Source organism: Schistocerca gregaria, chromosome 2 (assembly GCF_023897955.1).
Source record: "Schistocerca gregaria isolate iqSchGreg1 chromosome 2, iqSchGreg1.2, whole genome shotgun sequence".
NCBI lineage: Eukaryota > Metazoa > Arthropoda > Insecta > Orthoptera > Acrididae > Schistocerca > Schistocerca gregaria.
Window position 1 is genome coordinate 891,017,437 of NC_064921.1, and position 72,089 is coordinate 891,089,525.

The 72,089-nt window shown below is 40.1% G+C and overlaps 1 long non-coding RNA gene across 1 annotated transcript; it reads left to right on the forward strand.

Moving 5' to 3' along the window:
* Positions 1–10,635: 10,635 nt before the first annotated feature.
* Positions 10,636–47,636, forward strand: LOC126335332 (uncharacterized). The gene is made up of 2 exons (XR_007564860.1): positions 10,636–10,702; positions 47,103–47,636. It is a non-coding gene; the product is annotated as an uncharacterized LOC126335332 (long non-coding RNA).
* The last annotated feature ends 24,453 nt before the right edge of the window (positions 47,637–72,089 follow it).

Consider the following 72,089-nt stretch of genomic DNA (forward strand, 5'->3'; position numbering starts at 1 on the left):
TAGCTGAGTGGTCAGCATGACAGAATGCCAATCCTACGGGCCCAGGTTCGATTCCCAGCTGGGTTTGAGATTTTCTCCCCTCAGTGACTGAGTGTTGTGTTGTCCTAATCATCATCATTTCAACCGCATCGATGAGCAGGTCGCCGAAGTGGTGTCAACTCGAAAGACCTGCACCTCGATGGCGAAAAAAAAATCTGTCTTTCGAGAAAGGGACAGTGGCAAACAAAGGGTTAAGGTCTTGGCCGTTGCCAAGGTTTTTACCTGTATTATTTGTTAAGAGACAGGTGTCCCATCTTCTTTTATCTTGTATGAAGAAAGAAATGTAGCTTTACGTTTTTGGTTGTCTGTGGGATCTTTCTGATAAAATTGCAGTTTGTCACTTGTTATCCATTGCCATCCAACACTGCACACTAGACTCATCCAAACAATACTTTTTACCACCATATTTATTAAATGCAATCTTCCTGCATGGTATAACTGTGAGTTTGAAATTAGCATCATAGCCGCGCCAGATTCCAATGTTTATTGATGATTTTCTTTCGACAATCCGAGTAACTGGTGAAGGCTTAATTTTACTCTTTAAATAGAGGAAAACTGTGCCTGTCCTCTCAAGCAAAATAACGGAATTGTGAGCACGATAATATTCACTTGCTAATAAAGACTTTGGTAAATCCGCATACATGTCGCCCTCTGCACTTGTGTTGTATACTCGTAATAAGAGGAAAGTGTCTGTAAATGAATCTGTATTTATTTGGATTAAGGGTAAAGGTGTATGTGAGTATGTTAAGTTTGTTGGTGACTGTACTTTGTATTTTCATAAATAAATTGATTTACACGACAAATTGATCTGTAGCGTAGCCCACTTGAGGTTAGGTTGGGAGTTTTTTTTTTTTTTGGAATCAATCATTGAAAGCATTTACATTATTAGGTCATATACACATTAATTTCTGGACGCTAGTGAAACCATTAATCTGTATCAAACTTGGGAAATAACACTATAGTTGAAGTTCCTATGATGCGAAAATATGCCCTTTTTGTAGGGTCCCATAAATAAGCCACACCCTAATCTTCATGGTCGATTTTTCGGGAAAAAGTGTAACATGTATTTGGGACAATTAAGTATGTTGTAGATAATGTCATGTACGTCTTTTAGATATTACAATAATCTACCGTCCAGAAATATTTATTCCATAAATACTAATCCTTTGTGAGATTAAACATTTTGAATACGAGGTGTGATAAGAAATACAGTGAATAATTTTATTAGAAACAAAGTAATAAGCATACATAGAATTTGATTTAATCTGCTTCAAAGTACTACCAACAAAAAATCCGTGAGTGGAAGCATTTCTGGAAGGCTTTGTTTGGAAGTACGTTCTGCTGCTCTCTTGTGGCATTCTCAGTGTCAGGAGTTGTGTCAAAACCTTTTCCTTTCAGCACAGTTTTTATTTTTGGAAAGAGGCAGAAGTCGCATGGTGCTAAATATGGTGAGTAAGGTGGATGTCGACAGACAGGAATACTTTTCTCGGCCAAAAACTCTGGAATCAATAGCGAGATATGGCTTGCCACATTACGTCCTTGCAAAATTTGACATTTAAAGTTGTTCCTCTGATGGCACTATGCACTCAGCCTCGAAAAAGACTCTGATTTACGATTTTGACTGAAGTAGCATTTTTGTGCTACGACATTCACTGATTTTCCATTGGGAACTATGAATTTTCGCCTCAGGTACATATCCATAGACCCAAGTTTCATCGCCAGTAACAGTTTTGGCCATGAAGCCCAGATCTGGTTGAAGATGACCCTTCAACGATGTGCAAAGTGACACACGCTTTTCCTTCTGTCCATCACTCAAAAGTTTGGGAACAAATTTTGCACCCACTCGTCTCATTTGCAAAAATTGGTTAAAATACATTTCACAGGCCATATGAGATACTAAGTTGTTCGGTAAGCCCTCAAATTGTTATTCGTCTTACTGCACGAACAATTTTTGCCACTTTTTGCTGGTTTTCTTCTGTTTTTGAGGTTAATGGAAGTCCCGAACGTTGCTCGTCTACTACCGACAAAATTACGCTTTTAAATTGATCACACCACTTGTAAATACTGTTGACAGTTACAGCATTATTGCCATACACCGATTTCAACATTTCACGAGTGTCTTTGGCGCTGTTTTGCAACTCTGAACTCAAAGGAATGTCCACTCATAGTTCGAACTCCATGATGCGTGACAGACACGCTACCACAACCTCTCTCTATCATCTCTGAACTCTGACTGACAAGTCAGAACATGTTTCCCCTGGCGCTGTCTGTCTCAATGGATCAGGCTATCGAAAAAATTAGTCGCCATTAAAAAATTAATTTATTTTTATTATTATTATTTATTATTTTGTTATTCTTATTTATGTTTGTTAATTATTGTTTTTGATCAAACCTCACATCACAGTCTAACATAACAGTCGTGACACTCACTGCTGCAAAAGTTGTTACCGTTCTACAGGTGGAACGACACTAGCGCCCCAAGTGTCGAGTAAGGTGAACGTCGGACGCATCGTAAGCATAATGTTTGATATGAATCCATTTCCTACGTAATTTACGAAATATTTGAGTTATTTTCTACATCTACCTACATCTACATTCATACTCCGCAAGCCACCCAACGGTGTGTGGCGGAGGGCACTTTACGTGCCACTGTCATTACCTCCCTTTTCTGTTCCAGTCGCGTATGGTTCGCGGGAAGAACGACTGTATGAAAGCCTCCATGCACGCTCGAATAACTCTAATTTTACATTCGTGATCTCCACGGGAGGTATAAGTAGGGGGAAGCAGTATATTCGATACCTCATACAGAAACGCACCCTCTCTAAACCTAGCGAGCAAGCTACACCGCGATGCAGAGCGCCTCTCTTGCAGAGTCTGCCATTTGAGTTTGCTAAACATCTCCGTAACGCTATCACGCTTACCAAATAACCCTGTGACGAAACGCGCCGCTCTTCTTTGGATCTTCTCTATCTCCTCCGTCAACCCGATCTGGTATGGATCCCACACTGATGAGCAATACTCAAGTATAGGTCGAACGAGTGTTTTGTAAGCCACCTCCTTTGTTGATGGACTACATTTTCTAAGGACTCTCCCAATGAATCTCAACCTGGTACCCGCATTACCAACAATTAATTTTATATTCCATTTCAAATCTTTCCGCACGCATACTCCCAGATATTTTACAGAAGTAACTGCTACCAGTGTTTGTTCCGCTATCATATAATCATACAATAAAGGATCCTTCTTTCTATGTATTCGCAATACATTACATTTGTCTATGTTGAGGGTCAGTTGCCACTCCCTACACCAAGTGCCTATCTGCTGCAGATCTTCCTGCATTTCGCTACAATTTTCTAATGCTGCAACTTCTCTGTATACTACAGCATCATCCGTGAAAAGCCGCATGGAACTTCCGACACTATCTACTAGGTCATTTATATATATTGTGAAAAGCAATGGTCCCATAACACTCCCCTGTGGCACGCTAGAGGTTACTTTAACGTCTGTAGACGTCTCTCCATTGATAACAACATGCTGTGTTCTGTTTGCTAAAAACTCTTCAATCCAGCCACACAGCTGGTCTGATATTCCGTAGGCTCTTACTTTGTTTATCAGGCGGCAGTGCGGAACTGTATCGAACGCCTTCCGGAAGTCAAAGAAAATAGCATCTACCTGGGAGCCTGTATCTAATAATTTCTGGGTCTCATGAACAAATAAAGCGAGTTGGGTCTCACACGATCGCTGTTTCCGGAATCCATGTTGATTGCTACAGAGTAGATTCTGGGTTTCCAAAAACGGCATGATACCAGAGCGAAAAACATGTTCTAAAATTCTACAACAGATCGACGTCAGAGATATAGGTCTATAGTTTTGCGCATCTGCTCGACGACCCTTTTTGAAGACTGCGACTAAATGTGCTCTTTTCCAATCATTTGGAACCTTCCGTTCCTCTAGAGACTTGCGGTACATGGCTGCTAGAAGGGGGGCAAGTTCTTTCGCGTACTCTGTGTAGAATCGAATTGGTATTCCGTCAGGTCCAGTGGACTTTCCTCTGTTGAGCGATTTTAGTTACTTTTCTATTCCTTGGACACTTATTTCGATGTCAGCCATTTTTTCGTCGAGGATTTAGAGAAGGAACTGCAGTGCGGTCTTCCTCTGTGAAACAGCTTTACGCGTGTCATCCTCTGTTTCAATGCCATCATCGTCCTATAGTGTCTGGATATGCTCTTTCGAGCCACTTACTGATTTAACGTAAGACAAGAACTTCCTAGGATTTTCTGTCAAGTCGGTACATAGAATTTTACTTTCGAATTCACTGAACGCTTCACGCATAGCCCTCCTTACGCTAACTTTGACATCGTTTAGGTTCTGTTTGTCTGAGAGGTTTTGGCTGCGTTTAAACTTGGAATGAAGCTCTCTTTGCTTCCGCAGTAGTTTCCTAACTTTGTTGTTGAACCACGGTGGGTTTTTCCCGTCCCTCACAGTTTTACTGGGCACGTACCTGTCTAAAACGCATTTTACAATTGCCTTAAACTTTTTCCATAAACACTCAACATTGTCAGTGTCGGAACAGAAATTTTCGTTTTGCTCTGTTAGGTAGTCTGAAATCTGCCTTCTATTACTTTTGCTAAACAGATAAACCTTCCTCCCTTTTTTTATATTCCTGTTAGCTTCCATATTCAGGGATGCTGCAACGGCCTTATGATCGCTGATTCCCTGTTCTGCACTTACAGAGTCGAAAAGTTCGGGACTGTTTGTTATCCTCCAAGGACTTGTGTAGTATCAGAAAGCATATATGTTTCTAAAAATGATTATAAAATAAGCGCAAGTATGGACAAAATCCATGAAAGCTACCACACATTCGTGAAGAAACATTTGTGGCATTGAATAGAATGCAGCTTATCACGTTGATGTTGTTGTTGTCTTCAGTCCTGAGACTGGTTTAATGCAGCTCTCCATGCTACTCTATCCTGTGCAAGCTGCTTCATCTCCCAGTACCTACTGCAACCTACATCCTTCTGAATCTGCTTAGTGTACTCATCTCTCGGTCTCCCTCTACGATTTTTACCCTCCACGCTGCCCTCCAATGCTAAATTTGTGATCCCTTGTTGCCTCAAAACATGTCCTACCAAACGATCCCTTCTTCTAGTCAAGTTGTGCCACAAACTTCTCTTCTCCCCAATCCTATTCAATACCTCCTCATTAGTTACGTGATCTATCCACCTTATCTTCAGTAATCTTCTGTAGCACCACATTTCGAAAGCTTCTATTCTCTTCTTGTCCAAACTAGTTATCGTCCATGTTTCACTTCCATACATGTCTACACTCCAAACAAATACTTTCAGAAACGACTTCCTGATACATAAATCTGCATTCGATGTTAACAAATTTCTCTTCTTCAGAAACGCTTTCCTTGCCATTGCCAGTCTACATTTTATATCCTCTCTACTTCGACCATCATCAGTTATTTTACTTCCTAAATAGCAAAACTCCTTTACTACTTTAAGTGTCTCATTTCCTAATCTAATTCCCTCAGCATCACCCGATTTAATTTGACTACATTCCATTATCCTCGTTTTGCTTTTGTTAACGTTCATCTTATATCCTCCTTTCAAGACACTGTCCATTCCGTTCAACTGCTCTTCCAAGTCCTTTGCCGTCTCTGACAGAATTACAATGTCATCGGCGAACCTCAAAGTTTTTACTTCTTCTCCATGAATTTTAATACCTACTCCAAATTTTTCTTTTTTTCCTTTACTACTTGCTCAATATACAGATTGAATAACATCGGGGAGAGGCTACAACCCTGTCTCACTCCTTTCCCAACCACTGCTTCCCTTTCATGCCCGTCGACTCTAATAACTGCCATCTGGTTTCTGTACAAATTGAAAATAGCCTTTCGCTCCCTGTATTTTACCCCTGCCAGCTTCAGAATTTGAAAGAGAGTATTCCAGTCAACATTGTCAAAAGCTTTCTCTAAGTCTACAAATGCTAGAAACGTAGGTTTGCCTTTTCTTAATCTTTCTTCTAAGGTAAGTTGTTAGGTCAGTATTGCCTCACGTGTTCCAACATATCTACGGAATCCAAACTGATCCTCCCCGAGGTCCGCATCTACCAGTTTTTCCATTCGTCTGTAAAGAATTTGCGTTAGTATTTGGCAGCTGTGACTTATTAAACTGACAGTTCGGTAATTTTCACATCTGTCAGCACCTGCTTTCTTTGGGATTGGAATTATTATATTCTTCTTGAAGTCTGAGGGTATTTCACCTGTCTCATACATCTTGCTCATCAGCTGATAGAGTTTTGTCAGGACTGGCTCTCCCAAGGCCATCAGTAGTTCTAATGGAATGTTGTCTACTCCGGGGGCCTTGTTTCGACTCAGGTCTTTCAATGCTCTATCAAACTCTTCACGCAGTATCTTACCTTCCATTTCGTCTTCATCTACATCTTCTTCCATTTCCATAATGTTGTCCTCAAGTACATCGCCCTTGCATAAACCTTCTATATACTCCTTCCACCTTTCTGCCTTCCCTTCTTTGCTTAGAACTGGGTTGCCATCTGAGCTCTTGATATTCATACACATGGTTCTCTTCTCTTCAAAGGTCTCTTTAATTTTCCTGTAGGCAGTATCTATCTTACCCCTAGTGAGATAAGCTCCTACTTCCTTACATCTGTCCTCTAGCCATCCCTGCTTAGCCATTTTGCATTTCCTGTTGATCTCATTTTTGAGACATTTGTATTCCTTTTTGCCTGTTTCATCTACTGCATTTTTATATTTTCTCCTTTCATCAATTAAATTCAATATTTCTTCTGTTACCCAAGGATTTCTAGCAGCCCTCATCTTTGTACCTACTTTATCCTCTGCTGCCTTCACTACTTCATCCCTCAGAGCTACCCATTCTTCTTCTACTGTATTTCTTTCCCGTATTCCTGTCAATTGTTCCCTTATGCTCTCCCTGAAACTCTGTACAACCTCTGGTTCTTTCAGTTTATCCAGGTCCCATTTCCTTAATTTCCCACATTTTTGCAGTTTCTTCAGTTTTAATCTACAGGTCATAACCAATGGATTGTGGTCAGAGTCCACATCTGCCCCTGGAAAAGTCATACAATTTAAAACCTGACTCCTAAATCTCTGTCTTACCATTATATAATCTATCTGATATCTTTTAGTATCTCCAGGATTCTTCCATGTATACAACCTTCTTTTATGATTCTTGAACCAAGTGTTAGCTATGATTAAGTTATGCTCTGTGCAAAATTCTACCAGGCGGCTTCCTCTTTCATTTCTTAGCCCCAATCCATAATCACCTACTATGTTTCCTTCTCTCCCTTTACCTACTGACGAATTCCAGTCACCCATGACTATTAAATTTTCGTCTCCCTTCACTACCTGAATAATTTCTTTTATCTCATCATACATTTCATCAATTTCTTCATCATCTGCAGAGCTAGTTGGCTTATAAACTTGTACTACTGTAGTAGGCATGGGCTTTGTGTTTATCTTGGCCACAATAATGCGTTCACTATGCTGTTTGTAGTAGCTTACCCGCACTCCTATTTTTTTTATTCATTATTAAGCCTACTCCTGCATTACCCCTATTTGATTTTGTATTTGTTAACCCTGTATTCACCTGACCAAAAGTCTTGTTCCTCCTGCCACCAAACTTCACTAATTCCCACTATATCTAACTTTAACTTATCCATTTCCCTTTTTAAATTTTCTAACCTACCTGCCCGATTAAGGGATCTGACATTCCACGCTCCGATCCGTAGAATGCCAGTTTTCTTTCTCCTGATAACGACGTCCTCCCACGTTGATATCAAAAGAATATAAACACACAGGTTCACATATAAGAAGCATAGGCATGTACCTCTACATGCAAAAGCGATTGACAGCTCATTTATCGCTCTGTAGGGCTACTGTCTTTGTCATTGTCGACTGTTGCCACAAGTATGACCTTCATCTTTATATTATTTTAAGTGGGACAAGCAACTGCTAAATAGTGGGAGAAATATGTTGAAAACATTATAATGAGCTGATTACATGACATTTCACGCAAAACCAAATAATTGAATAATTTTCAAACAATGTCAGTGAACAAGCTGTAAACAAAATAATGTCATCACACGAAGGAAGCAAGGAAAATTAAGTGACTAACAACAGAAGTGAATGAAATACATACCAAACATTATGTTTTTGTAATACACGAATAACAGCACTTAATCTAGTCACGTCATCGTCAAAGCCGGTCTGTGTTGACGATTCACACGAATCTAGCACTGTTACATGGAGAGTTGAACTGGCTGCTTCTGTGTCATAGGACTGTTTTACAGTTTTAGATGGATTGTCGAATCTTTGTGGCAGTTTCCTCTTCGTCAGTTGAGGTGGCTTATTTGGGATGTAAAACACTGTGGGTACTGTATTCCACAAGAGTTTATTATTGTCTGTGTTCATGATCTGGTTTTGTTCGAAATCTAGTGAACAAAACCTAATATTATTATACAGGTAAATTGGGTCTTTTTTTCATAAGGTCTTCTCGTCTGCTATTAACTAGTCATTTTCTGCTTCTAAAGCAAAACATTAATCATTAATATACATGTAGTTTGCAAGTGAATCCTGGCGATACGGTTTAGTAACATGTTATATACCTCTTAGGATCCTTAGGAAACGTAAAAAAGACAACTGCAGTGTCTTATTCCTGTTGTTGCTGCAATTTATTGCGCTACAAACGCTTCCGCTTATAAAAACCTTTGCAGAAATCAAAATAAACAACCACTATTCGCTTTCACGATCACGCCGAACTCACAGTTTAAGTTAATGGCCGCTTGGGGCGCTGCTGCCACGTTAAGCAACAAAAACGAGGCAAGTGGCACGACTGTTATGTTAGACTGTGCCTCGTATCTTCCACTATTGGCCATTAAAATTGCTACACCACGAAGATGGCGTGCTACAGACGCGAACTTTAACCGACAGGAAGAAGATGCTGTGATATGTAAATGATTAGCTTTTCAGAGCATTCACGTAAGGTTGGCGCCGGTGGCGACATCTACAACGTGCTGACATGAGGAAAGTTTCCAACCGATTTCTCATACACAAACAGCAGTTGACCTGCGTTGCCTGGTGAAACGTTATTGTGATGCGGCGTGTAAGGAGGAGAAATGCGTACCATCAAGTTACCGACTTGGATAAAGGCCAGATTGTAGCCTATAGAGATTGCGGTTTATCGTATCGCGACATTGCTGTTCGTGTTGGTCGAAATCCAATGACTTTTAGCAGAATATGGAATCGTTGGGTTCAGGAGGGTAATACGGAACGCCGTGCTGGATCACTAGTAATCGAGATGACATGCATCTTACCTGCATGGTTGTAACGGATCGTGCAGCCACGTCTCGATCCCTGAGACAACAGATGGAGACGTTTGCAAGACAACATCATCTGCACGAACAGTTCGACGACATTTGCAGCACCATGGACTATCAGCTCGGATATCATGGCCGCGGCTACCCTTGACAGTGCATCACAGACAGGAGCCCCTGCGATGGTGTACTCAACGACGAACCTGGGTGCACAAATGCAAAAACGTCATTTTTTTCGGATGAATTCAGGTTTCGTTCACAGCATCATGATGGTAGCATCCGTGTTTGGCGTATCACCCGGTGTGATGGTAAGGGGTGCCACTGGTTACATGTCTCAGTCACCTCTTGTTCGCATTGACGGGATATAGAACAGTGGACGTTACATTTCAGACGTGTTACGACGTGTGGCTCTACCCTTCATTCAATCTGTGTGAAACCATACATTTCAGCAGGATAATGCATGATCACATGTCGCAGGTCCTGTACGGGCCTTTCTGGATACAGAAAATGTTCGACTGCTGTCCTGGACAGCACATTCTCCAGATCTCTTACCAACTGAAAACGTCTGGTCAATGATGGCCGAGCAACTGGCTCGTCACTATTCGTCAGTCACTACTCTTGACGAACTGTGGTATCTTGTTGAAACTGCATGGATATCTGTACCTATACACACCCTCCAAGCTCTGTTTGACTCAATGCCCAGGTGTATCAAGGCCGTTATTATGGCCAGAGGTGGTTGTTCTGAATACTGATTTCTCAGGATCTATGGACCCAAATGGTGTGAAAGTATAATCACAAGTCAGTTCTAGTATAATATATTTGTCCAATGAATACCTGTTTATCATCTGCATTTCTTCTTGGTGTAGCAATTTTAATGGCCAGTAGTGTATGTCAAATTGTGATCAAAGGATGATGCATCTTCAGTCTTGCAATCCCAGTTGCATGAAGAAATGATTATCTTTAGATTCTCCCCTCTTATTTCCTCTCAAATAAATTCTATGGGCTCCCATGCTGAGTCATTTTGCTGTTATAATCTCTGCAAGTTAGTAAGCATGGTAACACAATATCTGTTTGCACAGTGATCCCAACACCGAAAACTTCACGCAGATGATTTGGAGCCGCACTTACTTGGTCGGCTGTGGCCGTGTGACGTTCAGAGAGGGCGACATGAAGGGCGACATGATGGCTTGCAACTACGGACCGACTGGGAATATGCTGGGTGGACCTGTCTATGAAATGGGTCCGCCCTGTACTGCTTGCCCTCCGGGTACTTATTGCAGTTTGGAGTACATGGGACTCTGTTCCTGTGAGTATACTCGTTTCTTCATCACTTTCTACCACCCAATCTCGTTTAAGTTTCACCAGAAGCATGAGAAGAAATTCACATCAAATCTGTGAAAACTATTACAGTATTTGGTTATCTATCAATTGCTGAACTCTCCAAACATTAGGCGCTGTGTGTTAGCAGTGCACTGAACCTAAGAAAGAGAATCGAACTATTGCAATTCACAATTTTTATGTCACTTTATAGTAACATGTACCACTTCACAAACTATATCACTCTGAACTTTCATGGATCTCTTCTAAGTGTAAGTACCCATTTATCAAAAATAAATAACTCATCATGTGTGCAGGGTCAGTTTAAGGCCCAACTGACACAAATGGCAACTCAGGGAACAAGAGCAAAAATTGTGTACAGGATGTATCATAATTAAAACCGGTACAAATGAAAGCATATGACAATGAAAACAATGACATTCAAGTAAACTTAGATCTGCAAACGAGTTGTATGCAAGGAAATTGTGAATGTGTGGTTACGAGTTGATGCTCACTTCTGTACAAAATATTATCCTAGTCAATATAAATGTATTGTAAATGACAACTTTTCGATTAAGTTCTCATCTAATTAGGCTTAAATTTCACCCTGGTCTACATTGACAAGAAATGCAATACTACTTCAGCACATTAAATATTGTATCTTTTCCAAACCAAATTTCATGAAGACATACCTTAAGTCAACATTTTCTTAAATCAATTGTATGGTCTATCAACTTGAGCCACTGAGAACGATTACCTTGAAATAACGGATTTAATCTTAGTTTGACCGAGTATCTTAATTTAAAGACCTGAAGAATTTCAATAAAATGTTTTTCTCAAAGGGAAACATTGTCAGTACATATACTAAGCAATCTTAGGAATTATACATGAATTTATTAGTAGAATATTTTGGTTTATTTCCCTTTCGTATCACACACCAATTTCTGTCTTCAGTTGCAGTTACACACGTAAGAGGTTTGGTCGTGTTTATGAATTTTCAGCTATTTCCATGGCAAACTTTCTAAAACATAACTATAAACTGGTGAGTTTTAATCACATGTAACATAATAACTGATGCATTTTAACAGTGTATAATGTTTAACATATCAATATTAAATTGTATGACACTTTTTTGTATGTCTGTCCCCATTTTTCCGATGGAAAGTGAAATAATTTGTAAATCGTACAAGTAAAAAGTACCGTTATGAAATTAAAAAATGACAAAACGTATACTTTATCTTTTCTGCTCAATTTGATAGATGGTATATCTACGTCAGTATTTCGTAAATCATCTGACTGTGTGTGGCGGAGCATACTTATGTTGCCATTGATTCCCCCTCCGCTATTCCATTTGCAAATAGCGCATGGGAAGTGCAATTGTCGGTAAGCATCTGTCCTATCAATAATTTCTCTAATTTTCTCGTTGTGGTCGTTTCGTGAAATTTATGTGGTGGGAAGTAATATGTTTTCCTAGTCTTCCCGGTGAGTATTCTCTCGAAATTTCAGTAGTAAACTTCTCAGTGATGCCCAACGCCTCTTTTGTAGCGTCTGCTACAGGAGTTTCTTGGGCGCCTCTCTAGGGCTCTCACGCTGACTAAATGATCCCGTGACGAATCACGATGATCTTTGTTGGATCTTCTCTCTATTTCTTCTATCAGTCCTACTTGGTAAAGATCGCAGATTGATGAACAGTATCCAAAAATCAGTTGAACAAGCGTCTTGTAAGCCTCTTCTTTGGTGGATGCATTACATTTCCTTAAGATTCTTCCTATGAATCTTAGTCTGGCATCTGGTTTTCCTACTTTTCGTTTTGTGTAGTTATTACACTTACAGCGGCTACAGATAGGTACTTCTAGATATTTCCAGTGTTACTGTTTCCAGTAGTTGGTCATCTATAGTGTGTTTGTACAGTAGAGCATTACTTCCAATACATGCGCAATATGTGACGTTTATTTAAGTCCAGGGTCCACTGCCGGAGTGTGCACCACCCATCAATTATGTGGATGTCATTCTGCAAATCGTTACTATGTTCTGGCGTTGCTACTTCGTTATAGCTAACAAGATCATCTGCGAACACCCTTAAAGAGCTTCCGACGCGTTTTAGTAGCTGATCGCCGTTGTCTCCAGCGCCGTGGGTCTCATGGAGGAACAGAGCGAGCTGTTTCACAAGACCTCTGTCTGCAGCATCCATGTTGATTTTCATAGAGGAGATTTTCATTCTCCAAAAATGTCATAAAACATGTTCCATAATTCTACAACAGATTGACGTCAACGAGATAGGTCTATAACTGTGTGCAACTGCCCTATGACCTTCATTGGAAACAGGAATGACGTGTGCTTTTTTTTTCAGTCACTAGGTATCCTTGTTGTTCCAGCGAACAACGATGAACAGCTGTTAGAAAGAGAGCAAGTTTTTTCTGCAGAATCGTTGTACAATCTTACACGTATCCCATCTGGTTCTGATGTCTTTCCAGTACTAAGCTATTGCATATGCTTTTCTATTCTACGATTCGTTACCTCAATATCTGTCATTTTGACATTTGTACCATGACTTAAAGGAGGGATGATATTACTGTCTCTCATGGTGAAACAATCTCGGAAGACGGAATTCAGTATTTCGAACTTTCTCTGTTATCTTCCGTTTTGGTACCTGTAAGGTCACTAAGTGCCTGAATAGATGATTTCGTACCGCTTATTGATTTTACTAAAGACCGAAATCTTACTGTCAAATTCATTAACATTTCCCTCATTGTTCTTCTTAGGCTCATTCTCGCTTCGTTCATCTTTTATTTGTATTAGGTTTTGAATTCTCTTGGATCTGTGACGAAGCTCTCTTTGTTCACGTAGCTGTTTTCGAACATGACTATTAAACCACAGTGAGTCTTTCACATCCTTCAAGACTTCTTCGGAACATACTTGTCTAAAGCATATTGAACGATGCTTTTAAATTATTTCCATTTGTGCCACACATCTTCTTCCCCAGCACCGAGTATTTGTTGCTGACTGTTCTGCAGTTGTATCCTGTCACTCTTGCTAAGAATAAATTTTCCTATCTTTCTTAACATCCCATGTAATACCCATAGTCATAGATGCTACCATGCCAATATGACCACTGATTCTCTCCTCTATGTTAACTGATTCGAAAAGTTCAGGTCCATTTGTTGTCAGGAAGTGAAAGCTGACATGTCCTTTTGATCTGCCTTTCTTCCACTTCATTTATTCATTGTGAACTGAACTTGAAAACAAGCTGCTACAATGCACTTGAATCAGACAGCAATTGCTGCTGGTGTGGGTAAGCAGTAAAATAAGAGAATTCCCTGCTAGAATTCCCAGTCTGGTGCTGCGAAAGGCTCACCATAGATTTGTAGGAAGCTGGTGATAGAGTGCCTAGTGTGCGTAGGCGTCGAGTCAGATGGTGGACCTCCATCCATGTGAGATACACCTTGGCGCCCACACTCCAGACTCTAAGATCCACTCTCCTCCCCTCCCTCCCCCCCCCCAAAAAAAGAAAATAAACAAAAATAAGGAAAAGAAATTTAAAAATCTGGAAGACGCGACTGATTCTTGTCAGCACTCTTCTGCAGTTTTCCACCAAAATCTCCTCCTTCTCACTCTATCTGCGGGGCCGCGAAAAACTCCGCTTGTAATTTTCACTAAGAAAAGACATTCGTGCGCAAATTGTACATAACTTCATGTACTGTACATCCTCCCGCCGTAAGGCAAGGAAAAATTGTTCCTCCAATCCTAGTAAATTGTGGGGTATCTGCTGTGACAATTTCTGAAATCACGGAACCTGGTCCAATCAACATACCGTTATTTTGCACGCAGTTCAGACCACCTATGTGACATGGAGAGAACGCCTCAGTATTCTCGGCCACCTAGTGTCCGGTCATTAGCAGTGCCTCTGCGAGGTGTTTTTGCCAGTCTTAGTGGAAGCAGGAAATAATATGAGACCCTCATGCCGAAACGGTGGACTGCACTTCGTCTGGGAACGATTGTCTCTCACATTCCCACGCAACTCTCAGAAGGAAGTTGTGAGGACTGTGCTATCTTTTTGCTCTGCCTAGGGCAATAAGGCGAGGCCCCTGTCCTGCCTGTTAGCTCCCAGTGGCCAACGGCGATCCCCTCCCTCCCCCTTCCTTACTCAGGTCGCATAGTCTATGGTGACTTCTGTCGTGTTAAAGTGCCAGCCCAGATGCCCCTCTCAGAACTGGCTCCATTAAGCCTCACCTGCGTCAGCTTTGGCTGACGACCGAAAAAAAGCGCACGTCTCCTCCACCTCAAGTAACTGCATCCACCTAGCTGCTATTAACTTTAGTCTTACAACGCTCTCAACCCTGTCTAATAATCTCATTGACCAAAGGGCATGTGATTATCTGTTCGAATGAACTTTACTTTATGAATATGAGATAGAGTATAAACAAATTATTGTGATAATCCATATTCCATTTAACTCATGGTTTTATATGATATATAATTCTGTTTATCATTTAATTTCACAAGTTCCTGTCATAGCCTGTGATTATTTTACTTACTTTGTGGTAGATACTAGGAGTAGTGTGGCAGTAAGAAATACGATGTGTCATCTTCCGTTTCACTACACAAGACCAGATTTCATAGTCAGTCGCATCAAAATCCATTGCGTTTAGTGTCATTGAAGTGGCGCCTCTTTGTCGTAGAGGCACTGAGAGACAGAAGTTCGTTATAGGTACTCACATGCCTGACCACCTGAGAGACACCTTCTAAAGGTCTTAGTCGTTACTCTCACAAGTTGGTTCGCTAACTATCTGCTCAAAGAAATTTTCGGGCAAGACATTCAGAATAATGTTTCACAAATCCCTGTCTCTGGCATCACTTCTGACAGCATGACTCTCTCAACAATATCTGGTAAGTTAAAGTCACCCTATCAAAACAGCAGGATTAAGAAAGTTGTCCCTGAAGTGTTCTGTCACTACAGCTCCTGATGCAGGTGATCTGGAAAAGAGAAAAGCATCTGATTACCATTTTTGACTGACCTTTGATGCTTAACTTCACCCCATTCAATTCACATTCGAAATCTGTGATAATCTCGCTAGATATTACCGAATTCTTTACTGCAAATAAACATATTTCCACCACTGGCGACTAACGAAGCATTATGATAAATATTCCAGTTTGAATTTAGGATTTCGTTGCTATTCACTTCCGATTTGCACCAACTTTCTGTTCCTAATACTACCTCGGCGTTAGAACGTTCTATAAGAGTTACTAATTCTAGGACATTACCATGGATGCTCTGCTACGGTCGCAGGTTCGAATCCTGCCTCGGGCATGGATGTGTGTGATGTCCTTAGGTTAGTTAGGTTTAAGTAGTTCTAAGTTCTAGGGGACTGATGACCACAGCAGTTGAGTCCCATAGTGCTCAGAGCCATTTGAACCATTTTGAACCATGGATGCTCCTGCAGTTTACTAATATTAAAGTTTTCTGTTTCCTATCAGTGGAGACGAGCATTCTCTGAGAATAATGCTACTGATGAGCCTTCGATTTTGGCAGGCGGATTAGCTCTGATCCCAAGGAGGAGCGGGGGGGGGGGGGTGCACACCACATGTATTCTGCTACCCTAGTAACAGCTATCTGTGTGCATATTAAAGGTAGGTGTAGGGCAAAAAAGCGAAAAAATTGGAATTATTTTATTGTTTAATTTATTAGATTGATGCTCAAAGAATGACATCTCAAAGTTCATTATCGAAATCTTTCTAGAAATATGTTTCAAACAGAGAGTCAGTGCATAAAACCTTATTTTTAAAAGACAAAATTATAGTAAAAATTACATAATGTCACTGGTCAAATGATAAGGTAGCACCATAAAAAGAACCATTAGCTGTTACAGAAGTAGACACGCAGATTGCAGAAATAAGAAAGTTATAGGGGATGGAAATAGGTAGTGTGGTTTAACAGGATGACACCTTGAAAGGTAACCACTAGAAGGAAAGCGAGACATCGATACAAGGAAGAGAGAAAAATTATACACCCAACAGATCACGAAATATGTCAAGAACCATTTGTGATTCGAGGTGATTTGCTCATTCAGGACATTGTATGTATCATTAATACGATGCTTACAGATTTCAAGTCTTCAAATGTATCAGATCTATACCTTTCGATTCCAGATACAGGATGGACATTGCATTTTCAATTGATCCTATGGAATTTCTGTAACTTACCAGATGGCATCGAAGTGCAGTAGTGTTCTCATTATTGTGTTCCTTAAATCTAGTCTTAAAATTACGACTAGTCTGCCGTATATATATGTGATCACATGATCTGCACATAATTTTATAAACGCCTGAGTTCAAGAATTTATCTACCTTTCGATCTACCAAAGTACATAAACGTTTCTTCCGCATCTGGAAGCTGATCTGCACTTTAGCTTATCCAAAATCACTAGCGATTTGCTCACACAGTTGACCTGAGAACAAAATGGAAACATACTTGATGTTGTTATCAACTGAAAAGAGATTGGAAATCTGTTTACTGGGGTCACCTTTACCTATGTTAAACAATTGTGCCCACGTAGCCACGTTGGCCTGTGTAGATGCCATGTTTCATTCGGAACATGTTAAAGATTACACTTTTTGTGTTAATTTGCCTTATGCGTTTCACCAGTGTGCCATATTTTCTTTTGTCGTTAATTATTTTTAAGAGATGTTTATTACTTGTTGTAAATTATATGTAATTCATATCATGGTGGTTTTGCTAGTTTTGCTATTTAGAGAGCAAAATAGCTGAAGATGGTCAAAGTAGAGAGGATATAAAATGTAGACTGGCAGTGGCAAGGAAAGTGTTTCTTTGTTAACTTCGAATTTAGATTTAAATGTCAGGAAGTCGTTTTTGAAAGTATTTGTATAGAATGTAGCCATGTATGGAAGTGAAACGTGGACGATAAATAGTTTGGACAAGAAGAGAATAGAAGCTTTCGAAATGTGGTGCTACAGAAGAATGCTGAAGATTAGATGGGTAGATCACATAACTAATGAGGAAGTATTGAATAGGACTGGAGAGAAGAGAAGTTTGTGGCACAACTTGACTAGAAGAAGGGATTGGTTGGTAGGGCATATTCTAAGGCATCAGGGGATCACCAATTTAGTATTGGAGGGCAAGGTGGAGGGTAAAAATCGTAGAGGGAGACCAAGGGATGAGTACACTAAACAGATTTAGAAGGATGTAGGTTGCAGTAGGTACTGGGAGATGAAGCAGCTTGCACAGGATAGAGTAGCATGGAGAGCTGCATCAAACCAGTCTCTGGACTGAAGAGCACAACAACAACAATAACTACAATGGTGCATAGCGCCACACGCACTGCATCAACACTGTCTGGCGTTGAAAATTTATATTCTTGTATGGTGAGCAACACTGTTGTATCAGTCTGCTGATGGTCGTTACCAGTACAACATGTAACTTCCATGTTCATGTACAGCATGATGTTTCAGGGTATGTGTCATCTAACGATTTGTAATAATTTTGACTGTTTGCTTATGTTACTTTGGTAAACCATTTTTATTTCATATATAATCAAGCATTTTTATTTAATTTTCAACAGATATCTGATGATGGATATGTCCAAAATGCATAGTATTCTAATAATACCATGAGCTTGTTTCAGTCAACGACTTTTCCCTCAGCATCCTATTCAGCATTTTCCAGGCTACAGGCCACTTCACTTCATGGTGCATCATCTGTCATCGGTGTAGATACTAGGACTATTCCGGAATTTCAAATAATGAGCAAGTATTGCTATCTTTGTGACACTAGAAAGGACAATTATATCAGTAGAGAAAAAATGCTGCAGCTGAAACACAAGGAAGTGTGCAGTAAGAATTACCAAGGCTTAAGTGACTGGATGGAAGCTGCTGGAATGAAAATAATTTCCCAAAGCTCAGTTGATCAATCTGGTGTTAGCTGTGAAGTATCTAGGTAGAGGAGAATCTAGAGCTTTTAAGATTTTTTAAAGAGAAATCTTCATGGTTCACAAATTAAAACTAAAGAACTGAAATGTGTAGAGCATGGTCAAAAACGAATGGGAGTTAGAATTCTCAGATACCAAAAAAGAAATAAAGGGCAATAAATTAGAAAATCGAAATCCACTGGGAGATGCTAAAGAACTGACTGACAAAGAAACTCACATAGCACTCATACATAATGGAAAAGCCAGAAGGGACCTTTTTATACATCATGAAAACAATGTAGCAAGCAGTGTGGGCAATATTATTCTACAAATGTTTCACAGATGAGAATCCTCAGCACTTCCTTTGCGATATATTGTGGTGCAGGCAGAAGCCTTACTACCACAATGAAAGTTTGCCACTTGTTTTGCCAATCCTGAACCGTTGAAAAAAATATGTACGTGACAAAAACGCAAAATACGAATGAGGACTATAATCACCTTTTGTGGATGTATTGTACTAAAATAGCATTTGTATCTTCAAGTGTTATGAAGATAGTTGTGTGTCATGTTTGTCAAGTGTTCAATAGTGGAAATGGAGGTAGAGATTAAACTTCGATCCTACACTGAAGATATTCAAAAATATCAATGAAGCATCGCTTAACAAAGCCCAGGCAGCAGAAGAAAAAAAGTAAAAGTTTGCTAGGCAGAGGAGTCAGTGAAAGAGAATACTCCAGAAAGATAAGGAAAAGAATAAAGGTTATTAATGTGAACAGCATTAGGAACTAGCGATATGGCAATGTTATTTAAACTTGAAATAAAATCTTTAGATGACATTCGCCATTTTTTGATGTAATGTACCTTTTCTCAGATATTATACAATCTATCATTGTGAAATTTGGCACAGTTCTTAAAATCATATGCTGATAATCCTATATAGCACTTTATCTTGTGTCTGAGAAAAGTTCTTCTTTACTGTATGAGGAAAACAGAGCAATCTCGGTTAATATAAAATTGAAAATATAATTTGAAAGTACCTGTGAGCTTAAACAAAAATTTGTTGCACACGTCTTATCACACTGTTATGCAGATGTAATCTGTACAGTTGCAGCTTCAATGCTTGATACATTACATGTACCCTGGTAACTAGTGCTGACTATTGGCAAATTACCAAACTATGCTGTTGTAGTATACTTAAAAAAAACATTTAGGGTCACTCTTCAAAATTACATATGTATGATATCTATACAATGTTTAGTTCCTGTACAATAAATAACTGAAAGTGTTTTCAGACTTTATGTACACCCAGTAAATATCTGGACAACACTGGCTTTCTCTGCTAGTATAACAGATAAAAGAAAAGGTTATAAGCAAAAATCTCTAAAAGTTCATGCACAGTTTACTTCAGATTTTTGTATGACACTCTAATAAACATTTGGACAGACACAGGTTATACATTTTTAATATATATGATATATACATTTATATCGCATATTAAGGCAAGGCTGTTAGCAAAAATCTCAAGAAGTACTTAACTGATTTAGTTCATATTTTTACAAGGTGCTCTAATAAACACTGAGACCAACGTAAGCTACATATGTACACAGCAGAAATGATGTTAAGACTTTCGAAAAGTTCTTGGCTCATTTATTTCCAATTTTTACATGACATTCAGACAGACATAAGCTACAGTACGATGACAAAAATCTCGAAAAATTCTTGACAGGTTTATTTTAACTTTTACATGATATTCTAATAAACATTGAGAGAGACACAGGCTGTATTGTATGTTTTAAACAACAATGAACAGGTATTTTGTTAAAACCGACTGCAAGCAAAAAAGACAAAAAAATACTCTGCTGTGCTGTGAAAATTTTTGGGTTCGTTTTCTTTCTTGCAATCAGTTTTAACTATAATATCAGAGCATTTAAACTATTAGATAAGTTGTTTCTTCCCTTTCTTCTTTCTCATTGTATATAATTTTAAACAAAATATGTAGCTGAATCGTCCTAAACTTCGTAATCCTACCCATTTGCAGATTAAAACTGTGTAAAATACTGTCACTGGAGTTATTATCCTCACACAGCAAGAGGTCTCTCTCATAACATAGCCTGTATACCAATTATCCCAACCGACTTACCCATTCATTTTAAGCGATTTCAATTACCAATCAAACTTTGTTTATGATACCAATAAATAAGGTTCAGGAACAGAGAGAGAGGGATGATGTGGTGGGCAGAGGGGGGAGGCAAGGGATGTAGAGAGGGGGAGGGAGGAGACAGATAGAGGGGGAGCAGGAGGTGATGGACAGAGAGAGGAGAGAATACATATTTAGCAATTACAAAGCATTGCTGGGTTTGCTAGTGACATGTAACCGAATGTCTTAGTTTTGCCAGGGGCTTAGTCGCTACATGTGCTAGATGACCTTCAATTGAAGTATAATGATAGTCTAATTGTCCTTCTACCACTTTTTCTCAAATAAAAACGCTTTAACATTCATGTGTTTCGAGTAATGATGAAATTTAGGATTCTGTGCAAGTCTCGGTGTTGCCTTCAATGAGTATTACAAAGTCATTTAGACATTAAGGCTTGTTTCATGTTGAACGATTTCAGAGCTGTCTATGAAATAGGATAAAGAGTACCAACTCGATGCATCAGACTATTCTTTGTCTGAGTTCATGTCATTTTTAACTTCTTAAGCTGCATACTCTTCCTGGTTATTTTGTTCAACATCCTGCACTGGTCATTTGATTTGTTCTTCACAACTTCCAGGGCTTTCATAGAGGACTAAATCTCTGATGAGGATGACTTTGTCTTCTTCTGTCACCCAAATTCTATAAGCTTATCTCCATCATTTTCCATAAGATATTCCTTGATAGCTTTCTTATTCATTTTCTGTCTTCTTTGAGTTGGGATGTGGGCATAGCATTTAGAAACTGTTATACATAAATATCTTACTTTCTGTTTCTTACCCAACCATAACTCATAATGAATAACTTTCTTCCTGAGATGAATTTAGATTTCGAATTAGAGTCTACACTGACACTCCAACCAATTCTGTGCACATGGAGGCAGAAAAATCAAATTCTTTCTTTCAGCACTTCAGAGTTCTTGCCATTTCTGATGTATTTCACATCTCATGCTCGATTCCACTGCTCTGTTATGCTTTGTAGGATGCTGTCAGTCTCTGAGTAATGCCTGCTACATACGGTACTCTGGAACTTCCTTACTATCGAAATCCTCACTATGTCACTCAACAGCTCTTTGATTAAATGACCCAACATCTTTCAATGTCAAAGAACATATTTCAACACATCCTTAACTTCAGATTTCTGTTTTATGAAGTAGCAATGCCAAAGTTTCATGTAACTGCCCTTGAATACAATTATGTATATTTTATTTTAAAAGATTAATTGAATGATTCATAAACATTCGCTGAATCAGTTCCATTGGCTTAGTTACCTTCTTCTTTTCACCAAATAGCAAATGGTGTGCTTTTCTGTAAATCCATGCGTCACAGAATTCCTTTTCCAGGGAACGCTTATGCTTAATTCCCTTTCTGACATTAATTTAATAAGGGTGTCTATCTTGATGGCACTATCTTTCAAGATACAGCAGCAGTTGCATTAACGAAGTCCATCCAGTGGTGTTTGGGTAAAGTGGGTTGAATGTCTGTTTTGTACAAGGATCCGAATGGCTCCCCTGTTCCATGCAAAACCATTTTTTCGAAAATTTGAAGCCAATGTTCTCCTGTTACTGACTCCAGTTCACTGTTAGGATTCTAGTCCTGAGTAGCTAACACTGAAAAAAAAAAACGTGTAAGACACCATGCATCCATGAGCATCATATCATGCACACTAGTTTTAGATGATAACAGAACATTGCCCTTTCCCACTGACATTAAAGTTGGTTTTCAGCTGCCTTTACTTCACATGGATTGTCAGTCTGTAAGATAATCCGAAGAAATGGTTACAAGTCATTGTAAGGAGTCCACGATACACACATTTTTGCATCGCACAGGTCGATGGTAGACAAAATCGACTGACAAGCGCCATTAGCGCTAAGAGACTAAGAATCAGTTTTCAAGTTTGGAGTCCGTTGAGTATAGGCAAAGCCGCGAGCTACCTGTTGTGTTGTACTTGCTTAGTGAGTCCCCACCGATGTGGGCTGACCCTCCAAAAAACGTTTCCGATTCGTGATAAATGATATTAGAGTCGTTTTATTAAGGTTCACAGTGTGTCGTATATTTGCCTTCGTGTCAGCCGCACCGACTGCTATTGAATTCCAGTGAGGATTGTCTATGATCACTGTTGTTGTAGCAAGTGACATAATACCAAGAATTCTGACCTGTTATGAGATTAACCGTAACTAGAAGTGTGAGACGAGAGTAGTGTGTCTAAACAGAATATATCAATGAATTAGTGTGAAACATCTTGGCCTTGGTTACTGCAGAACCCTTTATCGTTGTGTGAACATTGTTGAGCAGCTGCACCCTCGTCAGACCGACTCCTGAGCAGCTAAATCCGATTCGAATTCATCTATTACGACACGGTCTCGTCAAAATTAAATACAGGCTGCTGGTTTGGTTAATAATAATCGACGTCATAATGATTGGGAGTATTTAATCTCATAGCTCCATAATCCATCCACCACGCTGATGTACCTGCTTCAACTGAATAGGCCTCTTCACAGACAGACAACAGGCCAGGCACTACCATCGTTACAACTGTTACTTGTGTTTAAATTATTTCTTGATTTTCCATCGGAAACCAAATTTTTGCAGTCCTTCACCCAAAGAACCTTTGTTTTACAGTAGTTGCAAATAACAAGTTTCCTTGAATTCTTCTTAACGAATTTACCTTCTCTAGTTTGTTTATGTTCCCTTGTATTCGCCATTAACAGTTCTTCTGGAGTTCTCTAGCTGATCGAAATGCTTCATAAAATTCTTTTAGAACCTACGTCCATCGAATGTTCGCTTTTCGTACTTTGTTAGTTACATTAAGCATCAGTGAAAGATTTAGAACACACTTGCAACATATGCAAGTGTTGGAAAAACTAGCATGAGATCTGGCAAAAAATTTACATTTTTAGTTGCAAATAAATCGTTCTACATCTACATCAACGCTCTGCAAACCACAGTGAAGTGCATGACAGAGGGTAGTTCCACTCTTGCCTGTACGATTGAAGTAAGGAGTGCAGGAAAAAATGACTGCTTAAATGCTTCTGTGGCAGCTGTAATGTGTTCGTGATCCCTATGGTTACAGTAGGTAAGTTGTAGTAGTATTATCCTAAATTCATCATGTACGTACCGAAACAGTCTTGCAGAACAGGGATCAAACGAACAATCTGCTACCTAGTGGTGCCCAGCCTGGTAATCCCGTGCGCTTTAGCCAAGGAAGACATACATTTCCTGTGGTCACAAGTTTGGCTACATTATAAACTCTATGAGGTGGTTACAAACAACGTTCCCACTCCTGCGCTTGTAATCTGACATATGCAATATGTTACATAAGTTTTACTCTGCAATTGGAGGTCAATCATGTTAAACAGTCAACCATAACAGTCTTATCATGTAGTACAGCCGGAGTTGTCGTTGTATAGGCCAGATATCTCCTCCAAGCGAACATTAGACTCCACCTAGGAAAAACGTTATAGAACTACTGACGTAATAGGATAATTTAGCTGGCCGTGGTGGCCGAGCTGTTCCAGGCGTATCAATTCGGAACCGCGCGACTGTAACAGTCGCAGGTTCGAATCCTGCCTTGGACATGGATGTGTGCGACGTCCTTAGGTTAGTTCTAAGTTCTAGGAGACTAATGACCTCAGATCTTAAGTCCCATAGCGCTCAGAGCCATTTGAACCATATGAATAGGATAATTTGATGATAGATTCCGTGATTTGTGTGTGACAGGGTGCCAAATTGCGGGGAGAGACTTTACCACCCACAGTATTGTAGAGAACAACATATCCCCTGTGTTTACTATAGCACTTTTGCTCTGTATATTGCTTATTAAAACAGTATGCAGATAGAATATAGTTAATGATCTACCAGTACTCCTATAGACAAACAGCAGAAACGTCGTCAAACACCATACAGCGACTGTTGTATAAGTCCGTCATTAATTGACGCCAAACGGAGGCAACTGGCATGATGTAGTGGTACTCTTTTTCAGCAATGGCTCCTATCAAGTTGCTAGTTAAGCCATCCCAGCCCAAGGGGCTTCTGATCCAATGCTAGCAGAACTAACAGAGTCAGAGCATACAAGTGAAGGAAACCAATTACTGGATTGGGTGCTCTAACACAAAGAGTGGAACCTATTGTAATTAAGTGATAGTATATTGTCACCCATAGTCCAGTTCTCATCTGCTGCAAGAGATTTGACTGTAGCAGGAAGGTGTAGCTGCATCAGTGTTAGTGATTAACAACAAGCTGATACTGCTGACATAGTGCTTTTAAACCACATCATTCTATGTGTAATACATCTAAAGTATATACATATATATATAAAGGGTGTTACAAAAAGGTACCCCCCTGAACCATGGACCTTGCCGTTGGTGGGGAGGCTTGCGTGCCTCAGCGATACAGATGGCCGTACCGTAGGTGCAACCACAACGGAGGGGTATCTGTTGAGAGGCCAGACAAACGTGTGGTTCCTGAAGAGGGGCAGCAGCCTTTTCAGTAGTTGCAGGGGCAACAGTCTGGATGATTGACTGATCTGGCCTTGCAACATTAACCAAAACGGCCTTGCTGTGCTGGTACTGCGAACGGCTGAAAGCAAGGGGAAACTACAGCCGTAATTTTTCCCGAGGACATGCAGCTTTACTGTATGATAAAATGATGATGCCATCCTCTTGGGTAAAATATTCCGGAGGTAAAATAGTCCCCCATTCGGATCTCCGGGCGGGGACTACTCAGGAGGATGTCGTTATCAGGAGAAAGAAAACTGGCGTTCTACGGATCGGAGTGTGGAATGTCAGATCCCTTAATCGGGCAGGTAGGTTAGAAAATTTAAAAAGGGAAATGGATAGGTTAAAGTTAGATATAGTGGGAATTAGTGAAGTTCGGTGGCAGGAGGAACAAGACTTCTGGTCAGGTGACTACAGGGTTATAAACACAAAATCAAATAGGGGTAATGCAGGAGTAGGTTTAATAATGAATAGGAAAATAGGAATGCGGGTAAGCTACTACAAACAGCATAGTGAACGCATTAAAGTAGTAAAGGAGTTTTGCTATTTAGGAAGTAAAATAACTGATGATGGCCGAAGTAGAGAGGATATAAAATGTAGACTGGCAATGGCAAGGAAAGCGTTTCTGAAGAAGAGAAATATGTTAACATCGAATATAGATTTATGTATCAGGAAGTCGTTTCTGAAAGTATTTGTTTGGAGTGTAGCCATGTATGGAAGTGAAACATGGACGATTACTAGTTTGGACAAGAAGAGAATAGAAGCTTTCGAAATCTGGTGCTACAGAAGAATACTGAAGATAAGGTGGATAGATCACGTAACTAATGAGGAGGTATTGAATAGGATTGGGGAGAAGAGAAGTTTGTGGCACAACTTGACTAGAAGAAGGGATCGGTTGGTAGGACATGTTTTGAGGCATCAAGGGATCACAAATTTAGCATTGGAGGGCAGCGTGGAGGGTAAAAATCGTAGAGGGAGACCGAGAGATGAGTACACTAAGCAGATTCAGAAGGATGTAGGTTGCAGTAGGTACTGGGAGATGAAGCAGGTTGCACAGGATAGAGTAGCATGGAGAGCTGCATCAAACCAGTCTCAGGACTGAAGACAACAACAACAACAACACAAAAAGGTACCGCCAAACTTTCAAGAAACGTTCCTCACAAACAAATAAAGAAAAGATGTTATGTGTACAGGTGTCCGGAAACGCTTAATTTCCATGTTAGAGCTCATTTTAGTTTCGTCAGTATGTACTGTACTTCCTCGATTCACCGACAGTTGGCCCAGTTGAAGGAAGGTAATGTTGACTTCGGTGCTTGTGTTGACATGCGACTCATTGCTCTACAGTACTAGCATCAAGCACATCAGTACGTAGCATCAACAGGTTACTGTTCATCACGAACGTGGTTTTGCAGTCAGTGCAATGTTTACAAATGCGGAGTTGGCAGATGCCCATTACATGTATGGATTAGCACGGGGCAATAGCCGTGGCACGGTACGTTTGTATCGAGACAGATTTCCAGAATGAAGGTGTCCCCACAGGAAGAAGTTCGAAGCAATTGATCCGCGTCTTAGGGAGCACGGAACATTCCAGCCTATGACTCGCGACTGGGGAAGACCTAGAACGACGAGGACACCTTCAATGGACGAGGCAATTCTTCGTGCAGTTGACGATAACCCAAACGTCAGCGTCAGAGAAGTTGCTGCTGTACAAGGTAACGTTGACCACGCACTGTATGGAGAGTACTATGGGAGAACCAGTTGTTTCCGTACCATGTACAGCGTGTGCAGGCACTATCAGCAGCTGATTGGCCTCCACGGGTACACTTCTGCGAATGGTTCATCCAACAATGCGTCAATCCTCATTTCAGTGCAAATGTTCTCTTTACGGATGAAGCTTCATTCGAACGCGATCAAATTGTAAATTTTCACAATCAACATGTGTGGGCTGACGAGAATCCGCACGCAATTGTGCAATCTCGTCATCAACACAGATATTCTGGGAACGTTTGGGCAGGCATGGTGATGTCTTGATTGGGCGCCACATTCTTCCACCTACGCTCAATGGAGCAACTTATCATGATTTCATACGGGATACTTTACCTGTGCTGCTAGAACATGTGCCTTTACAAGTACGACACAACATGTGGTTCATGCACGATGGAGATCCTACACATTTCAGTCGAAGTGGTTGTACGCTTCTCAGCAACAGATTCGGTGACCGATGGATTGGCAGAGGCGGACAATTCCATGGCCTCCTCGGTCTCCTGACCTCAACGCTCTTGACTTTCATTTATGGGGGCATTTGAAAGCTCTTGTCTACGCAACCCCGGTACCAAATGTAGAGACTCTTCGTGCTCGTATTGTGGACGGCTGTGATACAATACACCGTTCTCCAGGGCTGCATCAACGCATCAGGGATTCTATGCCACGGAGGGTGGATGCATGTATTCACGCTAACGGAGGACATTTTGAACATTTCCTGTAACAAAGTGTTTGAAGTCACGCTGGTACGTTCTGTTGCTGTGTGTTTCCATTCCATGATTAATGTGATTTGAAGAGAAGTAATTAAATGAGCTCTAACATGGAAAGTAAGCATTTCCGGACACATGCGCACATAACATATTTTCTTTCTTTGTGTGTGAGGAATGTTTCACTAAAGTTTGGCCATATCTTTTGTAACACCCTATATATATATATATATATATATATATATATATATATATATATATATATATATATATATATATGTGTGTGTGTGTGTGTGTGTGTGTGTGTGTGTGTCTAGCACATTAGCAAGCCTTCCAGCTTATGCCACAGTAGGAACAATATCGGTTGTGATGTAAACATTCTTTGCTAATGTGAACTATTAAACAAGATCTGTGCCTTGCAATCTGAAAGTCATTGTATGATTCATATACTCATTAATAGCTTTTCATAATGTATAAAAACAGATTTGAATGATTTATTACAGACGAACTATGAGAGACAGAAACATATGAGCATGTCACCGGATAGAGGAATGTTCGAAGTTTTATGTTTGCACAGGCACTACATCATAAACTCAACATGAGCACTATACACTGTTAAGAAACATCAGAACTGTAGTCCATTTCACTCCACTCATGAACCAAAAGGTCCCTGTTAATTGAATCGACAGCTTCAACAATTCTATTTCTGTGCTCTTTAATAGTAGCTGCCATGGGTGGGACAAAAGTTCTGACCTTCATGTACCCCCATATAAAAAAATCGCAAGTTGTGAGGTCTTGGGACCAAGGAGGCCAAAAACACTGAACTTGCTGTCCGCTAGTTTCAGTCCAGCGTTGTGGGATTGTCTTCTTAAGGTAACGCTGTACCTCAAGCTGAAGGTAAGGTGGAGCACTATCATGGATAAAAATGAAATGACTAGAATCTTCGTGCAATTGAGGAAACAACCTATTTTACAGCATATCCAGGTATGAGAATCTTGTGTCAGTTTCCTCCACAATAAAGAAAGGTCCATAAACTTGGTGAACAGAAGCGGCACAAAACACATGCAGTTTCGATGCGTCTCGTTATAGAACGACGCCAGGATATTGTGAGCCTCAGATTCTTATAGTGTGGCGGTTACCTCACTTGGTAGATGAAATGTGGATTCTTCCAAAAAGATGAGTCGTTTGGAAAAAGGGTACTCCGCCATCTCCTGGATAAATGAAATGAAAAATATATGCATACTGTTATGGTCGCATGGACACATTTGCTGCAGTAACTGCAAATTGTTAAGCTTCATATGCAGGCATCGTTTATGAACAGGCTATGCCATTGTTTGAGGAAACTGAAGTTCCTAGCTTGCCCGTCTTGTAGACTTTGGAGGACTCTGTGTCCAGTGACATGCACACTGTTTTTTTTAATTTGTCAGTTTTGCATCACCTGGTGTGCGTATATACCAAGTAGTTCAAAAGGAGATAAATGTTTTCAATTGTTTATGTTACACACACATATGTGTGTGTGTGTGTGTGTGTGTGTGTGTGTGTGTGAGCATGTTATAACCAATGATGCAGCAACATAGGTGTAAAGCAGGCTGAGGTGCAAGACATCTGACGTCACTCACCAGTAGGCAGAACCATCTAGAGAGCTTCGAGGTATTGATACTGTGGTCATTATAGTAGTAGATAAATTGCAGTTTGTAAGGCTTGAGATATAGATGCAAGTCTATCTGTAGCATTGTGTTTATACCACCATATTCACGCAGTCTGTAGTTTTTTCGATGAGTTTGAAGATGGAGTTTGGAGATGGCATTGCTTTACTGCAGAGAGCAGCTATACATCCAGATATTAATGCATGTGGGTCACCCAACTGTCATGATGCTTTGTGAGATAACATTAAATTAATGATCACGTAGTAATAGATACACCGTAGTTTGTAAAGCTCAAGGTACTTATGCAGGAATCTATCAGTAATATATATTTCTATCATGATACTTATGCAGCCTGTAGTTTTCTTAAGAGAGTCGGCTGTGAGGTGTGAGGCCTCAGGCATCAGGCATCTGGCGTTAAGAATCAGGCACCAGCAGTAGGCACCAGGTGTCAGGCATCAGGCATTAGGCTTTAGGCAATCAGTACACCCCTCTCAGCTTGGACCAGGGCATGACATCTGGACCTTTAGATTTGAACCCAATGCTGAGGAGGTGCACTGGTTGCCTGGTGCCTAATGCCTGCACCTGACACCTGATGCCCAGCACGTGACACCTGGTGCACGATGGCCAATGATTAATTACAAACACATGATGCCTTACACCCAGCTTCATATTCCTCAAGAAACCTACAGACTACATGGTATTATGGTATGAACGTATGTTATAGACAGATACCTGCATCTGTAACTTGAGCCTTACAAACTGCAGTGTATCCACTACTACAATGATCAAATGTTCGTTAACTTATGGTTAAGGTAAGAGAGGAGGTGGAAAATGGAAAGTGAAAAACAAATTTAAAATGCTGTTTAAAAATATTATTTATTTATTGGTTGACTACATGATGATATTTTGCAGACGCAGACTGCTGTAGATCAGTCAAAGTTATAGTGAATATCAATGGGAGGGGGTATGATTAGAGAAAAATCATGAGAGTTGTTTAGCATTTACAGCAATGGAAGGTGGACATACAATGGTTTGCTCACAGAGAATGTCTTGTGTAAGGCGTCAAATGGCTCTGAGCACTATGGGACTTAACGTCTGTGGTCATCAGTCCCCTAGAACTTAGAACTACTTAAACCTAACTAACCTAAGGACATCACACACATCCATGCCCAAGGCAGGATTCGAACCAGCGACCGTAGCAGTCACGCAGTTCCAGTCTGTAGCTACTAGAACTGCTCGGCCACCAAACCGGTTGTGTAAGGCATCAAGCATCAGGTGTCAGGCATTGGGTGTTGGACATTAAGCCCCCCTCGTATTTTGCTCAGCATGAGGGATGTGGGCTGGCTGGGGTCACTATAGCATGAAAATAGACGTCATTGGATTGTTGGTTATGCAAAATACTATCACATAGTCCAATAGTAAATAAATAACTGTTTTTTTTAAACTGAACTTTGTATATATTTATTCAGTTCCTATTTTCCACCTCCTCACTTACGGACTTCAGGTAAGTATTTAACATACATCGTCTGTGCTCCTCTTGAAGAATAGGAGAAACAATTTTGGATACATCTTCAATACAATGAACAAAGCGCCAATGGTCTGTTGCTACTTACATCCAGGATCCCCTGTGAACCTCTCTGTAAATGGTAAAATCCCAATCATCCAGAACATAAATTCATGTACACATAAGGTCCGAAAAGTGAACTCGCATTCACATGTACAGCTGCTCAGACATGTTGTGCATACTAACCAGGAGATCAATCTGTTCTCTGGATGTACCAGCAGGTCCCAACAGGCACGAGGCCGAGTCGTCAGTTCTCAACTTTGTCTGGTACCAAGCCTACCCTCAGGTTGCACCAGCTCACACCAGGCATGGCATTTCTGTGCTGAGTTGTCATTTCTCCGATTCCACTTTAGTTGCATGTGGTATGGCAGTGTATGTTGTGATTCCAGTTCACAACAGTTGCACGTCGATAATGGTTTATAACCATCCTTGGTGTATATAGATGTAGGTGTAGACTTGTACAAAATGGAAATATCTCCAAATTTCTTTCCAGAAGCTACACCTCAATACAGACCTGCTGAAATCGAGCCAGGACCAGCGTGACCTAAGTACAGCATGCAGGAGACTAGAGTGGCATTATTCGATGAATGGCCTCATGCTAGTAAGCAGCGACTGGGCGTGTGTTCATTGTGGCGGTGGTTTGAACTATTCGGTAGAAAAGAATTATCTGTAGGCAGCACATGCTCTGTGGTTCTCGAAATGTATGTTTGCGATACGTGTAAAGGAGACATTGACGTTGTGGATACTGTCTGTCGAAGGAATAATGCAATAATTACAGCAAAATATTTATCAAATATTAAACTTGAGGCAGATATTCTGAACAAAGATGTGTCATCTGAACAGCACATGCTTGAGGGTACTTGTCTGTGTAAAATTCGCTTCTAGGACGTCGTGGATGCAATATTCCAGCCATGTGGACACTTTAATACCTACGTTAAATTTGCACTCTCCGTTTCCACATGTATTGCATGTAGGGAGCCTATGGCATTTACAGTTAGAGTATTCATTCACCATAATTAAGTCAGTATCAGCAAATAGAGTATATTTGCCTCTGTAACATGTAAACTCCACAGTTCATCTGTTAATGTGTATCTGTAGTGAAGCACAATAAAAGTCTCTTTTTGTAATCACATTCACTTATGCAGCTATATCCTGCAAACTCCTTGAGGAAACTACACACTGAATAGGTATCTTGATATAAACGTATGTTACAGATAAACGTCTGCATCTATATCTAGAGCCTTACAAAGTGCAATGAATCTACTACTAAGCACGCCATGAGATGGTTAACTTAAAGTTATCTTGCGAAGCACTGTGTAGGTGGGTGACCCATTTATGTATAAGTATTCTTAGCAGGTATATAATTCACTGTGTATCCCCTCCCCCATTCCATTGTGATTTCCGCTTGTGACAACTTAACATTTTCCTAAGAAGAAGCTAACAATTGCAGCAGCTTTATGTACATGACTATAAATTTAGGTGAGGCATGTATTCTACATAAGTGTCGTATTATTATATTAAGTTTGTGTATATATTTGTATCGTTTTTCCGTTAGCTTAATAAACACAACAGATGCAAGTAACAGAGACTTTATTGATCAATAATATATTTTTCTTCTGTGTTTATTATAGTGTACCAATGCTGGAGTAATTTGTTGATTATATGACTGTAGAAAACATGTGGTTTTGAGGCAAAGAACTCGTCACACCTTGTTCGGACTGCATTATCATCCAGAAAGGGAGATCGTTGAAGGTTGTTGACGGAGAACAATAAAGGTGAAAATCCGAAGGCGCAAGATCAGGTGAATAAAGATAGTGCAGAATAATTTCCCAACCCCACTCCTCCATAGTGCTTTTTGTCAGTCTAATAGAATGTGGGCTGGGGTTATCATGGAGTAGCATCACTTCACACTGTCTTTCTGGACATTATTAGACTGTGTCTGCAAGACTTCCTAGTTGGTGACAATAAACGTCTGCAATGATGATTACACTTCGGGGTAGTGATCTATAGTAAACCACCGTTCGCTGGAACAGCCAGATACATAACATTATCTTCTGTAGATGTGCACAGATCTTTGTATGGGTAGCTGCTGCGTTGTTTGGGCTCACCTGTTCCTCTCTTTTCCTTATTAGCATAAAGACATCATTTCTTGTCACCAGTAACGATATATGGTGGGAATGGTCAGTGTTGTTCAAGCATGACGAGCAAGCAGAGGTGTATATATAAGTTACCCACAGATTTTTGTGATCTTGATTGCACTCATACACCCGATTTGTGAACCTCCCTAATCGCATGCAAATGTCACACGATGGTGGAATGATCTCAGTTCAGCACATTTATCAGTTCTTGAATACAATGACATGGATCATTGCGCATTATTGCTTTTAAGCAATCTTCTTCAAACCTCGAAGGTCTTTTTGAATGTGGAGAGTCACTACTGTCAAAATGATCCTCCTTAAAACTAGAAATTCATTTTCTTGCCGTGCTCTGTCCAGTGACATTATCTCTATACATGGCACAAATGTATCTGGCACAAATGTTTCTGGCTGTCTCTCATGTATGCTGTAATTAGGTCACTCTCGTCCTGGCACAATTTCAGCTGGACTGTACTGAGGTGTTGAACTCAAACAGAGGAGTGTGTCAGAATGTTTTGATTGCTTCACTTGGCACTCCATCTTCTGGCGTCCACAGCTCCAATCACTAATTCCAAAAGACAAAATGACAACATGTAAACTCACATAGCAACTGTGAACTACACAAAAAAATGACAATCGATAACTGAACCCACAGCAACCGGAATTCCAAGATGCAACACAAAAATGGTATGTACTTATGCACCACATTAATATTATATTATCTAGCTGTCAATAAGCATCTATCTGTCTCTAATGGTTTTAATGTTTAACTATAGTATTTTACTGTGCTATTTGTCTTAGAGTATGTTATCAGCAAATTTGTGTTAAATCATCGCACTGGGCTACTTGTTAGTCATGGTTGGGTATATTGAGGAAAAAAATCAAATTACAGCGAACAGCAACGTGAGGTGGATGCACTTATGGAAAAAAATCAAAACTTCCTTATGATATACATAACTTTAACATATGTTGCCGTGTCTTTATAGCATGTATAGCAATGATGTGCTGACAGAGAATGGTTTACGTTAAGCAGCAAGTGTCAGATGTGAGGAATCAGGCGTCAGGTGTCAGGTGTGGGTCGTCAGACGTGGGGCGTTGCGTGTCACACGTCAGACTTTCTATGTATTGTGCTTAGCAGGAGTACTGAGGGCCATCTTGAGTCGCTACAGCGCGAAAATTCATGTGATCGGCTGTATCGTGAGTATATGTCCTAGGCTCTGTGTTTCTACAACATAGCATCATGTAGTCCACCAATAAATAAATGATTGTTTTTAAGCAGAATTTTGCATTTATTTATTTAGTTCCTGTTTTCGACTTCCTCATTTACAGTATTCAGGTAAGTATTTCACGTAACGTCTGTACCCTCTTGAAAAATAAGAGAAATGATTTTATAGATATTGTCAATACGACGATCAAAGCGCCAACGCTCCTTTGCTACTTGCTTCCCTGTGAGCCTCTGGGTCTGAGCACAATGCGACTTAACTTCTGAGGTAATCGGTCTGTGAGCCTCTCTGTACATATTAAAATCCCAATCGTCGAATACATAAACTGATTTGCATATGTGGACCAGAACGTGAACTCTCGTCCTCGCATTCACGTCCTCAGCAGATACAGTACAGCTGTATTTGCTAACCAGGAGACCTGTCTGTTTTCTGGCTACATTAGCAGGTCCCTACAGGCATGGTGCCAAGTCATTGCTTCTCAGGTTCTTTGCCTTGGCTGATACCAAAAAGAGCCTTACAGGCTCAACCTGTTTCTCATCAGGTTGTACTAGCACATCGTAGCAGGCTTGTTATTGTTGTGCTGAGCTGTCAGTTCTCTGACCCCATTGCAGTTGCATATGGTGTGGTGGTGTACATTTTCATTCTAGTTCATGAGAGTTGCAGGTTAGTACTGGAATGTAACTGTCCTAGATATATATTGGTGTAGCAAGTAGATCTGTGCAGAGTGGAAATATGTCCAAATTCCTTTTCAGAATCAACACCTCAGTACAGTCCAGCTGAAATCGTGCCAGGACAAGAGTGACCTAATTACAGCATGCATGAGACTAGATTAGCTTCATTCAATAAGTGGACTCTTGCTACTAAGCAGCGACCAGATTAGTTAAATGCAGTGAGATACTTTTACACCACTAATGGTGATGAAACAGTGCATTTACATTGTGGTGGTGGTTTGAAGCATTTGAATGGAAAGGATGATCCATGGACAGCACAAGCTCTGTGGTTCCTCAAATATATGTTTTTGATTCAAGTAAAGGGCACTACTTTATGCATACTATTTGCCGAACGAAAAAATTGATAGTTATTGCAAACGATGTCTCAAGTATTAAACTTGAGACAATTACTTTGAACAGAGCAATGTCATCTGAACAGCATATGGTCGCGGGTACTCATATGTGTTAAATTTGCTTTCAGTATGAGGAGAGTGCAGTATTCCATCCAGGAAGACCTGTTACTGCCTGTGTTAAATGTGCACTCTTCATTTCCTCATATGTTACATGTTGAGAGCCTGTAGCATCTACAGCTACAGTATTCATTCATCATACTTAAGCCAGTATCAGCAAATAGCGTATTTTTTCTCTACAGTTCACAAATTAACAGGTATCTGTTCAATAAATATTTTTTTGTAAGCACGTTCACATATGCAGCTATATCCACTTCAACTGTATGATGTGTTTTATATATATCTGTGTGGTGTGTGTGTGTGTGTGTGTGTGTGTGTGTGTGTGTGTGTGTGTGTGTGTGTGTGTGTGTGTGTAGAGTATACGAATGATGACCAACTATGAGATACAGATCTTATTTGAAAGTTTGCATTGGCAAACAGTATTCATATCACCACCTCCTCCACCATCTGCTACTATTGTTATTGTGATGTACTCTGGTAGGCTTACTAAAGTGAACTTTATGATGTATCATACATAGATTGACGTGGTTTGAGAGCACCATCCTGCTACAGTCAATTCATTTACAACACATGAGAACTGGACAACAGATGACAATTCACTATCACTTAATTGCAATATGTGCCACTCATTGTGTTAGAGCACCCAATCTGGTAATGTGTCTCCTGTACTTGTATGCTGTGACTCTGTTAGTCCTGCTAGCATTGGATCAGAAGCCTTTTGGGCTGGGATGTTTCAGGCAATGCTATGTTGCAACTTGATATGGTCGATTGCTCAATAGGAGTACTACTACTCCACGTCCGTTACTTCCAAGTGATATCAGTTAATGAATAACTTATAGAACAGTCACTGTATGATGTTTAACAACGTTTCTGCTGTTTGTCTGTTGGTATAATGGTAGATAAATAACTACATTCTATCTGCATACTGCTTTAAAAAGATAAATACTGTGCAAAAGTGCTGCATTAAAAACAGGGGATGTGTTGTTCTCCACGATACCGTCAGTGATACAGTATGTCTGTCACATTTTGGCACTATATGATACACAAATCACGGAATTTACCATTAAATTATCCCACGACGTCGGTAATTCTATAACGTTTTTCCTAGGTGGAGTCTAATGTTCGCTTGAAGGCGATATATGGCATATATAGCGACAACTATGGTTGTTCTATATTGTAAAACACTTGAGTGTGTTGACTTTAGTTGGTTGACTGTTTAACATGAACGCCCTTCAGCTGTAGTGAAACTTGTATAACATATTATATATGTTAGATTACAAGCCCAGGAGTGGGAACTGCACCACATAGATTTTATAAAGTATTCAGAAGTGTGACTACAAGAAACGTTTTACATCTTCCTTGGCTAACAGACATAGTATTACGAAGCTGGAGACCACTACAGAATGGAAAGTGTATTTGATCCCTGTTATGCAAGACTGTTTAGGTATGTACATGATGACTTGTACCTTTCTTTTCAACTACTTTGTTATGGCCTGTAAATTCGTCATTTCAACAACTATTGTTGATTCCTCAGCGGTACTGCTGCTGCAAACACATTAGTTCATCTCGATATTCTGTGTATTACTTCTTTTTCTGCAATCTAGCACTGTCATGCTGTCGCAATACAACGTTGAGGTACCATACCTCGCAATATTTACAGCCATCTTGCTTCGGCTTTGCTTATTGGATGCCATAACATGAACTATGCTGCTGAGGGCTCGATATTAAGCATATATTTCTACCGAGGCAGCATCTTGGGTTGGAAGAATCTCTAACATCATTTCGATTGTGACATTCTAAATTTTAGAACATGAAAACATCTACGTCTTCATACCTGTATGTTACAAAGAATAACATCACTTCAATATATGTTGTTGAGTTTGTTTAGCATTTAGCGTTAGGCGTATTTTGATATTTCATTATGCTTGCAAAGTGTTCGAAATCGAATTTTCTTAGCGATTTTGCCTATATTCCGACAGTTATCTAATATAATGAGTTGTACAAACAATTTAGATATGGCGGGATTTGATTTGTGCTTGCAAAGTGTAAGGCCGTGTCGTACGTGAGCGACAGAAGCGGTTGACAGCGAGCGACAGTGAGCGATAGTGCGCTACAGCTTCAGGAGACAAAACACAACTGCAGGTGTAGTTACGGAAGTGCCCTACATGAGCGACATCGGTGTCGCTGCCTGTCTCGCACTCCTACTGACGACGTTTGAATTCAAACGTGTTAGAATATTGTCGCTGCAGCACGCGCGACAGAGAGTAACAACCACGTGTCTTCTCGGCAAAGTAGTGGAGCACACGCGACGGCAGCTATGAATTACTTAACATCCGATTTTAAGAAAACTATTCTGTGAAAAAATTTGATTCTTCCGCAACCTATAGCTTGATATCTTTAAACTATAAAGGTTTGAATTTATTTTCGTCATTCGTCATAGTTACTGTGCTTCACGAAACTGAGTACATGGCTGCACGGAATTTTTAAAAATTTGCAGAGATAAAATCAAATTGTGTAGACTTTCCGTATTTAAGGCCATACATTATTGCATATTAAAAGTAAACAATATATCTAATTTTTTTAAAAGTTGAGAGCGGAATGATACCTCTCTTCATTCTTGAGATATTGATGTTATATCTGCGGGCGGGTCGCTCGCGGTTTGTCCAAACCTTTCCTGCGCTTTGGGAATCAAGTGATCGTAAAAATCGTCATATCTGATAAAAGTTTCAAGATATCGAAACGACTAATTTTAGAAATGACAGCACGCATAAAGAACTATTTTATCATATGATTAACACTCGATACGTTTTCGTAAACGCGTGAGCAGAGCGGAAAACAAGACTCCCTATAACTTAAACCATGAGGCTTTGTCTAAATTTTCATAGCCAAACAAAGGGAGAGAAACAGGTAAACGGGGAATCAAAGTGACCAGCATGAGGTCTAGTTTGGCTTTAGTGTAATCAGGGTAATTAACGAAAACTTAATTAATAAGCTGAGGAAAAATTGAAATATTTCACGAAAAGCTGCTGTAAATGAAATGTCAAAAAATTCATCTGTTCAATACCTAGCTATTCTGCATATAAAAAATACATTGGTGCGGTATTTAAATGTAAAAAACGCTTCCTTCGAATCAAGGAAGGCAAACTAGGAGTCAGTGATCATGCTTTCTGAATAAAACTTAAAATTAAGAAATGAAAGAAATTAGTCAAATATTTTATGCAATGATTTGTGTAAAAGAAATAAGTAGGTCAGAGAAACGTTCTACGTGCCTTTGAATGATGCTCGAAATCATGAACAGAAAATGAGGTGCACCAAACGTTTCCCTAATATTTTTTATTTAATAATTTTAAACAAGTCATTACACAAAACGTTTCACTTTCTTTTCAAAAATTTTGTAAGCTTTACTTTTTCAGACTATTTAGAGTAATTGAAACGCTTGGCCTTAACATTGACTGCTGATGAATTACGTTCGCAACATCAAATAGCTGTAAAATTTCATGGTTCATTGTAATTTATTAGGAATTCAATGTGTGTGATATACTGGGATAGGTGTGAAGATCAAGTTCTTTGGCAAGACCTTAAAAATATATCTACCGATGCAGTGTAAACAGTATACATAAAACTTAGTATACAGATTGTAACTGGGTCAGTAAAAATATAATAACAGCGTGGAATCGAACCCACGACATCTTGCCAACATGCTATCATGTACAGTGTACGCTACCCCTACACCACAAGTAGCTTTTGTTTGTTAATTCCAATCTGTGCAGTTATGTTTGTATTTAGCATAGTTAATCATGTAGTAGTCACCCCTCCGCATTTATTGGCTGTTAGAGGTTCTTGACCATGTAAAAAAAAAACATTCGTATTTAAATTATTGATTACATAGTTGAATGCTCCTCTGCTCATTCATGTGTATTCGAAGAATTTGTCTGGTAATCTACGTAGTTGATGATACTTATTCTCCATGGAGATTCCTCCCTTTGTAAATTTCTTGCACAGCATTCCTTTTCGCTTTATTTTCTGAAGTAAACCAAATTCTGTAGCTTTACTCTCGAGCTATACTATTCTACACGTTAGGGATGCCGTTTTTTAATCCACTCTGCTATTATTTAGAAAGCATCCTGCAGGCCTGTGTCATTTATAATACGAGTAATAGCAGTAATTTTCAATCAGTATCATAGATTATAATTTTTAAGTGGCATGATGCATTATCTCTGTCCCTCCTAAAATGGTGGTTGAGAACAATTTAAATGTTAGGACATACACTTTGAAGATGTGCTGTGACTTACATAAAGAGTAGGCCTAATAAGTCTGTCTGTTTGCGTGCTTACCGCAGTATTTTTAGCTAGCACGTATTTTTCTGCAGTTATAAGTCTGTTCAGGTTACTTTTAAAACAGTGAATTATCAGTCCTAACTTCTAAAGGGTTAAAGGTCATTAGACATTTGGGTACATACTTTAGACTTTTGAGTGTTAAAGTGGCGTACTTGTATATAAGTGAAAACTAATTCGTTCTTTATTTTCCATTACAGATGCATGTGACATCACATTAATTATGGCATTTTTTTCGTGCATTGATGTCAACTAGGCCCTAGATATTCAGTGTAAACATCATACTTTCCATGCTGCCTATATATTTTGCATATATGTTAGAATTATTCTACATCATAGATGTGGGGTTAATTTGTTTACGACTCCACTGTGCTTTGCCATCTTTGGTCTGACTGTGAACTGCTGTTATTGTACACAGCCCTCAGTAGTCCTGTGTCATTTATAGTTATGGCAATAATTGGGATCAGTAGAGTCGTTTATATTTTTTTAAGTGAAAAAATAATGCATTACATCAAGCCAGTGTGTGGCAGAGGGTACACCGTCCCACTACTAGTCGCTTCCTTTCCTGTTCTCCTCGCAAACAGAGCGACGGAAAACGACATTCTTTATGCCTCTGAGTGAGCCTTAATTTCTCGTATCTTATCTTCATGCTCCTTACGCACAACGTATGTTGGCGGCAGTAGAGTCGTCAGCTTCAAACACCGGTTCCCTAAAGTTTCTCAACAGCGTTCCTTGAAAAGAACGTTGCCTTCCCTCAGAGGATTCCCATTTGAGTTTCTGAAGCATCTCTGTAACACTTAGACGTTGGTCGAACCTACCGGTAACAAATCTAACAGCCGGTCTCTGAATTGCTTTAATGTCCTCCTTCAGTCTGACCTGTTATAGATCCCACATACTCGAGTAGTATTTAAGGATAGGTCGCACCAGCGTCCTACGTGTGGTCTCCTTTACAGATGTGTACCACACTTTCCTAAAATTCTCCCAATAAACCCAAGTCAGTCATTCGCTTTCCCTACCACAGTCCTCACATACTCATTTCATTTCATATCGCTTTTCAACGTTACACCCAGATATTTAAACGAAATGACAGTGTCTAAGCAGTACGCAACTAATGTTGTATCCGAACATTAAAGGTTTGTGTTTCCTATTCATCTGCATTAACTTGCATTTTTCACATTTAGAGCTAGCTGCCATTCATCACACCATCTAGAAATTTTGTCTAAACCGTCTTGTATCTCCCTACACTCACTCAACTTCACAACTTACCGTACACCACAGTATCATCAGCAAACAACCGCAGACTACTGCCCACACAGTCTATCAAATCATTTACGTGTATAGAGAACAACAGCGGTCCTATCACACTTCCCTGGGGCACTCCTGACGATACCCTTGTCTCTGATGAATACTCGCCGTAGGGAATAACATACTGATTTTTATTATTAAGAAATCTTCGAGTCATTCACCTATCTGTAACTTATTCCATAAGCTTCGGTAACAGTCTACTCTACAGTGAGCCAGTGCCATAAGGTACTCTTTGTAAATACGAATTGGGATTCCCTCCGGACCTGGTGATTTATTTGCTTACAAATCTTTCAATTGTTTCTCTATGTCAGAATTGCTTATTACTATCTCATCCATTCGGGAGTGTCTAATGGTAAAATGATTGTATGTTTGTACGATTCTCGTGCCAGAACCATTTCTTGAATGTGAAATTTAAAACATCGGGTTTCTTTTTGTTATCTTCTACCACACCAGACTGTTCACCAAGGGACTGAATGGAAGCCTTAGACCCGCTTAGCGATTCTACACAGCACCAGGATTTTCTCAGGCTCTCTAACAGATACATTGCTAAGGTATGACGGTGGTAGTTTATGCATTCATCACGAATAGATCTTTTCACAGATGCACGAATCTCTACTAACCTTTGCCTGTTGGCTTTTAAACCGAGTGCACAACAGCATCTGCTCCTTCAGCATCTTCCAAATTTCGTTATAAAAGCATCGTGTGTCTTTTCCATCCTTTATCCACTTAGTAGGCACATAACTCTCCAGACCAAGATTCATAATCTCCTTGAACTTTGCCCATAATTCCTCTCCGTCCACCTAACTGGATCTTAGTGACGTCAATTTATTGTCTAAATGAGATGCTAACAACTACTTATCTGTTCTAGTCTACAGAAACACTCCAGCCTTCTTGACCGATTTATTAACTTTCATAACCGTAGTTGTTATAATGACATCATGATTACGGATTCCAGTTCCTGTATTGACATTCTCGATAAGATCTGGTCTACTTGTACCTAGCCCGCATCTCGTGGTCGTGCGGTAGCGTTCTCGCTTCCCACGCCTGGGTTCCTGGGTTCGATTCCCAGCGAGGTCAGGGATTTTCTCTGCCTCGTGAATGCTGGGTGTTGTGTGTTGTCCTTAGGTTAGTTAGGTTTAAGTAGTTCTAAGTTCTAGGGGACTGATGAGCATAGATGTTAAGTCCCATAGTGCTCGGAGCCATTTGAACCATTTGTACTTGTACCTATAAGGGCTAAGATATTTCCATTTCATGTGTGCTACCGAGCTAGCTGCTCAAGACAGTTTTCAGAAAACGTGTTCAATAGTATTTCACACAACTGTTTGTCTGTATGCCCTGCAGTGAATCCACAGATATCCCAGTCTAAACTTGGTATGTTAAATTCGCCTCCTACTAGCGGTGCATGATCATGTTATTTAAGTTCTTATAACTCTAGAACTGTCCCAGTAGTATCAGATAGCTAGTGAAAACATACAACAATTAACTTGGTTTCTTCTAGATGTGTTGTAAACGACCAAATAACTGCAATCTTGTACTCCGCTTTGTCAGCTACAGTGAACACACCCACTCCTATGGTCTCTAATCTGTATTTTCGACTTATTATCATCATACCCCTAAAACGATGCTTGAGAACAATTTAAATTGGTAGATATTTAATTTTGGGAATTACATCAAGAGTAGGCCCAATTAGTTATATTGAGTCTGTCTCTTTGCCTCTTTATCACAGTAGTCTCGGTAACACACATTTCTGCAGTTATAGGCTTAGTCAGGCAAGTTTTATGACTTCGAATTATTAGGCCTACATTCTCAAATGTCAGTTTAATTAGGCACTGAAATCTAGCATTGGGGTGGATATAGCAGACATATTTTTTGCAATATTGTGACATCACATTAATTGATTTGGGTCTTATAGCATTTTTTTCATGTATTAACCTCAACCATCATTGCAAATATTGCAGTTTTCGGGCTACCAACATATTTTGAGACCGTTTTGAATTTTTTCAACATCTTAGATATGGAAAATGTCTGCCCCCAGTAGCTGAGTGGTCAGCACGACAGAATGTCAATCCTAAGAGCCTGGGTTCGAGTCCCAGCTGGGACGGAGATTTTCTCCGTTCAGGGACTAAGCCTTGTCCTAATCATCATCATTTCATCCCCATCGATGCGCAAGTCGCCGAAGTGGCGTCAGATCGAAAGACTTGCACCCAGCGAGTGGTCTACCCGACATGACATTTACATTTTTAGATATGGAAAATAAATTACGACTGCTGCGTTTTTCAGCTGTACAATCATCTGCCGGTTGCAGTAAGCACTCGTTTTCGTAGTGCAGCCATTTCCTGGTGACACGAGCAAGCAGGTTGTGAAATAGGACTTGTCTTTACTTCACGTTTTCAGGTTTTGTGGGAAAATGTTTAAGGAAAACGCGTTATCAGCAAATATAAATTCCTAATTCGTTATTTATATATAATATGTAAATGTTGTTCTTTAACTGTTTGTAGAGAAATACACTATCTACTAATTCCAGTATTCTGTGGTGAATGATTTATAGTTTCTCATGAAATTTACCAATTAAATGAGTTTATGGAAATCAGTAATGTAAACATAGCTGACAAATTTTTTGCCTATTCAGATTATTTACTGTATTTGACTGCCAAATGGGGGCATTCAAGGCAGGAGCGAGGGAGACGTCCTTCTCCCCTCTCCTTCCCTCTACAGTCTAGGAACATGGCCTGATGTGACAATACTGACGTCAGGATTCTTGGAATGGCCTTGGAGATAACAAAATGCTGATGTGACATGATAGCTGTTCCCCTCTCATTCGCTCCCTCCTTGACCTTGGCATATATGCTACATGTCATGATAGTTGATGGCCTTGGAGATAATGAACTACTGATGCAGACATCAGCAAAACATGATCTGCGCAGTTGCATCATTTAAGGATAGTTCAAAGTGCTGACTTATGTTGTGTCAGCACATTCTGCCAGAATTCCCACTACACTGCATTCTCCTTTGTAGAGAGATTGCGTTTTCTTAGTATTGTATCAATGAACTGAAGTCTATCACCTGCTTTACCTAAGTCTGAGCCCATCTGATCTTTCCACTTCTTTTCCTTGCAAGTTGTTAGACCCAGGTAATTGTATGTGTTGCTCGATTCCAACTACAAATCACTGATACTGTAGCCATAGGATACTATGGTTTATTGATTTAGGAAATACAAGTTTCCCTATTTATGAACACATGAAGCAAGTTGTCAGTCTTTGAACCACTTTGAAACCTTGTCAAGATCTGAGAGGGTATTTGTACAGATTCTTTCAGACAGTACTTCGTCATAGCTAACTGCATCATCTGCAAAAAATCTGAAATTACTAGTAATATTCCATCATTTTTTTGGGAGTGAATTCGGAATATTATATCTCTTGCACCAAAATATCGCCTGGCAACCTCTCAACCATTCTCAATGTGAGTCGCTTGCCAGTTTGTACAGCACTTTACACTGAGGAATAAACGAGCTTGCGTCAAAGATAACACTGTGGTAATAACAGCATCAGTTATCCACTAAGGACAAAGCAAAGCAAGCACAGAGTCACCGAATGCACTATACATGCGAAGTATTTGATTGATTATTATGGATTTAACATTTTGGAATGCCTAGCAGTGAAGATCTAGAGCACTGTTTCCTTTGAGAGTGCACACTTAAAATGATGGATTTACGTGATACGTTAAGCTGGAACCCTTGTCTTGCTTGAGCAGGATGTCTGCTAATTACATTTCCACAGCTTCCTTGACCACTGAATCCCAGTTGGATGAGGCTATGTAAAATATCTTAACCATCCTTTAATCCATGGAATGGCCAGTGGAAATACAGTTTTCAGTCATGGCAGATTTGTTGGGTTGTAGTAGGTGAACGCAATGCTGATTTTCAACAAATACACTATTAATATTGTCTGAATGTCATTAACACACAACATGAACATCTAGGGTCCCAACACACTTCCCTGGGGCATACCCAGAGTTACTTCTACATCTGTCAATGACTTTCTGTCCAAGATAACATACTGTATCCTTCCCAATTCAGTCATAAATCTGTCTAGATGCCCCATATGATCGCACTTTCGATTATAAGCATATGCATGTACTGAGCAAAATTGCTTTTGGAAGCTAATAAGCACTCCATTTATCTGACTACCATGACCTATGGCTTTAAGGATGGCATGTGAGAAAAGCGCGCATTGGATTTACAGTTCCTCGGTGTTTTCGAAATTCATGCTGGTTGGTGTGGAGGAGGTCATCCTTTTCGAGATACCTCATTACATTTGAGTTCAGCATATGTTCTAAGTTTCTACGACATATGGACATCAAGAATATTGGACACAAGTTTTGTGGGTCGCTTCTGCTATTCTTCTTGTAGTTGAGTGTGTCTCATGATTCTCCCAACCACTGGGCACAGTATTTTGTTCGCAGGATCTTCGGTATATTATGGTTAAACAGATTCGTTATAGTGTCTACATCTTGGTTCAGTTTTAACTGTTTCAGCTCTTTCTCAACGTCAGTGAACTAATATTTATTTCACTCATCTATGTAGCGGTGTAAGAATTTAATTTAGGCAATGCTTCTGGGTTTTCTTTTGCTTTGCTACCCTCTATTTTAGTACCTGTCTCGTGCGTAAGTGTCTGAAAACTAACTTTGGTGCCACTAACAGTCTTTACATACAACCCCAACTTCTTTGCTATAAGGGTTGAAAAATTTTCACCGAGTATCCAACCAAAGGAGAAGAAGTTTGTAATGATTTTAAACAACTGATATTTAGATGTGTCTTCAAATTGCTGATTTAAGACATCGCTACATATTATTATCTGTTTCCTTGTTCATGACCTTTTAATACACTTCATCTCCAATAGGTCTTCTCATCATACACATTTCATAATTATTCGCTTTCCAATATAAACCAAACGGTCCTGCCTTTTCACTTGTATTTCTGTAGCATCATCCATTGGCTCAGACTTCACTAATCTCTTGTCTGTGACTTCCAATGCACCTTCATGGTAATCCATCAAGTTTCTTACTTTACTTTACCAGATGGCCAGTCGGTTTCTGTGGTTAGCAGCTTAAGTAGAATATTTTTTGGCATATTCATTTCTGTAGAACTTTATCTCAGTGTACAATATGTGAATAGAACTTACATTCTGAATACAAATCTTTCAACCTGAACTTAACTACCAATGTTTCTAACTTCAAAACTCAACTAACAGTCAGTCAGTTGCCAACACTTCAACCTCTTCTTCTTAACGTATCTGCTGGTGTGCTTAAAAGTTCTCTCTTCGACACTTAATTGGAATAACACAGTTCAAAAGAAGATTCTCAAGCCACCGTTAATCATAAATGAGACCAAAACCTTTCAGATTTAAGAGTTTGAAGATGAACTATAGTTTTCAAGCTAACCCATGTGTACTGTACTTTTATCCTCAAACTTTCATTGTTCTAAAAACAGTTAAACAATGCATGAATAAGAAAGGGTCAGCAGTTTGCTTTTTAAAATGGTGAGTTTTATTTGGATGATTCTATCTGGCTGCATTCCCGTCAGCTTCTCAGATGCTCGTTAGCTACATCCGTCCCAACCGCATCTCATGACTGATACTTAGGCCCAGTTTAAAGCCCAAGTGACAAGTTGCCGCTTAGGGCGCTAAGCTGAGAGGGCATCAGGGGCACCCAAGTGCAAGATTTAAATACAGTGTGTATCACAGTTAGTAGCAAACCCTAACATGGCTGAAAGTGTACGAAGGGAAAGGGGGGAGAGAAAGGGAAAAATTTGTATGGAAAAATTTTCTATAACCAGCGCTGCTTACACTGGACAATAGGATCCATTCTCTAATCACAGAGACTCTTTACAAGACACCTGTAAATAAAACTATTTTTCTTTTTTTTCAGGTAGTTCTCGTGAACTGTACTTCATACATCTTGGGATTATATTGCAAGCTTTTGTCGTGGTAACACACCGGATTATGATGTAAATACTCATGATGAGGTAATAACGAAAATAAGCAAATACTTGACATTTAATTATGAATGTGCAGATGTGAAGACTTTGTATTTTATAGACAAACGCCATTCACATGATATGAAGGAAACTCCTTCTTGCAGTCCTCTATGAACATATAAGCACAAGAAATCACAACATGTCCATGGCATATGATATCAAAACAGTAAATTTAGTTATTACCTGACAACAACCTTCTAAATTATAGTAAAAAGGGAAATAGTGAACATATGTGGTTGATATATTTAATATGCAATGACGATGTGTTACAGTTTTCCTTTTGCAGCTCTTTTATATTTCAAGCTTGAACATGAGTCATTGATAGTGCACAACAAATTTTATCTTTATGATATGAGATCAAGTTTTGTAATGTCTGTGGATTTATCTTGTAACTTGCGGCAACAATAAAATGTGGAAAAAATAGAGATCCCTTCTACAATCTTTTGTTATTCAGGGAAATACTGCTGTTTAGTACTTTATGTGGCTACCAACTGTATTCAGGCTGCGTCGTACGTGAGAGTGAGGCTATCTGTAAACTGCATCTCTCATTACTGGACCAATGTTTCTTTTAGTTTTAAAATTCTACATATCTACAGAGTTGGATAGTCACATGAACCTACTGTCACCAGACATCACCATTAAAATAATTTGCTTCTTACCAAAGTAGTATCGGCGACACTTTTGTCATAATCAGTGAGCCGTCACTATGACCGAGTAGTAGTCAAACGGCGTTAATTATCGCCACGAAAAAGTAAATCTGCGTAATTCATATGTTGTTTATTTGCAGGTAAATATCTGAAGTCCTGATACACACTGAAATTCCCTCACTCAGTACCGTAGAACGCCTGTAGAGGACCAAAAACAAAGTGACAGATCGTAGTGATAAAAGATTGTCATGTGGTAATTTGTTTTCTGTATTTTAAGCGGAAGAACAGTACAACAGTCCGTGCAGAGTTGGTTGAAGTGTACAACGACAATGCACCGCCATATGAGACAGTGGTTAGAAGACGCATACACTTTCAGTGTGGCCAAAGAAGTCTGTTTGACGAAGAAAGAGGTGGCAGTCCATGTCTTTGATTCACATGAGGACTAGACGTCCTGATGCTCCATGACTGTGGAAATGTACAGGTGATTCGCCAGTTTTAAACATCTCACATGATATTTTGAACATGAGAACGGCCGCCACCTACTGGATTCTGGGACTTCTCACGTCCATTCAAAAAGCCCTATAAACCGTCAGCAGCAGTTACTTCTTCCTCTTTGCTTCGATGCAGAACCGATCACGAGGCATTCCTATGCAGGATGACGATAATGTGACACTTGAGGCTGAGCGTTTAATGATGAGCCAAAACGCACACTTCTAAAACCAAGTCTCCGCCAAGGCACCCATCAATGGGAAAAATGTGTCGCACTGAAGGGCGAACACGTAGACGAAGATAACTGCCATCACCAAACGTCTGGGTCGCAGCTTGACTTTTCTGGGATGGTAATTAAAACCTTATGACTGGTCCTCATATACAGGGCGAACACTAATAAAACCGACAGATATCTGACTGGAAATGGAGGAAGAAAGGTTCTTTGAACAAGTGTGCGGAAATGGGCGGTGTGCATGCAACGACAACATACATCTACATCTACATCTACATTTATACTCCGCAAGCCACCGAATGGTGTGCGGCGGAGGGCACTTTATGTGTCGCTGTCATTACCTCCCTTTCCCGTTCCAGTCGCGTATGGTTCGCGGGAAGAACGACTGCCGGAAAGCCTCCGTGCGCGCTCGAATCTCTCTAATGTTACATTCGTGACTTCCTCGGGAGGTATAAGCAGGGGGAAGCAATATATTCGACACCTCATCCACTCATCCAGAAACGCACCCTCTCGAAACCTGGCGAGCAAGCTACACCGCTATGCACAGCGCCTTTCTTGCAGAGTCTGCCACTTGAGTTTACTAAACATCTCCGTAACGCTATCACGAATGGAGTCGCTTCTGCCTTGGTGCTAATGATGGTCGTATGCGTGTTTGGCGCCGTGCAGGTGAGCGCCACAATCAGGACTGCATACGACTGAGGCACACTGGGCCAACACCCGGCATCATGGTGTGGGGAGCGATCTCCTACACTGGCCGTACACCTCTGGTGATCGTCGAGGGGACACTGAATAGTGCACGGTACATCCAAACCGTCATCGAACCCATCGTTGTACCATTCCTAGACCGGCTAGGGAACTTGCTGTTCCAACAGGACAATGCACGTCCGCATGTATCCCGTGCCACCCAACGTGCTCTAGAAGGTGTAAGTCAACTACCCTGGCCAGCAAGATCTCCGGATCTGTCCCCCATTGAGCATGTTTGGGACCGGATGAAGCGTCGTCTCACGTGGTCTGCATGTCCAGCACGAACGCTGGTCCAACTGAGACGCCAGGTGGAAATGGCATGGCAAGCCGTTCCACAGGACTACATCCAGCATATCTACGATCGTGTCCATGGGAGAATAGCAGCCTGCATTGCTGCGAAAGGTGGATATACACTGCACTAGTGCCGACATTGTGCATGCTCTGTTGCCTGTGTCTATGTGCCTGTGGTTATGTCAGTGTGATCATGTGATGTATCTGACCCCAGGAATGTGTCAATAAAGTTTCCCCTTCCTGGGACAATGAATTCACGGTGTTCTTACTTCAATTTCCAGGAGTGTAGTTCTGGGTGGACATTTTAATTTGCCGGATATAGACTGGGAGACTCAAACGTTCATAACAGGTGGCAGGGACAAAGAATCCAGTGAAATTTTTTTAAGTGCTTTATCTGAAAACTACCTTGAGCAGTTAAACAGAGAACCGACTCGTGGCGATAACATATTAGACCTTCTGGTGGCAAACAGATCCGAACTATTTGAAACAGTTAATGCAGAACAGGGAATCAGCGATCATAAAGCGGTTACTGCGTCGATGATTTCAACCGTAAATAGAAATATTAAAAAAGGTAGGAAGATTTTTCTGTTTAGCAAAGGTGACAATAAGCAGATTACAGAGTACCCGAGGGCTCAACACAAAAGTTTTGTTTCAAGTACAGATAGTGTTGAGGGTCAGTGGACAAAGTTCAAAACCATCGTACAATATGCGTTAGATGAGTATGTGGCAAGCAAGATTGTAAGAGATTGAAAAGAGCAACCGTAGTACAACAACCGAGTTAGAAAACTGCTGTGGAAGCAAAGGGAACTTCACAGAAAACATAAACATAGCCAAAGCCTTGCTGACAACAAAAATTATGCGAAGAGAAATGTAGTGTGAGGAGGGCTATGCGAGAGGCGTTCAATGAATTCGAAAGTAAAGTTCTATGTACCGACTTAGCAGAAAATTCTAAGAAATTTTGGTACTATGTCAAAGCGGTAGGTGGATCAAAACAAAATGTCCAGACACTCTGTGACCAAAATGGTACTGAAACAGGGGATGACAGACTAAAGGCCGAAATACTAAATGTCTTCTTCCAAAGCTGTTCACAGAGGAAGACTGCACTGTAGTTCCTTCTCTAGATTGTCGCACAGATGACAAAATGGTAGATATCGAAATAGACGACAGAGGGATAGAGAAACAATTAAAATCGCTCAAAAGAGAAAAGGCCGCTGGACCTGATGAGATACCAGTTCGATTTTACACAGAGTACGCGAAGGATCATGCCCCCCTTCTTGCAGCGGTGTACCGTAGGTCTCTAGAAGAGCGTAGCGTTCCAAAGGATTGGAAAAGGCCACAGATCATCCCCGTTTTCAAGAAGGGACGTCGAACAGATGTGCAGAACTATCGACCTATATCTCTAACGTCGATCAGTTGTAGAATTTTGGAACACGTATTATGTTCGAGTATAATGTATTTTCTGGAGACTAGAAATCTAGTTTGTAGGAATCAGCATGGGTTTTGAAAAAGACGGTCGTGTGAAACCCAGCTAGCGCTATTCGTCCACGAGAATCAGAGGGCCATAGACACGGGTTCGCAGGTAGATGCCGTGTTTCTTGACTTCCGCAAGGCGTTCGATACAGTTCCCCAAAGTCGTTTAATGAACAAAGTAAGAGCATATGGACTATCAGACCAATTGTGTGATTGGATTGAGGAGTTCCTAGATAACAGAACTCAGCATGTCATTTGAAACGTCCCCTTAGAAAAATTATACAAGACTGGTCTATGTGAAACGTCCTCTTTGAACAATTATACACGAATGTGCTTAAACTGACACACAATAGTTTTTAGCGCAACGCAATCTGACTTTCAAAAATCCCTACGACGAATGGCCCTGACTAACATTAACCTATACCTTTCACAAATCACTTACCTCACCAAAAATCTTCGTTACTCGAACTACTGCAATACAGCGAGCGCCACTACTGCCAGCTAACTAAAAGATTCAAACTACGGAAGTCACTAACTACTGATAGGCACAGTTAGCAAATGAAAGATTTTAATAGGGAACAAACAATGTATTTACCTTTATAGTCATAATATATATATCAGTTCATGACACCAATTCTTACAAATTTCAAAACTCCGCCATCTCTCTCCCCACGTCCACCACTGCTGGCGGCTCACCTCCAACTGCGCAACGCTATGCGCTGTTAGCATCCAGCTGCCGCTGCCCAACACTACAATGGCAGACAACAATGCAAACCAGCCACAGACTGCACACGACACAGCCAGTGATTTTCATACAGAGCGCTACGTGGCGGCGGCGTTACCAATAAAAAAACCTAAACAGCCTACTTACATAGCCCCCATGCTCCCCACAAAAAATTTACAAATTGTTTTGGGCAGTGGCCAATACAGAGTTGAAAAATTTTTTCATAATTACAATGACAAAGAAATGATACAATGTTGGTCAAAAGCTAAAATTTTCTCACAGTCCATAAAGACAGTCCTGATCATTCATCAAAGTAAAATTGCAGTGTTTTTCTCAAAGTCTGAGTAGTAAAAGAAAATGCACACGGAAGTAGTAGATTTCCATGCAGTCTTGAAGAAGTAGTGTTGTCCTTCCAACGGAAAGACAGTGCTGACTCTTGACATGCAGACAGGTAATGGGCCACAACAGAGCAAACCCACAGCAGAGTCAGTCGAAGTTTTGAAGAATATTGGTAGGTAGGTCATCACAGAGTAGACCCCTTATAGTCCTGGTAGAGATTACGGTATTGGTGGGCTACCAGAGATGCAGACCCACTGTAGACCTTGTAGAAATAATGGTATTGGTGAGTCATGAAAGGTGCTGACCCACTGCAGTCCTTGTAGAGACGGCCAGCAGCCATCTGTTGCAACTGTGCAGATGCACAATCACCATTGAAGAGGCTTGCAGAGAATACAGCAAGTCCATAAACCACCACTTGTCCACTCTCAAAAATTGTTTTTGAAATGACCTTAGAACCAACAATGCTGTTATCCAGTCCCTTACTGAATTATTAATACACGTGCAAACACTATCAGTCCCTACTTCTCACATTTTGTCCATATACTATGACCAACAGAAACGTATGCAGTGAAATGTAATTACAAGTTACTTAATTTGATGAACTGGTGTCAATTACAATTTTATAACATAAGAATACAATTACAAAGGTACAAAATATATCATTAAAGAACATAACAATACAGATAACATTTGTAGTGGTACAGGCTTTACAAAAGAATCGAAATAGCAAATACATCAGTGTTACAAAAATTGCGACATAAGTACATACATAAAAGATCAGAATAACTTTTGAAACATCAACTTCACATGTGAACATTAAAACAAAACAGAATAAACAATTTCTAAACATATTTACAAAGAAAATGACATATTATTAATGCAAATTATATTTGAGGATAACAGTATTCCTCATCATAGTGAATGTAACTGAGTATTAGAAAATTCTACAACATAAGTCTTATCAGATAAACATATAAAGACAGGAAGAACATAAATACACAGGGGTACACAAACACATGTCCAAAAAGTCCTATCTATACCTGCTTTCTCTACTTTTCTCGTATAACCTCTCGGTGCATTTCTTCAAATTCATCACAACTCATTCTCTTATATAGGCTACCCCCTCTTAAGCTAACTTAAATCTACTGAGCTCAGATGCTTAACTAAGGGACGAGGCAGCAGCAGCAGCACAAAACAATTAATACAAACAGCAATGACAAAAAAATGCAAGTAAGCAAAGCAAGCAGCAATAAATGTAATAACTTATACCTAAACATGAAAAACCAACAAGCAGAAAAAATAGTACACTAAAGACAACAATGCAGATAAGGAAAATGTATATTCACATCTTAATGACTATATTATTAAAGTGGTGCACCAGAAAAAATTATTGTAAAAAAATATTACCATGTACTTGAAAAGACAATTCTGTATGCAATTTCTGTGAAGGGAAATGTCTTTTTGTGCTACTTCGTTTTTTTTTAAGTAATTCATAAAGTTATTATTTACTGGATCTGTAGGCATAAAATATTTATATTAGTACATCCATAAAATTTTATTTTAACCAATGCTGCAGTGCAGATAGAAACTGGATATTAAACAAAATGAGCAATCTCTCAGCTAGAAAGACAATAGATATAAAATGTTTCTCATCATTTCATTTCAGTAAATATCATAAATTAAGAGCTTCACAGTGTAATATGTTTTCAAGTTTGGGCGTGTCGTATTTGCGATGCTTTCTACAAAGGAATGTCAATAGCGAGGTTAATGGTCTCCTTTTTTCTCCACCTGTGCCTCTGAAAGGCACACACTAATGACTTTTTCTCAAGGCGGCTGGCACATCTGGCCGCTCGCAATGCATTACGTCACGGTCACCTACCTTTCTTACCGAAATATTTACGACAGCAGCTTCCGCTACAGTGACAGTTTCATGTAAAAAAAATTCACAGGTCAAGAATTTGCGTTACAAATATGTAGAAACAAAATCATTTAAATAGAATAGTGTCCAAAAAATTTTCGCCAGCATAGTGATACATTCACGCATATACACACATTTCATAACTCTTAAAGTACGATTCTCGGTTTCCAACATCCTTTTTCACAAACCAGAGTCCCTAACCACTACTCTTCATTCCTTACCTTATTCGTCGACACTTCTTCAATATTTCATCATAACAGATGCATAGCATAATCAAATAACTCATATAGCATCAGCTTATTGACCATAAACATACCACAACAGCATAATACACATAGTTATCGTAATAATAACATCATAAACCTCAGTCAAATTCTCAAAATCGTTGTAGCTTCATCCAATAATTTCAAAACCTAAAAAAAATTCTCTGCTCATGTCAAAAGTGTCATCTACCTCAAACGTACTCTAAAAATCGTGATCCCATACCAAATACATCATTCATAGCTCTCATAGTATCACAATGGTTCTGAAAAAATATGAACAGTTCACAAAGTACAGACAAATACAATTTCATAAGTGTGAAGTTATCCAACTGTGTAATTACGTAAACATCTGTCACTGATGTAGTAAAAAAAAGTTTGTCTCTCAGTTAAATTATCAGATAGCTGTGTAATTTATGTGTTAGAGAAATATGATACCGATATGTAAAGTTGTATAAGTAAATACCATATTAGCTAGGGCTCCTTGTGCTTGCCAAACACATGGTACACAAAGTAAGCGTGTACCCCCCTGAGGATTAATGTAATTATATCCTCAGATGTTACAGATTACAGCAATGGAATGAAATGTATCACGGAAAACCTTTGTATCATTGTATTTCAAATATCTTTAAAAATAAATGTTTTAAGTACAAAATTAGTCACTGAAATACGAGTACTGTAGCGCTAAACTGTGCGTCGTGTTGTAAGATAATCTCTGTGGAAGTGTCGTAGTTATCGTCCTCCGAAAGCTAAGTTCTGCAGGAGTCAATGTACTTACCTCATGATAAACAAAAGTGAAATGCTTTGCGTATAGATATCGTAGTTACTACGCTTATTGCCGTGATGAAGTAAATACTGTACTGTAACGTATTGTTGTGCTACAGAAAAGGCTGTCTCATTGTAGCTATACCACAAACGTTACTACTAAAACATGTTTTACTTTCCAGAAAAATTCAGAAAAACTGTGCAGATATAAAACAGATAAACTGCAAAAGCAACATTGTAAATTGTCACTCATTAGTAGCGTCGTGATAAAATCGTGTAGGTGTCACAGAAACCAAATGCTAAGTCGTCTTTAATCTCACAGAAAATACTTGAAATAAAGAATGTCTTTTCAACTGAACCAAAATGTTGCATTAAAACCTCATTAACAGTATATGTTCTAAGTATGTAAGCCTTATAGTCGTTACGTAATCGTGCATCTAACAAGCAAGAATGTACAAATAACAACACTGTGGCGTCTGTTCACTATAACAATGCATTCGTAATTTCTGTTTAAAAATGTTCCCTAAGTTCTAGACTGTATAGTTAACTTCAAAACATTGTTGCATGTTAACAGTTTCTCAGTGTGACAAAGCATACTAGAAATGTGAAGTGAAATGTTTTATGGCAAATACAAAGTTAAAAAGCTGATTATATTTCAATAAACGGTTTTACATGTGAAATGTGGTGTAAACCTTTACTCTTCCTAGTGCACAGACTGTCAACTGAAAAGCAATTATCATGTGATTACGTCGGTAAGGAACACTGGAATTTTGCTCAAGGTTAGCTTTTGTTATTTTTCTCTGAGCCAGCCGGCGCACGCGGCTGCCTGCGGTGCGAGTCATTGTCTGTTTCTTTGTTGGCGCGCGTCGTTATTGGGATTAGGAGACCTAACTTCTACAAATTCACCTTGCCGAGAGGGCCCAGCTCTGTTTGAAGCTCGCCAGTTCTGATGCAATTCAGGTCTGTCGTTACGATCATATCGTCTGTCGTCATGTCGGTAATTTCTGTAATTAATTTCTTGTCGGTCACGTGGTGGAGAATTTCTCCCTGAATCGTAACTGCGCGCTGGACCGTTGCGTCTTAAGTTATTCTGTCTCCCTTGATAATAATTACTTTGGTTTCCATATTGTCTGTTTCTCTGATTGTCTCTGTGATAGTCATTACTACGGAAATGCGATCTTTCTCTGTAACTATTATTACTCCGCCAGTGGTTGTCATATGGGTGGTATCTGTTTTGGTCACGATTTGCGTTGTAAGAATGGACTTGTCGTGTCCAGTTATTGTTTCTGTCGTCACGGAATTGTGACGAATGTGAACTGTAGTGATTGTTTTCCTGTTTTCGCATTCCGCGACTGTCTGTGTCAATTTCTAATTCTTGTAAGAGTCCCTGAAAAGCTTCAATGTCGTCTTTGCAACGCCCTGCCAAAATAATATTCCTTAAATGTTCAGGAAATTTCATTATGCAAATGCGGATGAGTTCTGAAGGGCTATATGGGTTTGAAAGATATTGATTCTTATGTAACATGTCTTCAAAATATTTGACAAGACTTGAAAATTCAGATTGTTCGAAATTTTTCATCATTAGGATGCCATGTTTTACTCGGTCTTGTGTGGATTGAGACCAATATGGTGAGAGGAAGGCATGGTAAAATTCTCCTTCACTGTGGCAATCGTGAATGACCGATCGCATTCTTACAGCTGGTGCATTCTCTAAATAGCCACACATAAATTCTAGTCTGTGCTCTAATGACCAGTTGGAGGGGAAACAATGAGAGAATTGATGAAGCCACGCTTGTGGATGAATGTCGTTGCCAGAATTTTTAAATGATTTGAATTTACGTGCAGTAATGAACAGCTTATAGTCAAAATCATCATGTCGGCGATTCGCATGTCGGTCATTGTTACGTCGTTTCGGCAGTTCCATCTCAAAATTCGGTGTACTTTGCCAATTTCTTTCATAATCTGCAAAGTGCCCTGTGTTATTATTTTGTGGCAGTTCCGTATTTTTATGTCCCTCTTCCCGTATTGGAGTGCGAGTGTTCTCTGAAATACGTAATTCTTGTATTACCTGTGTCGGCTGATCTTGTACTTCCCGGATTTCTATTTGGTGTTGCGTATTAATTTGATTTTGATTTTGTTTGAATTTCCTAATTTGTTCGAACTCTTCTGTGTCATTAAAGACTACCGGTTTTGTGTCATTCAGATTATCATCTACCTTCGTAGATAAATTAGTTAGCTGATCCGAAAGTTCAACTACTTTCTCTGATAATGAACTAATGTCCTCCATGTGTCTTTCTGAACCAATTTTCAGAGTATCTACTGTGTCCTTTAAGTTCGCTTGAGTTTTTGCAAGTTGCGTAACCGAATCGGTAGATGCAACTGAGTCAATTTTAGCTTGCAAGGTCTCATGATTTTCATGAACAATAGTTTGCAGTTCTTTTATGGCTGCTTCGTGATTCTGTAATGCATTTTCATGCCGCGAAAAAATAGGTTGGAAATGTTCACAAATTTGTGTTTTTACGTCATTACAGACTTTTTGACATTTCGATTCGATTTTATGTAATTCAGTAGTTAAATCTTCACGTGTTCGTTCAAGCGTATGTTCCACTGAGTAACTTTTGAAGCTTTTGCTGTGTTTGTCTCTGATTTTGTTCCATTGTGTCTAACTTTTGAAGCTTTTGCTGTGTTTGTCTTTGATTTTGTTCCATTGTGTCTAACTTTTGGAGCTTTTGCTGTGTTTGTCTCTGATTTTGTTCCATTGTGTCTAACTTCTGAAGCTTTTGCTGTGTTTGTCTCTGATTTTGTTCCATTGTGTCTAACTTTTGAAGCTTTTGCTGTGTTTGTCTCTGATTTTGTTCCATTGTGTCTAACTTTTGAAGCTTTTGCTGTGTTTGTCTCTGATTTTGTTCCATTTGTTGCATTAATTGCAATAATAGTGTATTAGTGTCTGGAATCCGTTTTTCTACGCTTTTTTGCAGTGCATTTTCACCGGTAACATTTACATTTTGACAGACAGAAAATGTGTCTTGACTCATTTGAGAAAATGGTGAGGACGCAAAACCTGAATCTACAGTATTTGCAAGAATGTGTCCTGTCATTTCGGAATCCTGAGGCGAGCTGTTGCCGACTGATCGATCGATAATTGTTCCCTGTTCACTACTTGTTTCATTGTCTACACCATTATTTGCCGCCCGCTCCATTTCCCTATGCACAATTACCAAATTACTACTTCGAATGTCTGTTAATTCACTACACAGTGGTGCTGATAAGCAACGCTCGTCGTCACTATTATTTCTCAGTTTACTTTGGAGCCTAGTGTTACGTTTTTCACACGCCATTATTGTCACAATATTTCACACGATAACACATAAAAGCACAATTTGAAGAGCAAAAATAAGAGAACACATTAACATAGCACTGAAAATAATATCTAGTTAATTGCAAGCGAACCTGCGAAATACTTGGTGCAAATCTACATGCATGCCACAACTGTTTTACTGTACAACAATGAAAGACTGCAACTACAAAGGAAAGTCTCTCTATGATTACGCGCTAGCAATAAACAAAGGCTACACTAACTACACAAACTACAAGAAAAAATCAGAAGATTCCAGTGAGGTATCATTGGCTAAGGGTCGACATATGAAATGTCCCCTTAGAAAAATTATACAAGACTGGTCTATGTGAAACGTCCTCTTTGAACAATTATACACGAATGTGCTTAAACTGACACACAATAGTTTTTAGCGCAACGCAATCTGACTTTCAAAAATCCCTACGACGAATGGCCCTGACTAACATTAACCTATACCTTTCACAAATCACTTACCTCACCAAAAATCTTCGTTACTCGAACTACTGCAATACAGCGAGCGCCACTACTGCCAGCTAACTAAAAGATTCAAACTACGGAAGTCACTAACTACTGATAGGCACAGTTAGCAAATGAAAGATTTTAATAGGGAACAAACAATGTATTTACCTTTATAGTCATAATATATATATATCAGTTCATGACACCAATTCTTACAAATTTCAAAACTCCGCCATCTCTCTCCCCACGTCCACCACTGCTGGCGGCTCACCTCCAACTGCGCAACGCTATGCGCTGTTAGCATCCAGCTGCCGCTGCCCAACACTACAATGGCAGACAACAATGCAAACCAGCCACAGACTGCACACGACACAGCCAGTGATTTTCATACGGAGTGCTACGTGGCGGCGGCGTTACCAATAAAAAAACCTAAACAGCCTACTTACACATTCTCAATGGAGATAAGTCTTGCGAAGTAAGAGTGATTTCAGGTGTGCCGCAGGGGAGTGTCATAGGACCGTTGCTATTCACAATATAGATAAATGACCTGGTGGATGACATCGAACGTTCACTGAGGCTTTTTGCGGATGATGCTGTGGTGTATCGAGAGGTTGTAACAATGGAAAATTGTACTGAAATGCAGGAGGATCTGCAGCGAATTGACGCATGGTGCAGGGAATGGCAATCGAATCTCAATGTAGACAAGTGTAATGTGCTGCGAATACATAGAAAGATAGATCCCTTATCATTTAGCTACAAAATAGCTGGTCAGCAACTGGAAGCAGTTAATTCCATAAATTATCTGGGAGTACGCATTAGGAGTGATTTAAAATGGAATGATCATATAAAGTTGATCGTCGGTAAAGCAGATGCCAGACTGAGATTCATTGGAAGAATCCTAAGGAAATGCAATCCGACAACAAAGGAAGTAGGTTACAGTACGCTTGTTCGCCCACTGCTTGAATACTGCTGAGCAGTGTGGGATCTGTACCAGATAGGGTTGATAGGAAAGATAGAGAAGATCCAACGGAAAGCAGCGCGCTTCGTTACAGGATCATTTAGTAAGCGCGAAAGCGTTACGGACATGATAGATAAACTCCAGTGGAGGACTCCGCAGGAGAGACGCTCAGTAGCTCGGTACGGGCTTTTGTTAAAGTTTCGAGAACATACCTTCACCAAAGAGTCAAGCAGTATATTGCTCCCTCCTACGTATATCTCGTGAAGAGACCATGAGGATAAAATCAGAGAGATTAGAGCCCACACAGAATCATACCGACAATCCTTCTTTCCACGAACAATACGAGACTGGAATAGAAGGGAGAACCGATAGAGGTACTCAGGGTACCATCCGCCACACACCGTCAGGTGGCTTGCGGAGTATGGATTTAGATGTAGAGATGTCTTGCTCCGTTTCACCTTAAAAGCATAAGTCACAGACTTGTGGTCTTTATAAATACTAAATTATCGAGTTCCCAAGTAATGTTTGAATTTTTTGACAACAGCACATGCAGCATATAATTCACCGTTGTATGTCGCCCACCTTTGTTCTGAGGGTGACAACTTTCGCTGTAAAAAGCTAGTGGTTGTCAACAATGGTCTACTGAGTGTTGCTGAAGTGCTCCAATAGCGGTAGCAAAAGTAAAAACCGTTAATGCAAGCTGAGCTTGCGCTATAGGATATGCCAATCACATAGCGTCTGATATTACCAACTTTATGGTCTGGAAACCAGAGTCTGTTTCACTCATTCACTGTAATCTGTCGTTCGGTTTTGGTGCCCCCTTAAGAAGTTCATTTAATGGAGCAGTGATCAAAGTATGATTGGGAATTAATCTTTGGTAAAAATTTCAACGCCTAGAAACCAACCGACAAAGCTCTGTAATTATGACTGGGTGCGGGTGTGCGATTATGGCTTATAGTTCATCTTGAGGGCGGCGTACGCCGTTTGTGTCTACAGTGTATCATAGGACATGAACTTCTGTTGCCCCAAAAATACATTTTGAAGATTTTATTACTAGACCGTGCTTACGTAAATGGTTGAACAACAGAATTAAATGAATTTTCACTTTGCTGCGGAGAGTGTGGTGATATGAAACTTCCTGGCAGATTAAAATTGTCTGCCGGATCCCTACACTGCGCTGCTTGGTTTAGCTGCTGGGACACTTGGTATAGCATACAAAGTAAGACGTAATCATTAGTGAAGGGGTTTTCCAGAAACAGGTACCTGTCATTTTCTGACTGGTAGCGTGATGCCTGAAAAGTCTCTTCATGTTTTAGAAACAGTAATGATCCTTAACATTCTATATGGCTTTCCATAATGACCTGTATCGCACATGAAGATGAACGAAGGCCTTTAGATAGTCAGGGAGTATCAGAAAGGAAATGAGCAGTAATGTCTCGGCACAGGGTAGAGTAAAGTGGTACTCAAAATTGCACAGAGGCATTTGTTGATTTTAAAAGTATGTAAAGATAAGCACTTTCGAAAATCCTGCCTGTTGCTTGATTAACGTTTTCTTACTTCGTATTATATTTTACTTTTTAGTTCAATAATTCTTTCATTCCATGCTCCACTTGAATCCAAACCCATACACTATAGCCGATATGCACGTGGTGCAAAAATATTCTTGAGCAGCTTATTTGCGTAATCTTTCGAATGACCAGCATGATTTATGAAGGCTCAGAAGGCCGCAGAGATGGAATCTTCATAGTTGTAGCGCTTGGCTTGTTTTTGGAAAAAAGGTGATCTTTTTGGGTGTAAGCTTTCAACTGCACTTGGTGCTTCTCTGCACTTCCTGGAACATGGTTGGAGATTTGTTTTACCTTTCCCTTCTTGTGATTTCTTGTTCTGTCAAGGTTAGTGATAGATAAAAATATCCTTCAAAGCTAAAAGAAAAATTTAATATGTTAGCTAGTTCTCATACGCAGCAGCATATGGCTTAGCATGCATCAGACACAAATGCGTAGCGACCTTTATTTTTCACAGCAAACTTTCCGAAATTCTTGCAGTAGTTTACTTTCTTCTAAAATATCACAATAAATATGAAAAATAACGAAATGATCGTCTGTTCATCATGACGCTGATGGATGAAGCTGTAAGATGTGCAAGAATCAAATTTGTTTGCCACGTAGTTTCATTACAATCGTTTGAGAAAGACTGCGGTTCGGACAGCTTACGCGTCCTGCCGTTCACGGAATAAAGCCAGGCAGCTAACTTCCGCGCTGAATCATACTACATGTGATAGACAGGTTCAGCAAGTGAGAGTCGGTACCATTCCCGTGAGAAAGACCGCCTGCATAATGCTGCTGCTCTGTGATTGGCTGCTGTGTTCAGCGGTAGGGCGCCGAAACGTTAAGCTTTAGTTTCTATTATTAATTAAACCTGTCATCCAAATTACTTCATTTTTTAAAAAATAAACATCTCTCAGCAGCCAGCAATCAATCAGGCATTTAAAAATTATTAAAATCAAAGTATTACTGAAACAAAAGACTGACGATATTACTGCCGATGCACTTCGGTGGCGTTCGGGTCACGCCTTGCTGGCTTGACGCGCGAAATGTGTCGGGCAGTCCGGCTCTCCAGTTCTGACCGTTCCAGTAGGCAGACATGTTGTCTGTTATAGCAGTATTTGTTTCATGCAATTTTATTTACTACAGTTCCGACTGTCGCTACGTACAGACGTGTTGTCTGTAATAGTAGTATTTGATTAATGTAATTTTATTTTCCAGTCCTGACCGTTCCAGTAGACAGACATGTTGTCTGTGGCAAGTTGTATTTCATGTTAGTTTCGCCTGATATAATGACTGTGGAAAGATATGTTCAATGCGTTGTGATGAAGAATAGTTTCTCGTGTCTAGATCAATAAAAACACGAGTGGCATCCCAAATGAGTTATAATTTATTCGTAGCAGCAGTTCCTTGCCAAGTTAATTTCAGCCCCAAGAAAAGGAATCCACGACCTGCGTGCTGTTTTCCGCGCTGGGGACATCATCATAATGAGGACAGCAGGTTAGTGAAGTGTAGAAGAACTTATGTATTCCACACAGGGCAGTGGAAACAACTAGGCACCTCACGTGTACTGCATGCACAGTACAAATGTGCTCAGTGACACGTCATCTGCAGTAATGCAGAGGAGGTAAAGAAGGATGAAAGTATTAACACTATCTCACTTTTATTGCTTTTTTTCTTGCCGTACATGTAAGGCAGCCATCACCACCGTCTGCCAGCTGGCAGTCAAGCGCGCCATCTAGCGAACTTGCGGCGAGCGTTACTCCTTGTGAGACTCGCTTAATGGAAGACTTGGCAGTCTAGGTGCAAGATATTCTCGTGGCAGCGCCATAAGCGGATTGTATGCTGCTACAAAAAATGCTCTGATTATAAGCCTGTCTCAATCAGAAGCAAAGCTCCTTGAGAAACTTCTTTGGATGGAAGAACTACGAGACTGCACTGTGTCTCAGATCCTATGGCGCCTATGCACACTAGCCAGTAATACAGTCAGTGGTGACGTGCTCACGTAAAATCTCGTTGTCGAGGTCGTATTGCAAGGAGCACATACCAAACAACGACCACACTGACATTCATCGAGAAGTTGTAACCCTTCGCCTGTGGCACAAAAACCTGATGGTATCATAAGAAATTTAGTAATGACGCACGAAAATGCACACCATCAAGTAAATTGAAGCACAGAGCAGAATCTGTGGCAGCTAAAGCTATCTACACTAGTAATATGCGCCGATTACTCATCACATATCGTGGCACAAAGGTGCAGTATTCAGTGGACACAGGAGCTAAAGTGTCGCTGTATCCAGCAACTAAATTACCGCGTTGCAACTGTGATGATTATTGCGCCGCCAATGACTTGAAAATTGAGATCTATGGGCGAGTTTCGCTTATTTTTTTGAAGATTTGGGGATTATAATATTCAATCTTGCTGCGACAGCCCTGTGTTCAATAATCCCTGAAAGGGTTTTGATGCTCGTTATAAAATCAGGATTATTTGATGCTAAGAGGTCAAGTGTGTTTTCACAACCGTTTAATATTCGTGTGGGCTCATGAACTAATTGCTCGAGATAATTTTCAGAGAATGCGTTTAGCACAATTTCGGATGGTATTTTATGCGTACCTCCGGAATTAAAAATGTATTTTCCCCAACATATCGAGGGTAAATTAAAGTCACCACCAACTATTATCGTATGAATCGGTTAAGTGTTTGAAATCAAGTTTTCTGTCGTCCTTGTGGCGACTACCGCCAGTTAAACGCAAGGCCCATTCTGGACCAGTATCCGTAGTCACATATAGAGGATTTCTCCATCGATATGCACGGTAAGACAGTTTTTTCCATGATCGATTTAGTGCTTGAGTTTTGCCAGATACCTGTACCCAAGGAGGGTGCCACTAAAACAGTTGTCGTTACACCTTTCGAACTGTTTGAGTTAATGAGAATATCATTTGGTCTCCGTAACTCAGTGAAAATGTTCCAGCATTTCGTGGATCAGGTCACAGGAGACTTCGATTTCTGCTGCGTCTACGTGGATGCTGTTCTCTTTATTCAGAAGTCTGATAATAGGCACGCAGCTGATTGTTAATCTTAGCGGCTATTTTTCCTAATCAAAGTGCCATGTAAAGTACGCCAGTGTGTATGAAACAATCAATACCCCCACTCTGTGATGGCAATGGTAACGTAACTGGCTACAGCGCCACTAAATCACAGTTACTAAAGACGGTTACCAGAAATTCCTTCACTAAATAAGATACAATAAAGATTCCAGAATTTGAATCAAGAATAGCTGACTACATGAATAATATGAAAGTATGTACCCTAAGTGTAGTGCAACAACTTAAGCCATTCAATAAAGGCAAGTCTTTTGGTCCAGGTTCTATACCACTTGGATTCCTTTCGGAGTATGCTGATGAAGCAGGTCCATTTTTGGCAGTCAAAATGTACAACCGCTCGATAGACGGAAGACCCATACGTAAAGACTGGAAAATCGCCGATGTCACACCAACACAAAAGAAATTATTATTATTATTATTTTAAATCCCTCTTCTGCTCCATCCTATTTGTTCCAGAGTAGCACTTGCACCTTACATCCTGAAATATTTGCTGGATAAATAACAATCTCTGTGTTCCCCAACAGTTTTTACCCTCTACAGTTCCCTCTAGTGCTATGGAGGTTATCAAATGTGTTCAAATGTGTGTGAATTCGTAACGGACCAAACTGCCGATGGTCATCAGTCCCTAGACTTACACACTACTTAAACTAACGTAAAGCTAAGGACAACACATCCACCCATGCCCGAGGGAGGCCTCGAACCTCCGGTGGGAGGGGCCTGGAAGTTATCACATGATTCCTTAACAAATGTCCCATCATGCTGTTCCTTCTTCATACCAGTGTTTTCCATGTGTCCCTTCCCTCGTCAATTCTGCAGAAAACATTCTCATTCCTTATCTTATCAATCCATCTCATATTCAATATTCTTCTATATCACCACATATCAAATGCTTCGATTCTCTCCTTTTTCGGTTTCTCCTGTCCATGATTCACTGCCATACAATGCTCTGTTCCAAATCTGTATTCTCAGAAGTTTCTTCTCAAATTAAGGCCTACGTTTGAAACCAGTAATCTTCTTTTCAGCAGAACGGCCTCTTTGCCTGAACTAGTCTGCTTTTTATGTCCTCCTTGCTTTGTCCATCAAGTATCACTTTGCTTACAAGGTAGCAAAAGTCCTTAACTTCGTCTACTTCGTGACCACCAATGTCGGTGTTAATTTTCCCGCTATTCACATTTCTGCTACTTCTCATTACTTTTACCTTTTTCCGGTTTACTCTCAATCCATATTCCATACTCATTAGACTGTTCATTCCATGGAACAGATCGTTGGTTGGTTGATTCGGGAGAGGGGACCAAACATCGAGGTGATGCGTCCCATCGGATAAGGGAATGATGGGGAAGGAAGTCAGCCATGCCCTTTCAAAGGAACCATCCTGGCATTTGTCTGAAGCGATTTAGGGAAACAATGGAAGACCTAAATCAGGATTGCTGGACGTGGGTTTCAACCGTCATTCTCCCGAGCACGAGTCCAGTGTGGCAACCACTGCGCCACCTCGCTCGGTTACTGAACAGATCCTGTACTTCTCCTTCATTTTCACTGGGGATAGCAATGTCATCAGTTGATCTTATCACTGATATACTTTCACCCTCAATTTTATCCCTCTCTTGAACCTTTCTACATCTACATCTACATACATACTCCGCAAACCACCATACGGTGCGTGGCGGAGGGTACCTCGTACCACAACTAGCATCTTCTATCCCTGTTCCACTCCCAAACAGACCGATGGAAAAATGACTGCCTATATGCCTCTGTACGAGCCCTAGTCTCTCTTATCTTATCTTTGTGGTCTTTCCGCGAAATATAAGTTGGCGGCAGTAAAATTGTACTGCAGTCAGCCTCAAATTCTGGTTCTCTAAATTTCCTGAGTAGCTATTCACGAAAAGAACGCCTTCTTTCTTCCAGAGACTCCCACCCGAGTTCCTGAAGCATTTTCGTAACACTCGCGTGATGATCAAACCTACCAGTAACAAATCTAGCAGCCCACCTCTGAATGCTTCTATGTCCTCCCTCAATCCGACCTGATAGGGATCCCAAACGCTCGAGCAGTACTCAAGAATAGGTCGTAAACAGGCGAAATACCCCCAGACTTCAAGAAGAATATGATAATTCCAATCCCAAAGAAAGCAGGTGTTGACAGATGTGAAAATTACCGAACAATCAGTTTAATAAGCCACAGCTGCAAAATATTAACACGAATTCTTTACAGACGAATGGAAAAACTAATAGAAGCCGACCTCGGGGAAGATCAGTTTGGATTCCGTAGAAACACTGGAACACGTGAGGCAATACTGACCTTACGACGTATCTTAGAAGAAAGATTAAGGAAAGGCAAACCTACGTTTCTAGCATTTGTAGACTTAGAGAAAGCTTTTGACAATGTTGACTGGAATACTCTCTTTCAAATTCTAAAGGTGTTAGGGGTAAAATGCAGGGAGCGAAAGGCTATTTATAATTTGTACAGAAACCAGATGGCAGTTATAAGAGTCGAAGGGCATGAAAGGGAAGCAGTGGTTGGGAAGGGAGTGAGACAGGGTTGTAGCCTATCCCCGATGTTATTCAATCTATATATTGAGCAAGTAGTAAAGGAAACAAAAGAAAAATTCGGAGTAGGTATTAAAATTCATGGAAAGAAATAAAAACTTTAAGGTTCGCCGATGACATTGTAATTCTGTCAGAGGCAGCAAAGGACTTGGAAAAGCAGTTGAACGGAATGGATAGTGTCTTGAAAGGAGGATATGAGATGAACATCAACAAAAGCAAAACGAGGATATTGTAATGTAGTCGAGTCAACTCGGGTCATGCTGAGAGAATTAGATTAGAAAATGAGACAGTTAAAGTAGTAAAGGAGTTTAGCTATTTGGGGAGCAAAATAACTGATGATGGTCGTAGTAGAGAGGGTATAAAATGTAGACTGGCAATGGCAAGGAAAGCGTTTGTGAAGAAGAAAAATTTGTTAACATCGAGTATAGATTTAAGTGTCAGGAAGTCATTTATGAAAGTATTTGTATGGAGTGTAGCCATTCATGGAAGTGAAACATGGACGATAAATAGTTTGGACAAGAAGAGAATAGAAGCTTTCGAAATGTGGTGCTACAGAAGAATGCTGAAGATTAGATGGGTAGATCACATAACTAATGAGGAGGTATTGAATAGGATTGGGGAGAAGAGGAGCTTGTGGCACAACTTGACCAGAAGAAGGGATCGGTTGGTAGGACATGTTCTGAGGCATCAAGGAATCACCAATTTAGCATTGGAGGGCGGTGTGGAGGGTAAAAATCGCAGAGGGAGACCAAGAGATGAATACACTAAGCAGATTCAGAAGGATGTAGGTTGCAGTAGGTACTGGGAGATAAAGAAGCTTGCACAGGATAGAGTAGCATGGAGAGCTGCATCAAACGAGTCTCAGGACTGAAGACCACAACAACAACAACAACAACAACAAGCGGTCTCCTTTACAGATGAACCATATCTTCCCAAAATTCTACCAATGAACCGAAGACGACTATCCGCCTTCCCCACAACTGCCATTACAAGCTACTCCCACTTCACATCGCTCTGCAATGTTACGCCAAAATATTTAATTGACGTGACTGTGTCAAGCGCTACACTACTAATGGAGTATTCAAACATTACGGGATTCTTTTTCCTATTCATTTGAATTAATTTACATTTGTCTATATTTAGAGTTAGCTGCCATTCTTTACACCAATCACAAATCCTGTCCAAGTCATCTTGTATCCTCCTACAGTCACTCAACGACGATACCTTCCCGTACACCACAGCATCATCAGCAAACAGCCGCACATTGCTATCCACCCTATCCAAAAGATCATTTACGTAGATAGAAAACAACAGGGGAGCTACCACACTTCCCTGGGGCACTCCAGATGATACCCTCACCTCCGATGAACACTCACCATCGAGGACAACGTACTGGGTTCTATTACTTAAGAAGTCTTCGAGCCAGTCACATATTCTTTTATTCACGTCATTGCTCCTTCGACATATACAGAGTGATCCCAAAATTCGTTAATGTTTGAAAATACACTAATTCACAGAATAATGTAGGTAGAGAGGTAAAAATTGACACACACTCGTGAATGAGATTGAGTTGTATTGAAACGAAAGAGACTACAAAACTGGCCAACAGATGGTGCTGGACAGCATCACGTCACGCTGCATGAGAATTGTGTATAAAATGAGCTGTAGTGAGAGAGGGAGTCAGATCATCCCTAGGGTGGCTGATGAACACCTGCTGGAAGGAATGACTTCTACACAGGATCATCGCGTGCTGAGCCACTATGTCCGTTGTGCTTGGCTTCCCAGGGCGCCAGACCTCAACCCGTGTGGTTATTGGTTGCGGAATTACTTGAAGTCGTAAGTCTAACGCGATCGTCCGACGTTATTAGGGATGCTAAAGGACAATACCATGCGGAAGTTTCTCACCATACCTTCTGATATAGTGAAAAGTGCTGTTCACAACATTGTCTCTCGACTATAGGCTCTGTTGATGGATGATGGCCGACATGCTGAGCCTTTCTTGTAAGGAACAACGTCTTTGCTAAAAATCAGTTGTTATGCTAATTATTGCTTTTGTCTCATGCCAAGAGCCATCTGTTTGTCGTCTTGGGCCTTTTTTTGGTTTCAATAAAACCCTATGTCATTTAAGTATGTGTGTTAATTTTTACCGTTCTACCTATATTATTACGTGAAATACTGAATTTTCGAATGTTAACAGACTTTTGGGTCACCCTGTAGGTTGAACCGTAGGAGCGAAAGACTACATTCCTGTCTTACACCCTTTTTAATCCGAGTATTTCTTTTTGGTCTTTCAGTCTTCTTGTTCTCTCTTGGTTCTTGTACATATTGGATGTCTCCCGTCTTTCCCCATAGTTTACTCCTATTTTTCTCAGAATATAAAACATCTTGCACCATTTCAGATTGTCGAACGCTTTTTGTAGATCGACAAATTCCATAGCGTATCTTGATTTTTCTTCAATTTTGCTTTCATTGACACGCACAAGTCAGAACTTCCTCTTTCGTGCCTTTACCTTGCCTAAAGGCAAACAGATCGTCATCTAACAGATCCTCAATTTTCTTTTCCATTCTGGTGTATATTATTCTAGAAAGCAACTTGAATGCTGGAAATGTTAAACTGACTGTGCAGCAGTTTTCTCATCTATCATCCCTTGGTACCTTCAGAATTGTGTGGATCGTTTTTATCTGAAAGTCTGATAGTACCTCTCATAGATTCTATATACCAACTTAAATAGTCATTTTGTTGCCGTTCCCCTCAATGACCTATGAGACGGCGATGGAATGTTATCTATCACTTATGTTTTACTTGATCTTAAGTCTTTCAGAGCTCTTCTGAATTCTGAGTCTCATGCTGAATCTTCCTTATTGACCGTAGTTTCTTCATCTATCACGCCATTAGACAAATACTGCCCTGATAGAGGCCTTCAGTGTACTATTTACACATACCCGCTATTTCCTCTGCATTTAACAATGGAATTCCTATTGCATTCTTAATGTTACCACCCTTGATTTTAATTTCCCCGAATGCTGTTTTGAATATTCTGTATGCTGATTCAGCCCTTCCGATGATTATTTGGCCCTTGATTTCTTCACCTTTTTCCTGCAGCCATTTCTATTGGCTGCCATTTATTGCTTTCCTAAGCCATTTATCTCCCTAAAAAACACGGAACTTGCCATAGTGGGATGGCTTGCGTACCTGAATGGTGCAGATAACCATACCGTAGGTGCAACAACAGTGTAGTGGCATCTGTTGAGAGAGCAGTCAAATACGTGGTTCCTGAAGAGGGACACAGCCTTTGCAATAGCTGCAGGGCCAGTAGTGCGGATGACTGACTTATTTGGCCTTGAAACATCAGCCAACACAGCATTGCTATGTGCTGGGAAAACTACGGCCATTACTTTCTCCAATGACATGAAGCTCTAGTGTATGGTTAAATGATGACAGCATCCTCTTGGGTAAAATGTTCCAGAGGTAAAATACTCCCTCATTCGGATCACTGGGTGTGGACTGCTTAGGAGGATTTTGTCATCAGGAAAATCAATACTGGAATTCTGTGGATTGTAACATGGATTGTTAGATCACTTAACCATTTAGGTAGGTGAGAAAATTTGAGTAGAGGAATTTTTTTTTTAGGTCATCAGTCTACTGACTGGTTTGATGCGACCCGCCACGAATTCCTCTCCTGTGCTAACCTCTTCATCTCAGAGTAGCACTTGCAACCTACGTCCCCAATTATTTGCTTGACGTATTCCAATCTCTGTCTTGCTCTACAGTTTTTGCCCTCTACAGCTCCCTCTAGTACCATGGAAGTCATTCCCTCATGTCTTAGCAGATGTCCTATCAACCTGTCCCTTCTCCTTATCAGTGTTTTCCACATATTCCTTTCCTCTCCGATTCTGCGTAGAACCTCCTCATTCCTTACCTTATCAGTCCACCTAATTTTCAACATTCGTCTATAGCACCACATCTCAAATGCTTCGATTCTCTTCTGTTCCGGTTTTCCCACAGTCCATATTTCACTACCATACAATGCTGTACTCCAGACGTACATCCTCAGAAATTTCTTCCTCAAATTAAGGCCGGTATTTGATGTTAGTAGACTTCTCTTGGCCAGAAATGCCTGCTTTGCCATAGCGAGTCTGCTTTTGATGTCCTCCTTGCTCCGTCCATCATTGGTTATTTTATTGCCTAGGTAGCAGAATTCCTTAACTTCATTGACTTCGTGACCATCAATCCTGATGTTAAGTTTCTCGCTGTTCTCATTTCTACTACTTCTCATTACCTTCGTCTTTCTCCGATTTACTCTCAAACCGTACTGTGTACTCATTAGACTGTTCATTCCGTTCAGCAGATCATTTAATTCTTCTTCACTTTCACTCAGGATAGCAATGTCATCAGCGAATCCTATCATTGATATCCTTTCACCTTGTATTTTAATTCCACTCCTGAACCTTTCTCTTATTTCCATAATTGCTTCCTCGATGTACAGATTGAAGAGTAGGGGCGAAAGTCTACAGCCTTGTCTTACTCCCTTCTTAATACGAGCACTTCGTTCTTGATCGTCCACTCTTATTATTCCCTCTTGGTTGTTGTACATATTGTATATGACACCCGTCTCTCCCTATAGCTTACCCCTACTTTTTTTCAGAATCTCGAACAGCTTGCACCATTTTATATTGTCGAACGCTTTTTCCAGATCGACAAATCCTATGAACGTGTCTTGATTTTTCTTCAGCCTTGCTTCCATTATCAGCCGTAACGTCAGAATTGCCTCTCTCGTGCCTTTACTTTTCCTAAAGCCAAACTGATCGCCACCTAGCGCATTCTCAATTTTCTTTTCCATTCTTCTGAATATTATTCTTGTAAGCAGCTTCGATGCATGAGCTGTTAAGCTGATTGTGCGATAATTCTCGCACTTGTCAGCTCTTGTCGTCTTCGGAATTGTGTGGATGATGCTTTTCCGAAAGTCAGATGGTATGTCACCAGACTGATATATTCTACACACCAACGTGAATAGTCGTTTTGTTGCCACTTCC